The 72,089-nt window shown below is 46.1% G+C and overlaps 1 protein-coding gene across 1 annotated transcript; it reads left to right on the top strand.

Annotated features, from left to right (window-relative positions):
* Positions 1-12,253: 12,253 nt before the first annotated feature.
* Positions 12,254-58,090, top strand: MICALL2 (MICAL like 2). The gene is given in 20 exon segments (XM_044304556.1): positions 12,254-12,375; positions 15,946-16,102; positions 30,137-30,185; positions 31,356-31,497; positions 37,118-37,158; positions 37,160-37,273; positions 37,551-37,672; positions 37,763-38,658; positions 39,817-39,868; positions 40,093-40,367; positions 40,568-40,661; positions 42,882-43,042; positions 46,413-46,604; positions 50,587-50,642; positions 50,959-51,082; positions 51,603-51,693; positions 53,422-53,495; positions 54,802-54,916; positions 56,076-56,125; positions 57,186-58,090. Coding segments are annotated over 19 exon segments (2,895 nt in total). The 5' UTR covers positions 12,254-12,375; positions 15,946-15,956; the 3' UTR covers positions 57,287-58,090.
* Positions 58,091-72,089: the final 13,999 nt, after the last annotated feature.

Here is a 72,089-nt window from a genome sequence, read left to right on the forward strand (position 1 = left end):
CTCCCCCCTTTCTCTTTCTACGATACTTAGCATTTTCTGTAGGAGAGGGGATTCCGACGAAGGTTCTCCCCTAGATAGCCGACCTGAGCCTCCTCTCCCTCCAGGCGAACCATATGAGCCACGTGGCCTGCCACCATTGTTAGGATATGCTATAACTTTATGATCGGTAGGGGTCTGATCTCTGTGACTCCCATGAATGAAGGGGCCGCAGCACTGATTCAGCCGGCCTCATTCACTTGAATGGAACTGTGCTGCAGCTCCCCTGCAGAGCCTGGTGTACGGGCACCGCTGTGCACGGGAAGGGGCTGCAGTGCTGAATCAGAATCAATGGGGGTCTCAGACATCAGACCCCCACCACTCACAAAATATTGCAATATTGGCCTACTCTAGCGATATGCCATCACTTTATAAGGCTACTTTCACACTGGCGTTTCTGGGTCCGCTTGTGAGATCCGTTTCAGGGCTCTCACAAGCGTCCAAAACGGATCAGTTCAGCCCCAATGCATTCTCAATGGATAAGGATCCGTTTAGAATGCATCAATTTGGCTGCTTTTGCGCTTTCAAGGCGCACACTAAAACGCAGCTTGCAGCGTTTTGGTGTCCGCCTGACGATGCAGCGCTAAACGGATCCGTCCTGACTTACATTGTAAGTCAATAGGGACGGATCCGTTTTTCACTGACACAATATGGTGCAATTGAAAACGGATCCGTCCCCTATTGACTTTCAATGTATGTCAAGACGGATCCTTTTTGACTTAGACTTTTTTTTTATGAATAATGCAAACGGATTTGTTATGAACGGATACAAGCGTTTGCATTATCGGTGCGCATCCGTCTGTGCGCATCCGTCTGTGCAGATACCAGACGGATCTGCACCGAACGCAGGTGTGAAAGTAGCCTTAGATGGGAATACCCCTGTAATATAGATTCTTCATTACTGATCCATTTCAGGGTGGGGGGCGGTATTCTTTCATTGCCCCCTATTATACATTTTACAGATAATTCCGTAAAAAGCTTCTGTGGTCCAGACCCCTGGCAAATAGCTGACATCACCAGGAAAGTTGCTGCACGCTGCTCTATAGTGACTACTACAGGTGAAATGAAGTATTACATGTGTCATACAGGTGGATTGTATCTGAGAGAGTGGGGGCCCCTGCTTGTTAGTGGCACTGAGCGGGAGACCCCCTGCTCTATGACATCCATATGCCCTAATATAGCTCGCGGAAAGATGAGACAACCCCTTTAAAGGGGCCAAAGCTCGGTCTGCGCTTCTTTTTCTGAGCCTGATACAGGATCGGTTCTGTCTTGGATAAGCTTGAGACTCGGACAGAACCACAAAAGCGACTGAGGCGTATTTATACCTGGTGAGATATCGGCAGAACCTGAAATATTCAACCGAAAACAGCTCCACACAACCTCGCACTTCTGTTTTCTGCTCCGGGTATGAGGAATTGTTTTCCGCGCTCTGCGGCGCAGGTTTAGTCATGTTACATGTGATCTGTATGGGAGAGCCTGCCGAAAGAAAAGGGACGCCTCTCTGCTAACCCCTTAGTGACCAAGCGTTTCTCTTCCTTTTTTCATCATCGTGTTCCAAGAGCTATAACTTTTTTATCTTTCCGTCTATGTAGCTTTATGAGGGCTTGTTTTTTGCGGGACAAGTTGTAGTTTTTGATGATGCCATTTTGGGGTACACCACTTTTTTTTTTCAAAAGAAAATTTTTTGGGGGCATTGGCGCGTCCCAAGACCCATAACTTTTTTATTCTTCTTTCTATGGAGTTGTGTGAGGGCTTGATTTTTGCGGGACGACTTTTCATTGGTATCAATTTGGAGTAAATGGCGCTTTTTGATCGCTTGTTATTAAGTTTTTTCGGTGGCAACTAAGAATAAATTAGCAATCCAGTTTTTTTTTTTTATTTTTTTTACAGCGTTCATCATAGGGGATTATTTACATGATATTTATGTAGTCCGGGTCGTTACGGACACACACATCGGCACCCGGCAATCGCATTTGTCCCGATAGAACTTGCTCTATCTTTTTGCGGAACGGAAGGATCGCGGACCCATTCAAGTGAAAGGGTCTGCGATCCCCATTCACCTGCCCCACGGACGGTACCCGTGCATTGCGGACCGCAATTTGCGGTCCACAGCACAGGCACGGGCTTCTCTACTGGGATTTGGCTCACAAAAACTGATGGCAATAACTGATCAAATAAGTGAAGTGTGAACTTGTCCTAAACATACAGGACTAAGCTACATGGATGACCTCTAGAAGTGAGGTACTAAGGCCCCTTTCACACGGGCAAGTTTTCGTTGCGTGAAAATTGCAGAATGTTCTATATTCTGTGTTTTTCACGCAACGCATGCCCCATAGAAATGAATAGGGCTGCATAAAAATAGCAAACATCCGCAAGCAAGTGCGGACGCGGTGCAATTTTCACCCATGGTTGCTAGGAGATGATAGGGATGAGCAACCCCGGACCCCATTAAAGTCTATTCACTGTATTATTTAAATCTTAATACAGAATGCTTACTAAAATGTAGCTTGAGGGGTTAAAAAATAAAATAAAAAATGAACTTGCCTTATCCTCTTGATCGTGCAGCCGGCATTGTCTTCTTTCTTCTTCTTTCAGGACCTGCAAAAGGACCTTTGATGACGTAATCGCGCCCACCATGTGGTGACGTCAGCGCAGGTCCTGCTGAATATAGAAGGATTACATCATCAAAGGTCCTTTTGCAGGTCCTGAAAGAAGACAATGCTGGCTAATTAAATTAATAGAACACCTAACTAGGGATCAACCGATATTGATTTTTTTAGAGCCAAGACCGATAATCTGTGAACTTTCAGGCCGATAGCCGATAATTTATACCGATATTCTGTGTATTTTCATTTTTGAAAAAACAAAAAATTCCTAAACAAATCTGCTGAAATGAATGTTTATTGTTAACGTGTAGCTTTTTTTTGTAAATCTTTCTTTTTCATTTATACTTAATATTTTGGTGTTTGTGTGGTTTTTTTTTAACTTTTTTTTTTTAATAACTTTTAGCCCCATAAGGGGCTAGAACCCTTGTCCTATTCACCCTCATAGATCTCTATCAGGGTGAATAGGACTTCACACTCTCCCTGCTGCTCTCTGCTTTGTGCACACAGCAGCAGAGAGATCACCATGGCAGCCAGGGCTTCAGTAGCGTCCTGGCTGCCATGCTAACCGATCGGAGCCCCAGGATTACACTGCTGGGGCTCCGATCATGAAGCTGCCACTGCCACCAATGAGGAGGGGAGAGGAGACCCTGTGGCCACTGCCACCAATGATTAATACTGGGGGAGCTTGGGTGGGGGGGCGCACTGCGCCACCAATGTCTTTAATACCGGGGGTTGGGGGGAGGGGCTGTGGCCACTGCGTCACCAATGAAGATAACTCGCCCATTAATTCATATACAGGAGGCGGGAGCTGGCTGCAGAATCATATAGCCGCACCCGACCTCTATGACAAGTAGCTGCGATCTTTCGGTAATTAACCCCTCAGGTGCCGCACCTGAGGGGTTAACTGCCGCGGATCGCAGCTAACGCTCATAGAGGTCGGGTGCGGCTATATGATTCTGCAGCCAGCTCCCGCCTCCTGTATATGAATTAATGGGCGAGTTATCTTCATTGGTGGCGCAGTGGCCACAGCCCCTCCCCCCAACCCCCGGTATTAAAGACATTGGTGGCGCAGTGGCCACAGCCCCTCCCCTCCTCTCATTGGTGGCAGCGGCACAGGGGGGAGGGAGACACTGCTTCCTTCTCCCCTGTGCTGCTGAGGGAACACGGATCGCGCTGATACATGTTCCCGATTCGTTATCGGTATATCGGCAAAATAGATGCTGATACCGATAACTTAAAAAAATCCTGAATATCGGCCAATAATATCGGTAAAACCGATAATCGGCCGATCCCTACACCTAACCCAAACCCGAACTTCAGTGAAGAAGTCCGGGTTTGGGTCTGGGTACCACATTCACGCATTGCACTCGCGTGGAAAAAACTGAACATCGGAATGCAATCGCAGTCAAAACTGACGGCAATTGCGTGCCTACTCGCGCGGTTTCCCAAAATGCATGCGGAGCAAATCCGGGACACCCGTGTGAAAGAGGCCTAAGGGTAGATAGATAGATATTAGAATACTATTTCATAGTCTTGACTATCACACCTGACATGGTTCACATATATGGCTCAGGACTGCAGAATACACGGCTGAGCCATGCATCTTCTCAGGTTGACATCTTGTTACTCCTACTATGTTCTCATATCGGATGAAGTGATAGAAGCCATTACTGGCAGATAAATGCATTACACTGACATACACTGCACCATCATGGTGTCCTGCAACATTTGGAGCGCGTCCATATCTACCATACAGACTAGAGATCCCCCGGAGGAATATCTCCTCTCATGTAAATAACTTACTAGAAGAATTTGTTACGGGGTTCTGCCATGAGGCTGGCCCCCGGGGACACAGGAACTCGAAGAACATTATCCACAATGAAATGTATCCCTGTTTACCAGCCACTTGTACTTTATAAAATCCCACTTTACCCTGTGATTAGTAGATGCTCGCAGAAGGGTTGTATTCCCTATGGGCTAGAAATCCTTTAGCGGTCCGATTTAGGTTAATTCAATCTTAATAGAATTGAGTTACTGTCCATTTCGTGCTGGAAGGTAATGGACGCACCTCTAATGTGGGCTCCGTGTGGCTCGCCTTGTTTGGGTTGCATTTTTACATTTGGCCGCTGAGGGATTTGTAGTTTAGATGATTGAAGAACTAAGTGGAGATGAGGTCTGTAGGTATCTGCTGCTATCATGAAGAGTCAGCTGGCTGAAGGTGATAGATCTAGATGGTTAGGGCCAAAATGGGTCAAAACCGATTCAACTGAGTAGTCAGAAATAATACGATTTTAATATTTCATTCCAGTTCAAGGGGGGTGTCCAGTTTAGGAAACCCATTTTCATATATCTCATTCCGAGTGAGGTCCATTGTTCAGTATCCTCATTTCTTGGCCAGAGTAGACAGTGTATCTCCAATTGATCAGATGAATTGAAGAAAATGGAAAGAAGCCTGGTTTCCAAAGGTGTACCTACCATGGAAGTAGACCATGAGACTACTATGGGGCCCACAAATGAGCTGCTTCTTGGTACGAACAGTGGGTGTGGAACCAATGTGCCAACCAACCGGTTTGATTTTGGGCTAGTTCTAAGGGAGTTATTCTGGCATTCCCATAGTTTTCACCCTTTAACCACTTACAGGGATCTGGACTTCACTGCAGGGAAACTACCAGGCCGCTAACTCTTGGAATAGTTCCAGTGTGGTTGGATGCTCACCCATGGGGCTCAGAGACACTAATGCGAAGCACGGACAGAACAGGCAATATTAGTAGTCAGGAACCAGGCCAAGGTCAGGGCAGGCAGAGTTTATGTGAATCCGTGAAACTAGCCCAAGGTCAGGTCAGGCAGCGAAAATAAATACAGCAAACAGGCCACAGTCAGGTCAGGCAGTGGAGGATCAGAATCGGTCAAAAGGTAGAGATCAGTACACGGGCAGACAAACAGGAACAGAACACCTTCACAAGTAAATAGCTGTCTAGACTAATGGTTCAGGGGAAGATGCCTTATATACACACAGATGGCCAGCCATAGGATGGAACAAATCAGGGAGCATGTGCCCTGGCGCTTTAAGGGTCAGCAACTATAAAGGAGGAAGGGACCTCGCCAGCAGGGGCAGGCTGTGGCCTGCTAAAAGAAGATACGTGGGATCAGCGGGTCTGGAACCTGGGGAGCAAGGGCAGTATGAAGAAGGTGAGAGATGCGGCGCCCATCCCTGCCCCGGACCACCAGGCAGCAGTGGGCATGGAGCACCGCCATAACACAGCATTTTCTTTCAGGCACTATTAGGGTAAGCACTGTGCCAAGAGATTTTCATGGCTTCCATTGCGGTCAGTGGTATGTAAATAAATTCCTATTCACTGAGCTCCCCCTAGTGGTGGCTGCAAGCAGCCAGTTTTATAATACATTGTATGTAGACCAGGCTCTAACTCTTAAAGCCAGATGAATCAGATCTTGTAAGTATAAATGTAGGTGGAGTCCCCCTTTAAGCAGCAGTTACCCCAGGATTAGCAGCAGTATTCTGCATTCTACCCTCATGAATAATAGAACATGAGACACTTCTACAGAGAAAAGCCCTTTTGAGTAAGACGGCAGCTTCTCGAGGTCATCCGGGTGACAGCCGATGAGTCTCTATTGCACTTTGCAGTGCAGACTTTTTATTGCCATGACACATTTTGTTTCTCACACCTGATTTCCAGTAATTAGAATCGTGTCCTACCAGAAATCAGCAGTTTTGTATTAATTACAAGAAAATGCTATGTACAGATGTAGCAGAGCTGATTTGGTCATATAGTTGCTTACTTTACATACCTCCTTTATTATTATTTTCCCATGATATGCATTTACATATACAGATGGCAAATCGCGTACACATAATATTAATGGAACGGCAATGTGACCACAGCCACCGGACACTCAGTCCAGCTCCTGACATTTTGCTATTTCCAACCGTAAGCATTGTCACGTATTCATGTGACCACAGCTCATTCCGATGGGTCAAGGCACTGCACTGGGATCCCTAGCTGTGTCACTGTACTGTCACTAGACTAGACCATTCCTCCTAGCCCCATCACTGTACCGGACCATCTCTCCTAGTCCCATCACTATACTGGTCCATCTCTCCTAGTACCATCACTGTACTGGTCCATCTCTCCTAGTACCATCACTGTACCGGACCATCTCTCCTAGTCCCATCACTATACTGGTCCATCACTATACTGGTCCATCTCTCCTAGTCCCATCACTGTACCGGACCATTTCTCCTAGTCCCATCACTATACTGGCCCATCTCTCCTAGTACCATCACTATACTGGTCCATCTCTCCTAGTATCATCACTGTACTGGTCCATCTCTCCTAGTACCATCACTATACTGGACCATTCCTCCTAGCCCCATCACTGTACCAGACCATCTCTCCTAGTCCCATCACTGTACCAGACCATTTCTCCTAGTCCCATCACTATACCGGTCCATCTCTCCTAGTACCATCACTGTACTGGTCTAGCTCTCCTAGTACCATCACTGTACTGGTCCATCTCTCCTAGTACCATCACTGTACTGGTCCATCTCTCCTAGTACCATCACTGTACTGGTCCATCTCTCCTAGTACCATCACTGTACTGGTCCATCTCTCCTAGTACCATCACTGTACTGGTCCATCTCTCCTAGTACCATCACTATACTGGTCCATCTCTCCTAGTACCATCACTATACTGGTCCATCTCTCCTAGTACCATCACTATACTGGTCCATCTCTCCTAGTGCCATAACTGTACTGGTCCATCTCTCCTAGTAACATCACTGTACTGGTCCATCTCTCCTAGTACCTTCACTGTACTGGTCCATCTCTCCTAGTGCCATAACTGTACTGGTCCATCTCTCCTAGTGCCATCACTGTACTGGTCCATCTCTCCTAGTACCTTCACTGTACTGGTCCATCTCTCCTAGTACCATCACTATACTGGTCCATCTCTCCTAGTACCATCACTGTACTGGTCCATCTCTCCTAGTGCCATCACTGTACTGGTCCATCTCTCCTAGCCCCATCACTGTACCGGACCATCTCTCCTAGTACCATCACTGTACCGGTCCATCTCTCCTAGTACCATCACTGTACTGGTCCATCTCTCCTAGTACAATCACTGTACTGGTCCATCTCTCCTAGTACCATCACTGTACTGGTCCATCTCTCCTAGTACCATCACTGTACTGGTCCATCTCTCCTAGTACCATCACTGTACTGGTCCATCTCTCCTAGTACCATCACTGTACTGGTCCATCTCTTCTAGTACCATCACTGTACTGGTCCATCTCTCCTAGTACCATCACTGTACTGGTCCATCTCTTCTAGTACCATCACTGTACTGGTCCATCTATCCTAGTACCATCACTGTACTGGTCCATCTCTCCTAGTACCATCACTGTACTGGTCCATCTCTCCTAGTACCATCACTGTACTGGTCCATCTTTCCTAGTCCCATCACTATACTGGTCCATCTCTCCTAGTCCCATCACTATACAGGTCCATCTCTCCTAGTACCATCACTGTACTGGTCCATCTCTCCTAGTACCATCACTGTACTGGTCCATCTTTCCTAGTCCCATCACTGTACTGGTCCATCTCTCCTAGTCCCATCACTATACAGGTCCATCTCTCCTAGTACCATCACTATACTGGTCCATCTCTCCTAGTACCATCACTGTACTGGACCATCTCTCCTAACCCCATCACTGTACCGGACCATCTCTCCTAGTCCCATCACTCTATTGGACCATCTCTCCTAGTCCCACCACTGTACTGGGCCACCTCTCCTAGTGCCATCACTGTACTGGGCCATCTCTCCTAGTGCCATCACTGTACTGGATCATCTCTTCTTGCCCCATCACTGTACCGGACCATCTCTCCTAGTCCCATCACTCTATTGGACCATCTCTCCTAGTCCCACCACTGTACTGGGCCACCTCTCCTAGTGCCATCACTGTACTGGATCATCTCTTCTTGCCCCATCACTGTACCAGACCATCTCTCCTAGCCACAACACTATACAGGACCATCCGCCCTATCTGGGTCACCGTACTAGGCCATTGTGCCAATGAAAATAATCAATGTTAAAGGTGTTGTCCAAGGCCGATCATAAAAAAAATAAAACACCAGCTTGCAGGGTGGTTCCCATCCCTGCCTGGCCAGAAGTGTGAGGAGCCGTCTACATGCGCGGCTCCACTACTGGCCAATCAATGGCCTCAGTGGTGTTGTGCAGGCTGAGGCCGCTGCGGTGACGTGTGCACATGTCACTATTGAGGCCATCGATTGGCTGGCGGCAGTGATGTGCAAGTCACACTTCTGGCCAGGTGAGGACTGGAAGCCGCTCCGCAGGAACTGTGTCCACCAGACCAGACCAGTGTTTTTTTTGTTTTTTTTTTCATCTCACTCCATACCCAATTTTTTTTTCAGGTCTTGGACAAATCATAAGACCTTAAAAAAAAAATTGGGAATGGCCGGGTAAGAGGTTTTCCCACTAACAACACTTATCCCCAACACAGTATAAGTGATAAATGTGACATCTCTGGGGAGTGGGGGCGACTGCCGGGACCCCCATTGATCATGAAAACAGGGGTCTATGGGTCCCCTATGAGAATGAATTGGATTTGGCATTTCTGGGGCCCCAAACTAAGTTATGCACTGCTAAGCCGCACCCCATTGTGATTATTACAAGTAGGTTACACAAAACATAGACATACACATAAACGGTAATTAAATATACTATGTTAAATAAACCCGGAAAGAGTAAGTAAAAACCCACTCAGTGTACAAGAATACACCCACCAACAAGAATAAACTGAGATTAAACGGGTATATCATCAAAAATAAATCCTTTATTGAATTAATGACACATAAAAACGAGACAACAGATAAAAAATGGCTACATCTAAGGAGGTATGGTAACACAAATGAGACATGGGGGGGGGGGGGGTTGGAGTATGCAATGTACAAAAGGCGGTAGAAAAAAGGAGTACGATACCTCACTGATTTCTGTATGTATAACTGCAACCACAGATCTAAAAATGCAAAAGTGAAAATACTGAGTGGCAAAACACCATATAAAAAAAGTGGTTGCAGATAACACAGCGACATATGGATGTCTGATGGTTACAAGTTATGAGACCATATAACAGCCAACAGAAGGTTAAAGGGATTCTGTCACCTCCCCTAACCCAAAAAACGATTTTAAAGCAGCCATGCAGCACAGCTTACCTTGATTAGGCTGTGCTCTTTTATCTTGTGATCCGTCCAGCAGTTTCTGCAAAAAACGACTTTTATTGATATGCAAATGTGTCCTGAAGGTGCCCAGAGGGGCGTTTTGTTCCTCTTAGAGAGCCCAGTACCGGCCCTCTTACAGTGCCCAGCCCGCCTTCCTTGCACTGTCTAACCGCCGCCCCCAGCCTGCCACAGCCTCCCCTCCCTCTCCTCCCCCTCCCTCACGCCGAACGAAGTCTGGCACAGGCGCAGTACCCACTGAGGGCTGCGCCTGTGCGATCAGCAGGAGACTGAGGGCAGGAGCTTCATCCTAGTCACTGGGCATGCGCTGAGCCCAGTGACGTCCGATGCTCGCTCTTCCCTCAGTCAGCAGGGAAGAGCGAGAAACGGACGTCACTTGGCTCGGCGCATGCCCAGTGACTAGGATGAAGCTCCTGCCCTCAGTCTCCTGCTGATCGCACAGGCGCAGCCCTCAGTGGGTACTGCGCCTGTGCCAGACTTCGTTCAGCGTGAGAGAGGAGAGGCTGTGGCAGGCTGGGGGCGGTTAGACAGTACATGGAAGGCGGGCTGGGCACTGTAAGAGGGGCGGTCCTGGGCTCTCTAAGAAGAACAAAACGCCCCTCTGGGCACCTTCAGGATGCATTTGCATATCAATAAAAGTCGTTTTTTGCAGAAACTGCTGGACGGATCACAAGATAAAAGAGCACAGCCTAATCAATGTAAGCTGTGCTGCATGGCTGCTTTAAAATCGTTTTTTGGGTTAGGGGAGGTGACAGAATCCCTTTAAAGTGCAAGTGCATAAGAAGTCACCATATCAATGGTCAGATACCACAATTGCAGCTGTGGTGACAACTTAAGCCTCCAAGTACATGCAAAACTGGCTCAGGTGCACAGTGAGCATCCACCTGTGGATAACCCAAGTGGGTATAACTGAGCACCTAGAGCCAGTGAGCACATCCCTCAAAGTCCACAACAATATAGCATGTCTGCATACCCATAGATGTGGGGATGTACACCTCAGGGGAGCCACGTGACCCCATTGTGCCATTATACTCCACCCTATCACTGCTAAGCCCCACCCTGTCTCACCACTAAGCCCCACCCTGTCACTACTAAGCCCCACCCTGTCTCACCACTAAGCCCCACCCTGTCTCACCACTAAGCCCCACCCCATCACTGCTAAGCCCCACCCTGTCTCACCACTAAGCCCCATCCCATCACTGCTAAGCCCCACCCTGTCTCACAACTAAGCCCCACCCCATCACTGCTAAGCCCAACCCTATCTCACCACTAAGGCCCACCCCAGTTGGCCCACTTAGCCCATCACTCAGTTCAGCAGTGCAGCCCGGGCCCTTCTGCTACTGCTCCACTGCTGGGCCCCTGGTTGCACAGGCCGCATGTCCGCCTCTCCTATTGTCATTTTTTCCAGCCAACCGCTTGTGGCCAGCAGGGGGCCCCCTGATCTCTGGGGCCCAAATCATTTACATTTTTATAAAGTCCACCGTTGTGCCTATACATGATCCATACTTACCCTAAGCCCTGTGTCTGGGAACCTCCACAAGCCTGGCGGAGCCACCCACTTATGGGAGGGCCCAAATTTACTAGGGCTGTCTTTGAAAAACCCCTATAATGCCACCCAAAATGCCCGTCACCACATACAGGTGATACTTACACCACTCCTGCACGGCCGCCGCTAGGGTTGGTGGAAACCGCGAGGGGGGTGAGCGTCACCCGCATCGCAGCCTGCTATTGGCTTTGCCGACAGTCAACCCCCAGCCCCCCTTGTCACCAGATGTTTTGATCCACACGATGGGGAGATGCAGTGGCGGCCATGCGGGCATCAGGAGCGATGTGGGTGCCAGGGGGTGAAGTATCACCTGTATGTGGTGCCCAGGCATTTTGGAGCAGCATTATAGGTGTTGGAGAACCCCTCTAAGGACTGACCCTGCAAATTCAAGACTGTTGACAACTTCAGTAGGATGACCACAGCTCCATTCTCATAGGGGCCGTCCAGGGGGGGTCCCAGCGCCCAGCCCACCAGAGATCATACATTCATCACCTATCCTGTGCCTTGTGGATGAGTGCTGTTGGTGAGAAAACCCCCTAGGGTTTTGATGGCCATTTGTCTCCAGTTATCTACGCCTAAGACCAGTGACGTCACCCACGCAGCCCTGACGTGGACCTTCCAGCTGCTTGCTCGCGCGCTGCAACTAACAACAACAGCACGTCTCCAAGGAGCCGGCGTGTCCCTGCCGAGTGACGTCATCACCCACACTCCCCGCCCCTCACCCATCCAGCACGCCGGGTCAGCGTTAGCCCCGCCCCACAGTTCACCGCCCACCCGTCCATAGCCCCGCCCAGTCCCCCAAAGACTCGGCGTTAGTCGGCTAGTCGTAGGCGCACGGGCTGGAAGTGACAGACGTTCTCCTGGGAGCTCTTCTGGAGGACGCCACATACATGTACTGAGGGGACGCCATAAAGTAAGCGGCTGCTGCTGTGTGACTGTGGGCATGGCTTTAAATGCATGTATGTTATTCTGAGGCTTCCCTGTGTACTGTAGCGTCTGCCTGAAAGTTGTGTGCAGGTCTTACTAGAGCTGTACACTACTGTGTGCATGATGTATATATATATATTTTAGTCCTTTATCATAGCACTTTCCAGGTGTCACAATAATGTTTGCAAATTTCACAATCTTCATGGCTTGCAAAGGGTTAAGTCCGCCACTGAGTTTGCATTGCTCTGTATGTGATTTATAGCTTGTTGCTCCTATGAAAGAGCAAAGTTCTTGGCGCTCATTGGTGCCTTGTCTGCATGGCATGGAGGCGCCTATTAAACCTTTGCCAATGAGGCGTCAGATCTGAGATTTTGGGATTGTCCCTTTTTATGTATGGGCGCTGCCTGGGGCCCCAGAGCAATAGTTGGGGGCCAAATGGTACCATAGATCTGTATAGGGTTGAGCTCAATTCTCAAAAACTGAGGTCCGGGCGCTCTGCGTACTGTCATAGGACGTTTCCCACCATGGACATTCACGTTATAGGTGATGTCCGATCACCGGGACCCCCAAAGGTCAGTAGTGGGGGGGGGGGGGGTCTCCCGAGCATCTTGTACCTGCTCATCTCGTTGGTCGGGCATGCCTGTCGGCGCCGCATTTAATGTGTTTCGGACGAAAAGAGGCAGCCTGCCCTGTAGACGTTAAAGAGGACCTTTCACTACTCTACAAACGAAAAACTAACTATACCTGTGGGCAGAGCGGCGCCCAGGGGTCCCCCTGCACTTACTAGTAAGTCTGGGCGCCGCTCCGTTCGCCCGGTATAGGCTCCGGTGTCTGCGCTTCTCTGACTGTTTTCTTGTAGGAGGCGTGTCCCTTGCTGCACTGCTGGCCAATCACAGCGCACAGCTCATAGCCTGGCTATGAGCTGTGCGCTGCGATTGGCCAGCAGTGCAGCAAGGGACACGCCTCCTACAAGAAAACAGTCAGAGGGAGCGCAGGCACCGGAGCCTATACCGGGCGAACGGAGCGGCGCCCAGACTTACTAGTAAGTGCAGGGGGACCCCTGGGCGCCGCTCTGCCCACAGGTATAGTTAGTTTTTCGTTTGTAGAGTAGTGAAAGGTCCTCTTTAAATGATCAAAAATGCGTGGAAAAAATTCTGCCACTAGGGGGGGCTTACTGACTATAGTTTTATACAACTTCTACTGAGTCTAAGGGTCTATTTACAGAAGTGTTTTTTGAGTGGTCGATTTAAAGTTTGGTTTATAACCGTTTAGATATGGTTGTTAAATCCGTGGTGAAAAAACCCCAAAGGTATGTAAATAGTCCCATATTCCCCAGACCTGGTGGTATGGGCATCTGAACGGCCATCTTGTGGTCTTACTACACACACACACACAGACTACACGTTGTGAAAGTGTAACATGAAATGGGTAACATTTTCTGGTTATTTCATCCAAGATAAATCCCAGGAATCATCTAGTCGATGGATCTTTAAGGGGTTGTCCAGGATTAGGAAGGCAAAGCTGATTTCTTCCAAAAATGGTCCACAAAGTATTGCAGATGAGCCACCTTTTACGTCGGTACAGTTAAGCTGCAGTAACCAGATTTGTCCACCACATAGGGAATGGCGCTGTGTAATTCCGGAGACGATCCGAACAGCTGATATTTGGTTGGTGCATGGGTTTAGATATTGATGGCCTGTCCTGAGCATAGATCTATATAAAAGGGATGGTCAGCCGCCTTTAAGCTCACCATACACATTAGATAAATGTTGGCCAGGCCTGCCGATATTTGACAGGACCAGTCAACCATCTGATGTGCATGGGGGCCTCTTGATTCAGAGGAGATAAGGATAAGGGAGTTGGATATCAACTTCCCAGTCCTTTTTATTGTCAAGGAGATAAGCCGTTTCTGGAGGAGTCTGACAGTGGCTCTCGCCCAGTTCAGGGCATGTGCATACTTGATCACTCTGAATATACATGTGTATGGAGGTCCCAAGAAAGAGAGCTATCTAATGTGTATGGCTGTCCTTAGACCCACCAGGAATAATACCTTTGGTGGCCCACGTCTACAGCCTGTGGTACAAGTACATGTCCATCCATAGCTCTGCTTGTGAATAGGGACTACGAGGTTATTGGTGAAATGAAGAAAGAAAGGGATGAACCCCAGTAGAAGGTATTCCACATTACCGTTATCTTCTTGTAGGGTTGTCCTCTGGTGGACATCTGTGGTTTTTCAAGATGTCAGAAGGTGGGCCTACCAAACTTCTTTGATGGCTCCGTCCAAAACGGCATTGGTTCCAGGCTTTAGATCATGGTACAAAAAATAGAGATTCCAACATTTATTGGAGAGCCTCATACAATATAAAGAGGCTGCAGGGTTTGGGCGAGCGCTGTAGCCTCTTCATACTACACCAAGCACAGCTCCCCGCCTAGTATAGCGGCTGTTCTTGGTATTGGAGCTCAATTCCTTTCAGGAAGGAAGAGGCCACATTGCTTGGCTGAGCGCCTTCCTAACAACTGATCGGCGGAGGTTCTGAGAGTTGGACCTCACCGATCAGATAGTGGTGACCTATCTTGAGGAATAAAAAATTCAATTGTGTGAAAAAGTTTACAACTTTCACAGGTTTACTTTTCGTGAGTCTGACATGTTATGGGATGATACCTGCATGTTCTGAAGACAGTCAGTCGTTGAGTAGTTGTCATCCTGTGATCTTTTGTGGAATTAATCTTCCAATTTGCTGCTGGTTCTTTACAAGTTTGCCGTCTAGACTTGTTGAGCTCCTAACATCTAGAATCTGATGTTTTGCTGGTAACAAGATTATCTTTCCTGATGGCAAATCTTCTGTTTTGATCAGACGTAGGTGAAGAGGCTGTCTGGCTTTGAGTCTGGTTTTCATGTTCCTCATTAAACATGGCAAGGAGAAGGCTCGTTCCATGGTATCTGTGGAAGAGCAGAGGCATCAGATGGTTGGTAGGATCTACCAGTGAATCTGCTTTGAGTTGAACGTCCAAAACTGCATTGAAAGTGATCTTCAACAGTGGGTGGGCATCCTGAAGAAGATGTCTACAGGTGGTTCATCATATCTAGTCTCTATTGCTATCTTAAAGGGTACCTCCATTGTTGTTGGCTTCTCTTCTCTCATCCCAGAAGATGGCCGGCTTCACTGCTTTGAGGTAGGGAATTCCAATGCAGCACGTAACATTGGAGGTGCTCTTTAATAAACATTAGTATGGATACTCTTCCTGGAACAGTTTGCACTTGTTGAGGCAAGGACAAGGCTTTTTTATTTTATTTTACGAAGGGCAAAAAAAGTTTTGCAAATGAATAGTCCGTGTATTCAGTCATTAGCCTGGCACTGGTATTGCTGCTGGTGGCAACACCCCTCCACCTCGCCAAATGAGTCCTCCATCAAATGAGTATATTCTTAACTCTTACAGCTGATATATATTACGCTTCCCTACTCTTTGCACCAAGGACACATGCCCCAATAGAGTACGAAGTATAAATTTCTAAGTGTAATTTTATTATTATTAATCAGATTTTTGTTCTTTGCAGTCTCCTCCAGGATGGCCTCCTCCATCAAGGCTCTCCAGCAGTGGTGCAAGCAGCAATGCGATGGATATCGTGACGTGAGCATCACGAATATGACCACATCGTTCAGGGACGGGCTGGCTTTCTGTGCCATTCTACATAAACACAGGCCTGACCTCATGTAAGTATCTCCCCAGATGTCTTCAGACCCTTGTCTCATTTCTATGACCCATCTTGAGTAGATACTTGGTCCTTATGGAAGTGTGTGCAGACTGAGGGGGAGTTCCTCACGTGCCATAAGGGCCACCTCACATTAGGATATAAGATCTTCTCTTGTCCTGCAGAAGCATAGAACCGATGGCAGGAGACACAGCCGTCAGCTCGGGGGGGGTTCTCTTGCGGAACCAACTGTATGATGCCCACGGGCCTATTTTCATAGCTCCTATGCAGCAGAGGGTTTGGTTGCCTTTAGGGATGAGCGAATCGACTTCAGATGAATCATCCAAAGTCGATTCGCAGAAAACTTTATTAGAATGTATTGGCTCTTAGGTGTAAATTTCTCTCCTGCCAGTTTTTCAGTCACGGGCGGCTCATAGGTTCGGATCTGATCTGTTCTGAACTTCTGTTTCCCACCCATCTGCATCGGTCTCTCAAAGTGGATGTGCCACAAAACACATTCTACATTTGTCAAACCAGCATCTAATACTTTTGTAATTGCATGTAATTAAAAATTTACTATAGTTATTGAGTTATTCAATAAAATGTATCTGTATAGCGCCACCTGCTGTTTGTTCTTTTTTATATAGATATATTATTATTTTTTTGTTCCTCTCGCTGAGGTGGTCGCACATGTTTAGTCTAAATTTTCAACTGCCTCCATCCACCAGCTATTAGTAGAGGTGGCATGTAACAAGGAGAGAGCTGCAGCAGACAGGACATGCCCCCTGAGAAAGGACACAACGGCTGAGCTGCTCGCATGAAATGAATCTAGCAGAGCAATGAATTGGGAGATCTCTGGATCCATATGAGGTCCAGGGCTGGTTCTAGCTTTGCTGGAAAGAGACTATCATGTACTATGTGATGTCTAATTTAAATTTTTATAACCCCTGTCTGATCAATGCAGGTCAGTCAGCCTTATGGTGGCGAGGAGAGCTTGCAGGCTGCCCTAAATTAGGGGCCTAGCGGCAACTGCGACTGCTCTGACCCCTATAGCTATCCCACTGCTGGTGCCTCACACCTCAGTGATCTCCTGTTTTGGGATTTACACCTCAGTGATGTCATACATTGTGCCTCACGCCTCAGTGATGTCAGTATATGGTGCCTCATAACTTAGTGATGAGATATATTCATATAGCTCATACCACTGGTTACAATGTATCGGCTTGGAGTCCAGGCAGTTGAGCTCAGATTATTACTAAGACAGGGTACAGTAGTACCAATCTTGCGCTTGATGATGTCATGTGATCAAGCCAGCCAATCGCAGGACGTTTTGACCATATGATGGCGCTAGAGTGGGCAAGACGGCTCATGTGACCTGTGGTCGCAGTAAACAATGCGTCGTCACTCGCAGATGAAGAGGAGGACCAGTAGAGGTGCCGTGTCCCAGCGCTGCCTATGAACACTCTTTGTGGTATGGCCAAATGGGGAAAAAATAATAAAAAATGTTCCATTCACTGACAGTAAGCAGGGAGGATTTAAACTATAAAGTTTATTGGACAGTTGTATTACTTTACATTATATAATATGAAAGGGTGTGCGTGTCATTAGATGAACACAAAAGTTGAAATGAATGGGGCCGAACTGCAATACAGCGCACGACCTGTAGACAGGTGTGGCGCTGTTAGGGGGGGGAGATAAAGCAACCATGCTTTTCCAATCCTGCACAATCACTTTAAATTTTATATCTTTTTAAGACCTGCCCTTGCACCAGATTTAGGTAATCGGCTATACGGTGCACGGGTGATGAGTCGGGTATGGCGGAATAACGCAGGTTTTCTTACTATGTGTCCCGGGGGCATCAGCGTGGAAATAATGTCTCCTGGTGATTCAGAATTGAACCTGCCTGAGATCGTCCGTTTTACCCTGAAGGAAGGGCGTGACTCGGCCTCAGAAGTGAATGTGGCATTCAGGAGGCTTGGTGAGAATGAGCGCTTTGTGTGGGCAGCGCTGGAAAATGTGAAAACAGGCCGTCACCGAGCAGCGAGGATGAATGTCCAGCCTGTTATGTGCGCCAGCAGCGTCCATGCCAGGCCAGAATGCATCTCATGATGTCACTGGTAAATATGTGCCCAGCAGATGACCTGAATAACAGGGCGGGTGACATCAGTGGTTTTTCCAGCATACACATCACGTGGGTTTGCCGCACTACAGTCCTCACATTATTCTTGCCTTTAGGGGCCATTCACACGTCCGTAATAATGGGTCCGCACCCGTTCTGCAAATTGCGGACCCACTCATTCTGTATGGGGCAGGAATGGATGCGGACAGCACACAGTGTGCTGTCCACATCCGCATTTCCAGAGCGCGCCGCCGATCTTCCGGTCCGCGACTCCGGAAAAATATAGAACATGTCTTTTTCTTGTCCGCAACTGCGGACGAGAATAGGCATTTCTATGGGGGTGCCGGCTGGGTGTATTGCGGATCCGCAATGCACTACGGACGTGTGAATGGATCCTTAAAGGGGTAGTCCTGGATTTTGATATCGATCACCTATTCTCAGGATAGGAGGGTCCAACACCTGGCACCCCTGCCAATCAATCAGCTGTTTAGTTTGCACTCCACAGCTCCGTCCATTGAGTAGTGGACGGAGCTGGTAACTGCAGCGCTGCACCCATTCGCTTCAGTGGAGCTGGTCCATCCACTACACCAGGGGTAGGCAACCTCTAGCTCTCCAGCTGTTGTGAAACTACAACTCCCAGCAGGCTTACCTGCTCTGCTCTTCTCAGAGCTCTCATAAAAATGAATGGAGCATGCTGGGAGTTGTAGTTTCACAACCACTGGAGTGCAGAAGGTTGCTGAGCCCTGCACTACACAATAAGCAGAGTTGTGCAGTTCCGGCACTGAAGCCACAAGGTAACAGCTGATCGGGGGGGGGTTGTCGGTGGACATGGTGGTGGACCTCTGCCAGTCTGATATGGATAGGCTTTCGATATTAAAATCCCGGACAACCCCTTTAAGGCTGTGTTCACATTTCCATTGTTTTTGACAGAACAAAATGGCATACAGTGCTCGTCTACCTGTCAAAATGATAGACCCTGTGATGGAAATGGACTTTTAAGGGGGTCCGTTGGGTGCCATTGTTTCTTTTTATAGGACAGATTCAGCACTCTGGTGAGCCAAACAGGGCTCCACTCGGCAGAAGCGCATGCGCAGTGTATTCCTGCATCCCTTACCGCTGAGGTCGATGATTGGCTGCAGCGGTCACATGCTGTATCCCGCTACGTCACATCTGCTGTTTGTAAATAAGCAGTGGCAGGGACCGCGCCAGGGCCGTTCTCTGAAAGGGGCGGGGATAACGTGATTTCTATTTTTTTTTTTAAGTCATTTTAGTTCTTGCCCCAGATTTTTAATGATCTCGGACAACCCCTTTAAGGCTTAGGATCACCATTTCTTTTTTAATCCGCACAAAACTCCAGTCGCCTGTTGTGCTAAACCTGTAACGTGTGACATCGGAGCTGCCGGAAACCGGACCGTACATATGTAATATGGATCCTCATTTACAGTGTCCATGGCGGCGCAGCCCTGCCTCTCTGTATCATCTCCTGTCATAGTTTAAGAAGGGAGTTTTGCTTCTTACACTTGGAATTTCTAGTTAGTCACAAAGTTTTAAATGAAACCTGTCACGTTCGTTAAACATGGCGGCCGATCTGCAGGCAGCACGTTATGGAGCTGAGGATAGACCGTCCAAATCCTGGACATAGCGTCTAATCTGTCCGTATACACTAGATGTATGACGGTCAAACACTCGATTATGATAGAACTGGCCAAGGGTTTTCCGTGTCGGATCCGTTTTTTTTTTTCTTCTGTGGCCTGTAGGCGAAAGCATGCACTTCAATGGGGCCGCAAAAAAACAGAAATGACCCCGTGTGTATTCCGTGTCCACATGGCCGTGCTGCAAAAAATAGAACCCGTCCTATTATTTTCCGCAATATGGACAAGGACAGGACTGTTCTGTTAGGGTCCGACCCTTCCGTAAAATGCGTGACGCACGTGGCTGGTATCTGTGTTTTGCGGATCTGCAATATGCAGGACCAAAAGCAAAGGGACCTGTCTCTCCCAGCGTGATGACATCAGGTCCTTCTGCATCCTGTGAGGAGCAAGTGTCCCGATGCTGTGTGACTGGATGAGGGGAGTAGTTTATTTTTATTTTTATGTTAACCCCTGATAGGCCATTTAATGAGTGTACCCCTTTTTAACAGCCATTAGACGGGTGCACTCCTGTCTAAGTGGCCGTTAAAAACTGTTCCAGTGGCAGTCCGACTGGCCGTAAAAACTGACAAATATAGGACGTGTCGTATTTTTGGACGGCTCCTATTTGCAGACTTCAATGGTTCTAAAAACGTCCATGTGTCAGCGTCCGTTTTTCACTGTTGTGTGAATGTAGCCTTATTGTCTTTTTATTCCGACTCCTTTATAACGCGCCGCCTCCCGCTGATCCTTTATAACGCGCCGCCTCCCGCTGATCCTTTATAACGCGCCGCCTCCCGCTGATCCTTTGGTCTGGGTGAAGGTTGTGGAGGGTGATGTCAGGTGTTTGCTTTGTAGGTGTTCCGTCGTCGCCTGTGGCCATAGTGCGCTGACAGCCGGTGATCACATCACCTGTCACAGTGCAGGAAGGTGCACTAAATCCCTTCGCACCAGCACAGCCGTTCCTTGAAGTATGACGGCCGTCGGCAGGAATTTCACATGAATCATTTCTACATCCGCCGCGAGAACCGAGCCCCACGACACAGCGCTGGCGTTCAGTAGGGGATTACTTCTAAAGAGGTCCTCCTGACATGCCTGAAATAACATATGACACTGTTTCTTATAACTCTGCCTTGGATTGTTCCTCTGTTATTCCTCCTGAACATGTATCAATTCATTAACCGCTGGGTGTCACCATTCCCCTCATCAAGGCAGTCTGAAAAGACAGTGTAAGTGTACGAATGGACACCCTCATCTATTCATTCATTCATTTCTAGGAGGAATTATGGAGGAATAGCGCAAGGTGTTATAATATGGGGAATATTTACTAAAATTGCGATGTCAGGAAACGGACACGTCCTCTAAATGCCGCGCTGGCAGGCACAATTGGCCCATCTAAATTGGCACTTTGGCAATCAGGTGGTCTTTGGAAGCCAGGCACAATCCCCTAACTGTTGGGAAAGGAGCTCCAATGACCCCTCTGCTGAATGACTGGTGGAATCACAGAGGGGAAGGCAAATGTGGCAACCAAGTTTTTATCTCCTTCAAATGGTAATATTTAGGTATCCACAGATTGAGGGGCTGTAGCACAGTGCCATACATATGAGTGTGGTGGTGTCTGGTACTGCAGCTCAGTCCTATTCACATGCCCACGAGCCGCTGTGTCTGTACCATCAGGGGACATGGCACCGCCTGGAGCACCTCTGCCCCTTCTTTCTTCTGATTGCCTGGGAACTGATCACCAAAACCGCCGCTCAAACGTTGATGATGAAACAAGCATAGGACATCAGTATTTAAGTCCTGGAAAACCCCTTTAAGGCAGCAGTAAAATGAATTTCTGTCTCATGTTAAGGGTCCATTCACACATCCGTGTGTGTTTTGCGAATCCGCAAAACATGGACAGCGGCAATGTGCGTTCCGCATTTTGCGGCCCGCACATTGCCGGCACTAAGGGAATATGGCTATTCTTGTCCGCTATTGAGAATAGGACATGTTCTATTTTTTTCAGGATCGCAATTGCAGATCTGGAAGTGCGGGTCAGCAATTCCGATCGGGGCCGCGCGTCGTGCGGCCCCATAGAAATGTATGGGTCCGCAATTCCGTTCCGCGGAATGGAATTGCGGATGTGTGAATGGACCCTAAAGGGGTTGTCTGACATTGGACAAAATCTAGTTGGAGGAAATGCCATAAAGACGCGTTTCTCACCTGGTACATACCCGACCTAACTCCCACCATGCCCTACTGTAGGCTGATAGCTGTAGACTGTCCGGGCATGATGGGAGTTGTAGTTTTGCAACAGCTGGAGAGCCTCAGGTTGTCCATCCCTGCTCTAGTCCATGAAGCTTTGTTTAGTTGCCGCCGTGTTGTAGTGACCTCTGCCGCTAAATAAGCATAGCCTTGCAGGTGGTGACCAGAGCGACAGCGCTGCAACAGCAGGGGATTTACCAGGTGAATAAAGGATCTTTTTATTTATTTTTTATTTTTGTCATTTGCCCCCCTTGGCTAGATTTTTGGTATGATCTTGGACACCCCCTTTAATTTGTTGTGCAGTGCAATGATGTCTGTTGTTCCCTGTAAGCAGCCATTTGAGGATGCAGTGGGGCCCACTGCAGCACCAGAGGATCAGGCCATTGTCACCCATATTAATTTGAGCAGACACCTTAAGAGTCACATGCACGTGGCGGAAAAACTAGCCCAAGGTTCCTGCCGATCCTCGCCTTCATTTGTTACCAGGTCTGTGTAAACTCTATCAGAAAGATGTCAAGGAAGGAGCAGCATAGCGGTAAAAAGGCCGTGTTTAAACCGAAATAGGAAGACGTTGCACATCCTTGGGTCCAATCCAAACAAGGTTAAGAACCGCTGGGTCAGAAAATTGAACATACAGGCCCGGAGCCGGTGAGGAGAGGATGTGCGCTCTCATCCTTGTAAAGTCTGCCGTGCAGGAAGCTCGAGGAAGCCGGATAAAACAATCCTAATGCCTTCTTCTATTTTGGGTGCTGGGGTCTCCGAGTCACGGGGCCTTTCCTCCCGCTTGGTATTTTTTCCTGTGTTGTTCACTGAAGCTGGCTTGTTCTTTTACGTCTGGCTGATATCGCACAGCTGGACTCGCAGATAACGGATCTGTGTAGGAGATGTCCTCAGTGGTGGAAAGGAGAGATGCGGCTAAATCCAAGGGGGTATAAAGCAGGGTGTCTGGAAATTGTCCTTGTCAAGCTACTCAATAGGTCTGTCCTTCTCTGGGAGCCCTAAGAGCCCATCTGTCGGTTGTCACCCAGCTTTCCTAGATTCCTTATGGGCAAATGTGCCTCTCGATGATGCAGATGTCTTGCTGCAAGGTTAGGATTCTCCAGTGCAAAGGAGCAACTGGGGGCTGTGGAGCATTACTGCTCTGTGTGGGAATGGTAGATGACTTGATGCAGTGCTAGGATGATACACTGCAAAGGAGCAACTCGGGGCTGTGGGGCATTGCTGCTGTGCGGGAATGGCAGATGTCTTGCTGTAGACCTAGGATTCTACAGCGCAACTGAAGAAGGATCTATGGGGCAGTGCAAAGGAGCAACTGGGAGCTGTGGAGCATTGTCTTGCAGCAGAGCTAGGATTCTCCAGTGCAAAGGAGCAACTGGGAGCTGTGGAGCATTACTGCTCTGGGTGGAAATGGTAGATGACTTGATACAGTGCAACGGAGCAACTGAAGAGGGATCTATGGGGCAGTGCAAAGGATCAACTGGGAACTGCGGAGCATTGTCTTGCAGCAGAGCTAGGATTCTCCAGTGCAAAGGAGCAACTGAAGGGGGGGGGGGGGGCTCTATGGGGCATGCACCTTGGGTGCTAGATTCCAGGGAGGCACCAACAATCTACTCTTCCTTGGTCAGGGTATTTAGATCATACTCTCCAACTTCCGGGGAGGTTAGGTTGCACTAGCGGCATGCCATACCCAGTTTCCTTTGGATCACGCACTTTTCTGTGCTGTGGCACCTGCCCTTCATCTGATGACGCAGCCTCCAGTGCCACACACAACCAGTGGCTAATCTCCGGCAAGCGCCAGGAGGATGCCTCAGCACCTGGGACACTTTCCAACTCTTCTGAGAGGACTCCCCTTTTTTCGGTAGCCTCCCAGACGTTCCAGAAGAGTTGACAAGTATTATTTAGGCTACTTTCACACTAGTGTTTTTTGCAGAACCGTCATGGATCTGCAAAAAACGCTTCCGTTACCATAATACAACTGTATGCATCCGTCGGTTGTATTAGGTCTTATATAACCATGACGGATCTGTCATGAACACCATTGAAAGTCATTGGGGGACGGATCTGTTTTCTATTGTGTCAGAGAAAACGGATCCCTCCCATTGACTTACATTGTATGTCAGGAACGGATCTGTCTTGCTCCGCACCACATCGCGGACAGAAAACCGCTGCTTGCAGCGTTATTCTGTCCGGGATGGGGGGGACAACCAAATGGAACGGAATGCGTTCTGGTGAACTCGGTTTCGTTCAGTTCAGTTTTGTCCCCATTGACAATGAATGGGGACAAAACGGAAGCGTTTTCTTCCCGCTTTTGAGATCCTATGACTGATCTCAATAGCGGAATTGAAAACGCTAGTGTTTGATATGGGGATAGGGCAGTGGGCTGAAGCTTTGCCCAGGGTAAAACGAGGCTTAGCTACAACTTTTACTGTGTGCCACACCCAGGCCTGTGGTCATCCTTTGGTTGCCAGGACAGTCTCATACCGAGGCCTCCACTACGGAGTTGGCCTTCATAAAGGGGGTTCTCCATCAATCTGATTTAACTTGAGAATAAGAATTGAGAGAAAAAAATTTGGTTCGACTATTGCCGTGCCTCCATGACAGACTGGTTGCTATGGACATGCTCCTTGACAACCTTGTTTAAAACGCCAGTCATTAGGCCTTGTTTCCTTAGCAACCAGTCCTGAAAACTGGAGAAAGTCAGTGTTATCTACGGAGATCTTATAAGTTGGACGCATGATGGTAACCAGATGTTGTACACGGGTTCGGGGACTGAGTCGTGTCCCTCCTTCCCTCCTGTTATATATATATATAGCTTGTGGTAGTGTGTGGTCATTGCCCCGGGACTGTCAACATGTGACAGGGCCAAGAAGGTGGAATTTGTGGTTTCTGACATGGACCGCATTCGTAGAGCGTCTGCCAGCAATGATGTGGCAGCAATGAGTCTGCAAATTCTTCACGAGAAACTGCTGCTTTCCTGTTAATGTGAACACGTCGAAATAGATGTTTTATTCTTCTCATCTCTCCCTTTCTGGAAGATTTGTGATTGGACATAATGTCCGTAAATATGTGTTGTATGATGAAGCAGCGTGCAACTGTCTGATTTACTTTGAGGGGAATTTTTGAAGTTTTTTGGGGGGAGATTTATCAAAACTTGTGTAAAGTAGAACAGGCTTAGTTGCCCATAGCAACCAATCAGATTCCACCTTTCATGTTCCAAGGGAGCTGTGAAAAATGAAAGGTGGATTCTGATTGGTTGCTAGGGGCAACAAGGCTAGTTTCACACTAGCAGCAGGGGACTCTGGCAGGCTGTTCCGGCGTGTGAACAGCCTGTCAGATCCATCTTGCTGCTAGTTCACGTGTGCCCCCGGACTGCCGCTCCGTCCCCGATGACTATAATGGAGGCGGAGTTCCGGCGGCGGCATGGCGAGAGGTAGCCGGGCTAAAAGTACTGCATGCAGTATCTGATCGGTGGAGGGTCTGACACCCGGGACCCCCGCCGTTTGAGAAGACAGAGGCAGTCTCGCAGTAGCACTCGACCTTCTCGCAGCTTATCCTAGGGAGGCCATGTGACATCACGTTCATCGGTCACATGGTCTAGGCGCAGCTCAGCCCTATTGTAGTGAATGGAGCCGAGCTGCGATACCAAGCACGGCCACCTAGGTCTTGGGAAAACCCCTTTAATTTCTTAAATCTGGCCTATGCCTCATTAGCATAGCTAACCACACCCACTTTTCATAACAGTCGCGCAAGATCACAAAAAGTTGCACATCTTTGCACAACCAAATCTAGCAATCCAAGGGGACTGCAATATGTGCGGAAATGTATACCAAAACAGCATTTCAAAAGCGCACATATAATATTACATAATTTATTAGTAGAACAAATCGTACAACAAACAACATATCATAAATAAAATAAATAGCAGCAATACATGAAGTATGACCGTATTAGTTCAACCGAGTCATTCAAGGCCGCATTGTCACATCTACATAGGGTATGCTGTGCCAGTAATTATTATACACATCACTTAAAATCTTATAAAGTGCACCTATGTACCCATCTAGTCCCATAAGTAGCCATACCAGTAGCTACTGTAACCTTACAGAGAGAAATCCCAGCAGGAACTAACCTGATAAGTTGGAATACTATCCCGTATATCCTGGTAAGGACAAAACAAACATCAATGAATAAAAAGTGCAAAAAGTAGCATAAGAGAACAATACAGACCAGAGGCCAGGAGTGAACACCAACACCGACGCGCGTTTCGCCTTGCTTCCTCTAGGGGGCGTGTCATAGTACCTTCATGTATTGCTGCTATTTATTTTATTTTGTGATATGTTGTTTGTTGTATGACTTGTTCTACTAATAAACATCTTTGCACAAATAGCTGAAAAAGTCACAGAAGCCCTATTTTGCTACTTTTTTGAGGCCAGATTTTGGAGCGCAGGACATGTTGATAAATCCCCCCCTATTTTAAATTCACGCAGGGGTCTCAGCTGCAATACCAGGCACGACCTGTGAACAAGAAGGGCGCTGTTTCAGGAAAATGAAGCAGTATATTTTTTTTTCTAATCCATGTACAGTCCTCTTTCATGTCCCCTGTTATTCTCTGCCTATTGTTATGTCTGCTGGCCATTGTTTGCGTGTCCTGTTTCATTAGCCATGAGATGGTTATCTGTGTGCTGAGGTCCTCTCGGCTCCCGGCTGGGTGCTGTCGCTCCTCCATGTGGCAGTGCCGTTGCATGCCGTGTTACAGGAAGCACCTGGACAGATATTAAAGGTTCGGACCATGCAAATGAATTCAGGATGTGACCTGCATTCGCGGCAGGTTGCCCGGCTGTACGGTCCCGGCTGACATCTGAGACGACCTGACCACGACTCCTGACGGGAGTCATTTATCTTGCCATCGCCATTGTTGTGTGTGTGTTTTATGTGGCTGATCATCGGCTTTTATAAAACTGAACTTCAAATAAATGCGATCATAAAATGATCCTGGGAATGGTAACATATATTGGAAGGAGGCCAAAAATGTAGGGCTGGTCCTACGTGATGGGTCATATGTGGTAGGATGTATGTTCGGCTTCTCAGGACATGCTCCGTGCTGTGCATGTTGGGGTCCGCTCCTATATGTTTGAAACTTTTTCCATTGCAACAGACAGCTTGAACTTTTTTCCGTGTCACACGTCCTTCTGTATTGTCATCTCCAGTTCTAGGTCATTATTGAATGTAAGGTCATCTTGTGTACTTCTGTAATTCAACCCGGATGTATGATCTGTCCAGTTATCTCTGCAAACACTCCCTAATATCAAACAAGTCTGTCCATGGACTTTAGATGATTTTCAGCTGGCCGCAATCTCTCCCGAACTACCCATACACCTACAGGTTCGCCTCTGCTTGATCCTTCTCCCCCCGACATCTGGCATAGCGGGAGAGCTGGTACGCCCATATACACATTAGATCTGCAGCTGAGACCCAACATCAATGTGTGTGGTATTAATAGGAATGATTTTTTATTTTTATTTTTTCCTTCCTTTCTCTTTTTTCTTATGTCCCTTGCTGCCCTTAATTCCCTTCTTGCCCTTGCTTTTTGTCCTTCTCTTGCTTCCCTTCTTTACCATGCTTCCCCTCCTTGCTCCCCTTCCTCCCTTCCTCCCTTCTTTCCCTTCTCTTTTCCTTCTTTCCCTTGCTCCCCTCTTCTCTTTCTAATTCTAAATAGTGTGAGGCCAATGGTAAAAGCGTACATATGAGAGTTTCAGACCGTACAGCTGCTATGGGCCCTTAGAGCAAGGGGCCCAAACATAGGCGGTCCCCTTCCCTTTGCTATTGCATGCTGACACCTGCGTAGACCTGTACTGCCTAATTTTGGCTGAATTTAAAGGAAAAGGGTGGGTCCCCAGACCCTTCAGTTCTAAGTAGCAAAACCTGGCACCACAATGTGGGGGGCCATTTTGTCCTGTGCTGTGGGGCCCCTTCTCTTTTACACAGGCTGCTGTTTCTGCCTATGGCCTGCACCACCTTTATGCTTCAGATCTTGTAGAAAGCTTTTTTTGAAAATTCTAAAGATAGATATAATATTTATATATTATATCTATAAAAAGATATTATCTTTATAATATATATATATATATATATAAGATTGTGATTCCGCTCTCTTAGCTCCAAATCCCCCGTTTACCCCACTCATGTAGACTTTTCTTTTTCTCATGGAGACCACCATGTCTCTTCAATAAGAACCATGTTCCACCCCCCTCCCTGAGCTTTCAGGACTTGGGGATGCGGATGGCGGGGTGTTCCAGGGAGGCTTTTCTGGCCCGTTCTCCGCTCCGGAAGGTTTTGATTTTACATGTTTTTAAAAACCAGCATGAACGGACACATCTGACTGCACAAGAATGTCACCCAGAAGTTCTCAAGAAGTTTGACTTCACTTTTGCTTCATATTATGATTTCGCTTTTTTTCATGTGTTTGTTTCCTTGACGCAATTGTGGATCTTGGAATTTAAAAGGAACTTGTCACCGGAAAATCACTGTGAACCAAGCAGAGTGTCTTGTAGGACTATCTCAGCTGAGTCTAATGATACCATTCGCTTCATACTGGAGAAAAAAGTACTTTTAATCTATATGCAAATGAGCATTTGAGTGCACTGAGGGCGGGGCCAAGCCTCTCTGTGCACCCTTTCTTCTCCTCGTTCCTCTGCCAGCCCTTCCGTCTCCTTGACTGACGAGTCCAGGTGAGACGACTGTGCAGGAACCTGGCCTGTAAATCAAGAGAGAGGGGTAGGGGCTGGCAGAGTGAGCAGGCGCAGCAAGGGTGCACAGAGTTGCTTGGGCCCGCCCCCAGTGCACTTAAATGCTCATTTGCATTAAAAGTAAACTTTCTCTATAATGAAGCAATGGATTACTAAGTGAAGGGTATCATTGCATTCAGCTGAGCGAGCCCTACAAGACATTGTGCCTGGTGGGTATGTAGTCCAGGTCCACATTCTCCTTCGGTAACCCCAATGGTGAGCTGATCATGAGGCTCAGGCAGCTCGGCTCGCCACCATTTCATCTGCAGTTTGCTGAAGGGTAAAAAGTTCAATTAGACCATGGCCTTTTTAAAGTCTATGACGGACCATGTAATACATGGTAACACTATGTCCTCCAGAGCTAGAGACGCTCATAAGAGGGGCTTTGTTGAATCGTGTGGGGTCCCAGGCAGGCATATGGAGGCCTTTACCTTGCAGGTTCTGCTTTGTTGACCATGTTCTTTAACTAGAGCACCGGGAGCTGCTGCTAATATTTCTTGGTATTGCTTAGTACCATCCAACCTGCTGAATCTGTATTTCCTCAGACATCACATATCGGGGAACAAATGGCATTCCCTATAGAGTTTAGTGCAGTGGTCTCCAACCTGTGGCACTCCAGCCGCTGGGAGACTACAACCACCAGCATGTTTAGACGGCCGCAGCCTATAGTTTCGCTATAGCTGGAGACCATTGCTTTAGAGTGTGCCAGTGGGCATTCAGAGGTGGCTGCAAGATAAAATGTCTATATTAAAGGGTTGCAGTGATCTTGTATGTTCCTTCAGAGTCATATCCCATCTGCTAAAGGACTGTAGACTTCTCCATGGCTCACCATCACCACTGCTGTTCTTAAAGAGGACCTGTCGCCTCTCCTGACATGCTTGTTTTAGTAACTATCTGCATTCCCCATGTAATATCAATCCTGGAGCGTCTATTCTTATGACTCTCTGATGTACCATTCCTTTATTATTCCTGCTAGAAATTCTGAATGAATTGCTAGTTGTCTGCAATGAAGGTCCAGATGGGTGTTACCAGTTAGGGGTCTGTTTCTGCACCAGTCAGTGCTGCCCGTGTTTAAACTGTGCAGCGACCTGCCCCCAACTGTTAATACCCAGGTGGACCTTTCTTGCAGACTATTCATCACTTCTAATAGAAGTAATAGAGGAATGGCACAACATGGATACACAATAGATGCCCCAGAATTGATACTACATGGGAAGTGGGGGTGACAGGTGGGTAAAAAAAATTTTAATCCAATTTTATTTTATTTTTTCCCCCAGAAATTTTAACTCCCTTAGCAAGGAGAATGTCTATGAGAACAACCACCTGGTAAGTTCATATTCCTTTTTTATTTTTATTTGTACATAAGGGGGCATTATCCTCGGTAGGACTGAATGAGTTCACATTCCTTGGAGATTTGCAGCCTGTTGTGTTTAAAGTGTAACTGTCATATTTTTATTTTATTTACTAGTTTATTAGAGCTAGGCATGTATACCTGAGTTGGGGTCCATTCACACGTCCGTGTTTTGCGGATCCTGCAAAACACTGACACCGGCCATGTGCACATCGCCGACACTATAATAGAAAATGCCTATTCTTGTCCGCTATTGCAGACAAGAATAGGACATGTTCTATTTGTTTGTGGAGCCGCGGAACAGAAGTGTGGATGCGGACAGCACACTGTGTGCTGTCGGCATCTTTTCCAGCCCCATTGAAAATGAATGGGTCCGCAACCGTTCTGCATAATAGCGGAACGGATCCGGACCATTCATACGGACGTCTGAATGGAGACTTAGTCTGTCAATGATTGTCAAAAGATGTGTAATTACCTTATAATAACAGCTTTCATTAGTGTCCTCTGTCCCTTTCCACTGATCTCTTAAGACAGTTGCTATGGCTTGTCTCGACTCTGGCTAGGAAGACGGAGGGGCGGTCCTTCACACTGCATGCCTGCATTAGGCTTCAGAGTGCGGGGGCGTGTCTCTCTGTAATCCAATCTGATTGGCTGGCAGGGAGCTGCTGGCTACAGCAAGTGTGTATGGGAAGTGAGGGAAGGCAGTTTTGGCCTCAGAGAACTGGCAGAAGAGCCATCTTGAGAAGGTCCTCATATTGTAAATGTTTAAACGGCCGTAACTAAGGGAAAAACTCAAGGAAAACAGTGGCATGTGAAGAAACTAAAGATTGCTTTATGCGTAATGCTGCTGCAGCAGTAACATATGCTAAAATAGATTTTTTTTTTAATGAAAACATGACAGTTACCCTTTAAATACTATGTACATATATTTGCACATATGCTTATGACTAATCTGTGTGGGGCCCTTTAATAGCTTTGCAGGTAGTGCACTGCTGATGGTAGCTTCACTGGATAATGTCTTTGCACAGCGGGCTGTCGGAGGTCTGCTCTCCAGCTGCCGGAGTAACTAAGAACAGGCCTGGTAATCGCTGCCCTCGTTGCATTCATGTATCCCATCAGTCCCTTGTTATCCTTTCATACTGCAGGCTTTCCGTGTTGCTGAGGAACAGCTCGGGATTCCAGCTCTCCTGGATGCGGAAGATATGGTCATACTGAGGGTCCCGGACCGACTCAGCATTCTGACTTATGTCTCCCAATACTACAATTACTTCCATGGACGCTCGCCCAGTGAGTAACCAGTTTCTTTTTTGAGATGTTTTTGAGTGACGTTGCTTTAAGGGATGCAGAGGTAGCAGACCCCATTGGATTCAGGCGCCTAAAGACACCAGTGGCGGTGGGACATGAGAGCTTCAAGTTATGTCCCTTTAAGGGTGGCTTTTCGTTGTGTTTTAAGTCAGTGCCCATATGCACGAATAGGGGCTTTATGAGACAACCCCTTTTAAAGGGGTTACCCTGTGAAAACAACTTATCCCCTAGCCACAGTCGAGGACCCCAACATTCGGCCTGTTCAGTGGAGTGGTGGTCACATGCACGCTGCCGCTCTATTCAGCTCTGTGGGGCTGTCGGAGATAGCCAAGCGCTTGGGCTCGGCTATTCCTGGCAGTCCCTTAGAGTTGAGTGGGGTGGCGGACACGTGTGTGTCTGGATCTCCATTCACACAGTGACTATGGGCCCCTCTTCTTGTGATTGGCAGGGGCCCCACCATTCAGACTTTGCCTGATAGACGCTTATCCTGTGGCTAGGGATACTTCTTTAATTGATTATTTTTTAGGACCGGATAGGCTATCAGTGTGTAATTGGTGGGCCCTGACCTTGATTAGCATAATGACCGCCACGGACTCTTCCCTGCTCTAGCGATGTCCGTGTACAAGAGGCTGCATTCAGGTACCTGCAGCTCGGCCCCATTCAGGCGGGGGCACTCTGTGATGAATGTGGTGATCATGTCACTGAGGGAGAGATTATTACATTTCCTCCATTTTGGTTTTGCGGCATGTCATGTGTCGACCCACCTCTGGGACCTGTTTCGATCTTCAGAAAGTGGCCCCAATCGGGAGGAGCGCACACCTTTCACCTCTGTGATATGCCACAAATCGGGGACCCTGCATGCATCTCCGCAACCGAGAAGTGAAGGAAGAGCAGCTGCGCATGCGTGGACACCCTCCATTGGTGGCTGCGGGAGTCGCAGAAATAGCCAAGTGCATGCTCGACTATTTTCGGAAGTCCCATAGCGCTTAATGGAGAGCAAGTGCGGACATCTCTCCATTCACTGCTATGGGAATGGTGGAAATAGCCAAGCTCAGCTATTTTCAGAACTCCCGTAGCAGTGAATAGGAGGGTGTCCGCGCATACGCAGCTGCTGTCCCTTCACCTTGGTGGCCCCGTTCCAGGGATAGGTGGGACCCCCACCTATCTGACATTTGTGGCATATTTTAGCGATACGGGACAGCCCCCTTTCGTCCTGAAACTTATTCTTTAATTATATGATTATATATATTATGATCCGCTGTAGTTTTTTACTTTTATTCGGTTGTTTATAAAGGTAAATCCTTGACATTGTGTTCTTGTAATGAGGCATGTAGAGTAGAGCTGGTTTTATCTGAGGCTGTTTGCAGAGAGGAGGTCGTGCCCCTCACCCTCCTCTGTGGGAAAGCCCTCTTCTGTGGAAAGGGAATGAAAAGGATCAGTCTCCCGGGAGGATTGTTCAAAATGTTTTCAATTGTGCGCCTCATATGAGGGTGAAACTTCATTCAACTGGCAAGGGTTGAGGAATGTGCACTGACAAAATGACCCCTGCTCCGGCTTTTTCCTTTTAGACCTAGCGTGTCAAATAATTCAGAAGTGAGAGTAGGTTGAAAAATAAAAAACATTGAGAAAAGAACATTCCAACAGCTTTTCCCCTAAACAAAAAAAAGAAAGATAAAAACAGAAACTAATTTTAGAGAAGGAGACGTAAGCCCACAGGTTTCATAGTTGGGTGACAACCAATATGGCCGACATTAGTTGCCACTCAACTTTTTGGTTCTTGGGGAGAGAGCATTTGTGACCAGAACAGTTGTCACCTAATTTTTCTGGAAGCAATTCTCACTAATATACCGCCCAATGGATTTAGTTTTTATTTCAGAAGGTATAATATGGAAAATGTTCCTTATACTCTGGACAATGCCTATTTGTTAGAAAGCTCTCCCAAGAATAAGCAGATTTCATAGTGTCCACCTATTGAAAACCCAGCCCAGCGATCAGTGTTAATCTCTACAGCACCACCGCAGGTGAATTGTGGTATTACACAGTGCCCATTGAAGTGTGTAATGCACTAACGTTCCAGGTCCTCCAGAGCAAGAGAAACACTCTGTAGGTGATACCCGCTTTGCAGAATGGATCAGGGTCCCAAGTGAGGGATCACTCTATTAACTCAGAATTCCCTGGGGTACTTGACAATATGCTTAATAACGCAGTCCAGTTTGGTTTTTAAAGTTGTATTACATATAACCCATGCTTGGTTTTCCCATAAATTGCTGCAGTTAAAATGTAGGTTATAGGTCTTTAACTCAAACAGTCAGAACATGAAGTAACACAGCAAAGCTGTAAAATGAAACTGGAGTCTCAGTTCTCCCAGTGCGATTTTAATAATCCTTGCAAAAAGTCCCGAAGAGCACATTAGTTTCACTCCCAGTTATGGGAAATCCCTGGCTCTGGGAATGTTTATGTAACTAACTAGAGATCTTTTCAATTAGAAGGCAATGTGTCATCAGAAAATGCACAAAATGACATTGTTTACAGCACGTCTTCATGGTAACCTTTTTTGTTTTTTAGAAAAAATAATTCTTCATTTTTACATGTCACTATGCAGTTTTTGCACTGGCAACTAGTGGCCTAATATGTTGAGACTTCCTGTTTTGTATAGGTAACTTTTCAGTAGCCATCACAGCAGAATTACCATGACGGATATCTGTATAATTAACACAGGATCTCCAATTCACAAGAGGTGATATTACAGCTTATCTGCTCCCTCCTGACCTCTGCACAGGACAAAGAGCATGTCGAGAAAACTCTCCCATGGAAGTCAATGAGGTCCCATCCTGTCCATTGTGTCTATGGCCCATGTAGCTGCTGCTTAAAAACAGGAAGTCTTGACCTATTTTAGGCCTAGTGGCCAAAGTGAAAACTGCAGTATTTTAGGATTTATTAAAAATATTAATCGGGATGTGGAAATAAATAAATAAATAAAATGTGTAGCATGAAAACCTGGGTCATTTTTTTGATGACCCATTCCCTTAAAGCTGGCCGTACCCTTCAGATAGGTGAATGCTCATTCCGTTGCAGTTATCCTGCAAGTCTCTCGACTATCCCCCTTGCCGATGCTGAACGTGCTTGTTTTTTGAATGGGGAGAGGGGGGATAAGCCAGCACCAGACACCCCTCGTGGTGGCTTGACTCAAGAGAACCAAAGGATTGGACATGATAAAAGCCAAGTGTCTGATGCCTTTGCTCCCTCAATATCAGGAAGCCGTCCCCGCTGAAATCAAGGGGTTCGGCAGATGTTAGTCTAATGTGTATGGCCAGCTTTAGTGCTGTACTGTTGACTGTAGGATTTCAGGCTGTCCTCTGGCAAAAAGTTTTGAAAATTGGCTCTTTCCAAAAAGAAAAGACGGTTCAGCTTTCTTTTCTGTGTAGAAAGAGAGCTAATTTACCTAACGATGGTCATCAATATTCCTCTAGCTCCACCACTGGCCACTGATTTTCAACTTTATCTAACTGGAGGTTGAACGTCTGTAATTGTTGCCCCACTATTCTCCAGTCATCTGTCAAGTTTATTAACAATACCGATGGGGGCCAAATTGGAGGCACCTAATCTAGTACATTGTATGAGAACATCCAGACCTCTCCTCAATAAACCATACTGATGTAAACCTGGAGAACAGCTGTGCAAGAAATGGGGTATGTTTGGCAAACCATCCTCCACTTGACTGGATCGGTAATGGGGAAGATGACTTACCTGCTTCCCGGTGCTTGCTGCCCAATCCTTTTCTCCCGGCCTGTGATGCTTCACTAGGCCCCCTCGCTGTAAACATCCGGTTTGACATTGCCTGCAGCCAAATCCTGGCCGGGATGGTCTGTGGCTCCTCTTGATAAGTGATCACATGATGCCAAGGGATCCAGTCACCGCTACAGCCAGTGATTGACTGCAGGCGATGACAAACCAGATGTCTTCATCGAGAAGTCCAGCTGAGCATGGCAGGCCTGGAGAAGAGCGGAGAGCCAGGAAGCAGGTAAATAATCTTCCATTTACAGGTCTAACCAAGTTGGGGGGTGGACTGCCACCCCCTTCCCCAACCCCCCGCTCCAATTCTTGTGCAACCTCTTTAAGCCTCAGCACAACAAAAGGTTCCTAAGAAATAATTGCAGGACTTTCCACTCTTGTATTTTTTTTAATTATTTTTTCTGCCTTTTTCCTTCTGTGTTTGCACCTGATTTCTTTCTAATTTGTGCTCTGGATTAAGGTGTGTACTTCTCGGAAATCAAATATTTCCTCGATAAGTACACAAGCTGTTTAAATAGAAGTTGGCTGTAGTTCTGCCATGGAGGAGGCTTCAACATGTTCTTGTTTGGCTTTTTGGCTAGAACGATGTAGTGGAAAAAAAAGAGTTACTCTTTTTAATTGGTCCCTTTTTGTTACTTGTCCGCCGAGTAATGAAGAAAACAGCATTTGTATTGTTTCGCTACAGACGCGATTTGTGTTCTAATGGGCCTGTAGGAAACACTCCTTGTGCGGTGAGATTTGATTATCCTAGTTAATGGATCACTGGTTAGCACTGCGTACATAAATACCTTCCATCTGATTTCTGGCCTGAGGAGCAAGAATAATAAAATTCATCGGTATTCAGCGTTAAAGGAACCTGGTCTGCTAAAAAGACGACAAACTGTTACAAATGCGGATTCTGAAGCGACTTTCCGTTGAAATCCTGCTGCCGAACTGGCAAAGAGATTTTTACGTCCCCTTAGACCAGGGATGGCCAACCTGAGGCTCTCCAGCGTTGCAAAACTACAACTCCCATCATGCCCACACTGCCTACAGCAGGGCATGGTGGGAGTTGTATTTTTACAACAATTGGAGAGCCTCAGGTTGGCCATCCCTGCCTTAGACCATCGTAGATGAGTGAAGGGCAGCTGCCGATCAACAATAAGATTATAATATTTTTTATTTTTTTTGATACTGAATCAGATAAAAAAAAAAGGGAAAGTTGATTTCAGAGAAAGCAACCTAACCCATGAAATCCAATGGCATTGTGGGAAAGCAAACCTAATGAGGATACCATATATGCAATGGTAGACGGTGTTGCAGGTTGCTAAAGATTTCAGAATATTTCCTCTATGCTGATAGATTGGCCCTCTAACATAAGTAAAAATGTGTTCCCAAGACTTACCACCATGTGCTGGTCCAACCAAGAAGGACAATGTTCTCATTCAAACCCTTCACCTCCTTAGGCCTTATGCACACGACAGTATTTTGTTTCCATGTCCGATCCGTTTTTCTTTGCAGATAGGATGCGGACCCATTAATTTCAATGGGTCCACAAAAAACAGCGGACAGCACACCGTGTGCTGTCCGCATCAGTATGTCCGTTCCGTTGCTCCGCCAAAAAAATAGTGCATGTCCTATTTTTTCCTAGTTTGCAGACAAGGATAGGGCATTATTACAATGGATCCGCAAAAAAAATCGGATGCCATACGGAACGTCAGTCAGGTTTTTGGGCGGACCGCAAAACACATACGGTCGTGTGCATGTAGCCTTATACTTTCCTAATGCAATAAGATTACCTATCATTAACACACATGACCTTCTCTTCCAGTTGGAGGCATGGGAGCTGTAAAACGACCTCCTCCAGACACTTCCTGAAGAACCCGCTGGAAAAAAACTAACCAATCATGTTCCTCAGCCCACAACCACTCCTCAACCAGCAAAGAAGAGCAGCCCGGCGGTTGTAGAGAATGCTCCAGTTCGAGCGGTAAGACCATATGTACTTCAGTTAGTGTTGCGTTTGATGTTGTCAACCCAGAACCTTCTGAACTGCATATCCCATCATCCAACAATACCAGCACTGATTCTGTGGTTCTAAAATCACAGAAGAACCGGTTAGAATTATTCAGACAGGTGACCATGGGTCCTAATGGATCATGTCATGAGTTGACTTCTTCATTCTAACATTCCCCTGCGTTCACTTTGTCCTCTTGAACATTCTTATTGACAGACTAACAGTCAACGTTTCAATTTTTTTTCCTTAGGGTATTAGAGAAATTAATCCTAACAGCGCAGTAAGCAGCAACTGCCATATCTGTGGTAAACATGTCCACTTGGTCCAGAGGCACATGGCTGATGGAAAGCTCTATCACAGAAATTGCTTCAGGTAGGTCTTGTGGACATGGTGGTTGAGGCTATGTGAAGGAACGCCAGTATATACTTGGCCATTCAAAATTATTTTATGCCTTCTTTTCAGGTGTAAACAGTGTTCGAGAACATTGCAACCAGGCAGTTACAAAATAGGAGACCATCCGGGTACATTTGTCTGCACAAATCACCATTGTAACACTCCCTCCCCTACATCTACTAGTGTCTCTTCCACTGGACCATATGCACCTGTGGTATCTTCTTCAGGGGGTAATCGGAGCAGCCCAGTTCCAACTAGTCAACCATTTAGCTCTCCGAACAGCAGAAGTTGGCAAAGTACCACAAGTCCATCTGTCCCAACTTCAACCAGCAGAACTGCTACTGGCTTTGCCAACAAAAACACTACTGATGTCCCGAGAACAATAGGGCAAGAGTCTGGATATAAGACCACTCCTACTGTACAATCTCCAGCCAATAAGGATGTTCCTACTTCTGCAAGCACAACCAAATATGACTCCACAAACAGGATGGCACTGGGATTTTATGGTAGCCCCGAATTAAGAAACAATGCCTCTAGTCCATTGGGGCCAAATAAGGACAAAATGGCTACAAATATGTCCAACAGTCCAACAACTGGTTATTTACAGGCAGGCAAAGGAATCAAAGATATTAGTCATATTTCTTCATCCCAGAACAACTCTCAGAGAGACGCCCAAAAAGATTTGGGGCGCACTGCTCAACAAACCAAATTGACTGGTGCCTCGGGAAATACCATAACAGTGTCTTCTCTGTCTACTGGAAAGTGGTCTTCACCATCTACTAAAGATGACACAAAGGAAGCGGATACCTCCTCGAAGCCTTGGGTTTCATCAGCTGCAAAAAAAAAAGAAGCCCGTGACAAGTTTTTTCAGTCAAGTCCCATTGTTCCGGAGCCAACAACAAATCCGTCATCAAATGTTCAAGAATCTCCCAAAATATCTGTGTCCAATGGACTTGGAAGAACAGGTGGTTATTAATGTAACGCCACGAAGTGTCTGAGGCCAACACTGAAAAGGATAAAGCTAGGAACTTTCTTTTAAAAAATATTCCTAGTACAGAGTCTCCCAAGCCTTCCAGAACCTGCCTGACCTTTCCAGCAGTGTATCCACTCCTAAAAGGTATGAGCCTGTTTATTTGTGGCTGTATTTTTGGAGTCAAACTTTTAATTTCATTTTACCCAGTAAATCCTATTTGGCTGTGTATATTTTTATATTTTGGTAAGAACATGTTGCATGCAAATGCTTGTTTGGCTGATATTACTATCGACTGACCCAAACATCCATGTCCAGGTAGGTGAAACATGCATGTTCCTTTCAATAGAGAGAGGGGAATAAACCACCACCAGACACACACCTACTAGTGTTTCATCCCCTCGACCATATACACCTGTAGTATCTTCTTCAGGAGAAGTCGGAGCAGCCCGGTCACAACTAGTCTACCAGTTATTACCCCGACCAGCAAGTCCGTCTGTCCCAACTCTAACCAAGAGAACTGCTACTGGCTTTGCTAACAAAAACAATACTGATATCCCAAGAACAATAGGGCAAGGGTCTGGCTATAAGACCACTCCTACTGTACAATACTCCGTCATTAAAGGGGTTATCCAATTTCTCAAAAAAAACAAACACATGTGCTGGACCCCTCACCGGTAATATACTTGCCCCGCTCCTGGTGCCTGCACCGCCACTGCTGCTGCTTCTTCCTTCACACGGATGAAAACCTCTGGTTGTCTAATGTGTTCCGATACACATTAGATTGTTAGCCGGCTGGTTCAGCCGACTTTTTGAAGGGGTTTACCACAACTTGTGAAAAGGTCCTTTCAAAATAAGCTGATCACAAAGTGTCTCCCTGCAGGCACCTCCAGCAATCAGCTGTAATCTTTGAGGAAACTTGCAGTCGGTGTGCAGTTTCCCTGCAGCACCACCACAGGAAAAATTGAGTATTACATGATGCCCATTCAAGTCAATGGGCTGTCTGCGTAATACAGGATAGGACAAGTCCTCCACAGTGAGATAGGCTATTTGCAACTGCTTTCCACTTTTGCCAAGAGATGAGGACCCTGAAATGATGACCCCCTATTCCATTATGTCAGTGTATGAAAATTGTTCTTTTTTTTTCAAATAGACACCCGTCTAATTCGCCTGTGTAAGGGCAACTTTAAGAATTTTAGACCATTGTAAAGGCCGATTTTAGAGCTATTAGTAACTGACCAGAACCGCGGTCAGTGTTATGGACATGACAAATTTGGGCTTGGGGGTCCTAAAGGTCTGATAGAATATGCTCTATGATTGTCAAGATGAGACAGAGGCCCTACTGTCTCAGGTGCCCAAAATGGACACACACTCTGTAGATGCCTCTTTGATCATTAGTAGTTCCATTTTTAACAAAATGATTTCTTAGGTTACTGGATCCTCAGCCAAACGGAACAACAGTTATTACTTCCAAAATGGAGCCTGAGAAACCTGTTCCGAAGGAAAGAAAAAATAAAGTGCCAACATCTGTGTCAAGTCCTGAGCCCCCAAAACGTCAGTCAACCCCATCAGTCAGTATCAACAAAGGAATTGGAACGCCAAGGTCAGATAAGAGTCCTGTACCAGCACCTCGTACACAGACTGCACAGCCTAGTGGTCCTGGTCCTGGCAGAGCCCAGAAGGTGGACGACGACTCTTCGAAAAGTAAGTGTTCATCCAACACGGGTCTTACGTTGGGTTGACTTGTGGTTGAGCTTTGCTGAGAACAAGTGTACGATTTGGCTCCAAGTGCACATTCCAGGCCAATGTTTTATCTCCTCCCTTCTGTCTCTGGTTTCTTTGATGTCCATGCCAATACAGTTCGGTTTTTACTTTCTCTTAATGAACATTTGTGCACATTGCAGCACAAAATACTGGCAATAAAGCGGCAAAATCTGAAGCCCCCGAGGACTGGAGGTCGATGCTGAAGTCTGTGGACAAGAAACCTGTTGTCCAACGGTAAGTTTTAATAGGATAGTCAAAAGGGTTTCCAGGATTAGACAAATGGGTTTACTATCTTTTTTCCAGAAACAGCGCCACTTGCGTCCATAGGCTGTGTCTGGTATTGCAGCCGAGTCACATTCACTTAAATGGAGATTAACTGCAATATATAATACGGCTCATGGACAACAGTTTTTCTGTTTTCTTACCCCTGGGCAACCCCATTAAAATCCTTGAAAAATCTTTCACAAAATCCTTAGAAGTTTTGACTAATAGGTGCCAGGCGGCCGGGTTCCCACCAGTCACTAAAACAAAAAGGGCAGATGAGCTTAGATGACTGCTGTGTTGCGCCTTTTGAGAGTCATAGAAAGTCCTTACAGAGCTCGCTCCGCTCTCCGAGGAAAGTCCGAGCAGGGCCGATCAGAAATGAAGGTCACTGCTCTCAGCTTTGTACTTCTGCCTCCTCTGTTTAGTAATTGGTGGGGTCTCAGCACCTTGCCCCCCATGATTAAAACTTCTTATATGTCACTATGACATGTCAAAATGTGCTTAAAATAATAGGTAGGTGCCCTTTAAAGAGGAGCTGCCCCCTCTCCTGACATGTCTGGTTTAGTAACTACTTGCTTTCCCCATGTAATAACTATTCTGAAGCGTCTATTCTTATGACTGTGTTGTGGCATTCCTTTATTATTCCTGCTGGAAGTAATGAATGAATGAATGAATGAATGAATTACTAGCAGTGAAGGTCCAGATGGGTGTTACCAGTTGGTGGGGGTGTCCCTGCACAGTCTGACACTGGCAGCCCTGATTGGATAATGTCAGGTAGTGTAGGGACACCCCCTAACTAGTAAGAACCCATCTGGACCTTCATTGCAAACTGCTATTAATTATATTATAACTTTTAGCAGGAATAATAAAGTATTGGTACATCAGTCATAAGAATAGATGCTCCAGACTTGTTATTACATGGGAAATGCAGGTAGTTCCTGCTTCCTACTTTGCTCTTGCTATATATATGCTGTGAACTGTGAATAGTAATGCCTCCTAGTGCAATGTTTAGTTTTTTTCTAGTGTAATGCTTTAGTTTAAATGTCAGTTCTTGTTCCTCTGTCCATGGCATCTAGGATTGCTCCAAACAACATTTCATTGTATTACATTGTATTGTACAGTGACAATAAAGGCATCTTATCTAGTTACTAAAACAGACTTGTCAGGAGGCTGGGGGTCCTCTTTAAGTAGTACTCTGCTCAAAAACTAATATTCTTCAAGCCTACTGAAGCAGCAGGTTATCAGTACTTTGGAAACCTGCATTAACCAATTTTTTTTTATATACTTTTGCGTTTCCCATACCGGCAACCTTCGGCATTCCAGCTGTTGTACAACTATGACTCCCAGCATCCTCCAATCGCTTCTATGGGAGTTCTAAGAACTGCTAAGCAAGTGTGCATGCTGGGAGTCATAGTCATATTATTACAGATGTAGGTCGCTGATCCCTGGCCTATACGCAGATAGGGAGAAATCTGTCCATCAAGCAGAGACCTGCAGGAGAAAGCCCCCCCCCCCCCCAGAGGACACTTCTCTCCATCCCTCGCTCTTTTTAAAACTATGCTTTCTCTTAAACACCTCAGCGTTTCAGAGTAAAACAAGGTCTTTGTAAGGACGTAGCCTGTCTCACATTTTATGCCGCCCGAGGTTAGGGCATCATTGAATCTGCTAATAGTTTCCCTTTAAATGGGGATTCTCATGTTGCATGATATGTCCAATGTGAACCTACAGGGTCAGTCGGCAGACACCCCTTGCATGTTTCCAGCATTACTTGGGAGATCTTACGTAGATCTTACGATCTTCCTGGAAATAATTCACTTCCAGAAGCCTTTTATGAAGCAATATTTCCCTAAAATCACGCTCTGCTATCCTGGCGTCTTGGAATAGTTCAGATGCCTGGGTCTCCTTAAATAGAATCTTTGAGTGATTAATTCCAGGCCCATTTCACCCAAGTGTCGGCATTAGGAATAATTGTATGGCTTGAGACAGATGTGTGTTTACAGTGTGCGTCTGGGAAAATCCTGGGATTTTGGGCTTCTGACCCCACCGGCTGCAGAGCTGCGTGCGGAATAACACTTCGTTACTGAATGCAAGCCATTCCTGCTTCCTGACCGCAGACATTGTCACACATCTTTCCGATTGAGGCTCATGGCAGATGTTATTTTGTACTAACCTACCGTATGTTCTTCGTAGTACCGTGCATGAGCCGAAGCCAGCGCCAAAGGAGCCGGAGAGCACTACAACTCCCAAGAAACAAACAACTATAACCATCATCGCTCCAAGTCCTGCAAACAAAGAGAACAAGCCAGTTGAGCCGCCTGTGCCCACTGTTACACCAAGCTGGGTGGTCACAGGTAAAAAGAGAAAATCCTGAGAAGTGCCTTTGCTCTGTCTGTAAATAATAGAGGTCTAGGCTCTAATACTCAATGATTCTACAGAGATTGGCGCTATGTGGGCACCCGCTACGTTGGCATATGTGGTCTGTGATAGATTACGGTTTCATTGGACACCAATAGAGCCAAGCATGTGCAAGAATAGTAAAAAATGTCTAAACTCCAAGCAAATGTTGTATCCGATCCCCCTGTGCTGCCTGTCTGCATACAGCCAGTGCCAATCAGTATTATTTCTATATATTTATGCTCTGGTACATACCCTAACGGTGTGAATGAGACAATACGCGGGACAGAACTGAATATCCCAAATAATTTCAGAAAGTATTAGAGAAAACAGCGCCACCCCTGTCAGTGGGTTGTGTCTGGTATTGCAGCTCTGCTGTATTAAAGTGAATGCATACTTACCACTATTGTAGTTGGTAAATTCGGGACATGTTAGGCTTTTCTCCCGAAATGAACCCCCCCCCCAACCCGGGACCACCCACATGGGCAGGGTTTACATAAGCCCCACCCATTTTGGCCCATGACGGCCCAAATTTGCCAGGATGCGGTCTCTGAAAATTCGGGACAGTTGGCAAACTATGTGAATGGGGCTGTGCTGCAAAACCACACACGTCCCACGCGGACCAGTTCATGGAAGAAAGTGGCCACGTTTTACTGGTCCTGGATCGTTCCCTTTAAAGCGGTTGTCCGAGATCTTTTAACTTTGGATAGGTCATCAGTAGGGATGAGTGAATCAACTTGGAGCTGAGATCGAGTTCGGGAAATGTTTTTTTTTTTTTTACAGTATAAATCAATTTCTGAAGTTATTGTGCGAAGTCTCGCGAGACTTCGTGAAGTAATAACTTTGGCTCATCAGAGCCAATACATTCTAATACTGTACGGAGCGCTCGCTCCGTACAGTATTGAAACAAAGTTATCTGCGAATTCGACTTCGGATGTTTCATCCGAAGTCGATTCGCTCATTCCTAGAAATGGCTAGGATTTATTATAAATTTCTATTTTTATAATATTTGTTTATTTTGTTCTTTGTCTTTTGTTGTTGTTTTGTAATATTTATATAATTTTGGTCTCTGATCTTCTGATTGTTATATTCTGCATTAACCTATTAGACTCTCTTCACATCATGTTTGTGCCTCCTGTCGGAGGTATACATAGGGAGGATATTGTGATGTATACCTTCAGCGGTAGGCCTCCGCGTACGCCACTTTATATGTCACCCATAGAAGCCAATGCTGTAAAAAACAAACAAAAGGGCGCTCATTGGAATCCATCAGATGAATGGACCCCTATAGATAGATTTGATTTCTGCACCGGTAGCATATAAAGCAAACATGGGCTCTAATGTGATGTGAACAGAGCCCGACTTGTATACAGTATAAAAATGGTCGAAAGTAAAAAAACAAAAACAATGTAACCTGGTCGCCCATAGCAGCCAGTCAGCGACCACCCATTTCCACTACAGCTTAGAAACTGAAAGCTGATCTCTGATTGGTTGCTGTAAGGAGGCCCCTCCCCTCGTGTATGTACATTGTTCCTCATGTATTGTACGATCTGACTGTCTGTCCTTCTTCTTCTTCTCAAACCTAGCTGACAATGCAAACCGGGATCAGATAGGCCTCCCCTAAGGTGCGGCGTCCTCTTCGTGCCGTCATATGTAATCCATGCATGTCCCCTATCTTGTGCTTTGACCCCTGCATGTGTTTTGAAGTGAACTGCGATCTATTTCCCGGGGGCCCTGTCGATGGATATCGCCTATGTAGCATGGCTTACTGATGATATCACATGTTACGTCTTCGTAAGATTAAAGGAGATGTCTCGTCAGAGACCTGTCCCTTCCAAAAGGCACCTCGCGGGGCGATCGGCTGATTGCTCCATGTCCTGCTCTCAGGCAGCCGGATCGGGAGCTGCCCAAGCAATGGCCGACCCCTCACCATAATGTCCATGAGACAACCCCATTATAGGTGGGCGTCAGCTGAACACAATTTTGGCAGGGTCAGCCTAATGCAGTGGTCAACAACCTCCGTCGCTTCGGCTGTTGTGAAACTATAACTCCTAGCATGCACTCTTGCTCGAGTGTTCTCGAGACGCCCATAGAAGGGAGCGTAGCATGCTGGGAGCTGTAGTTAAACAACAGCAGGAACGCCGCAGGTTGGCGACCTCCCGACACTTCTCCTGACGGGGAGATAAGGATCGGGCGTGTTGGATTTCAACTGCCCGATCCTTTTGTCCTCGGGGAGATAAGACGATGCAATACAGGTCGGCAAAACGCTCGTCTACCAGTTGTCCCGTCTGCTTGGTTGGCTTTACTTATCCTGATCTTCTTGGTTCGCGAAGGGAATGCCAGAACCGCTGTAAAGACTGACACACAGAACAGAGCTAAATGCAGCTGTGTGTGATACTGTCTGTACATTACACAACCTCCCAGGTCACTGTCATGGCTGCTCTTAGTGATTGTCACTTCCATCCAGTATCTGCCAGAGCAAGATAACTCAGAAACGGAGTGGGAGGAGGACTCCCTGGCCTCAGGGTGCCGCCATCGTCCTAGCGATGCTATCTCAGAATGGTCAGTCTCTTATGTGAGGTCTACGTGTGACAACACGCTCCGTCTCTTATCGGGAGACATGTTTCTACCACTTTGTTGTGTGTGGGGGAGGAGGGAGCTGTTCTTTTCTTTCTTTTTTAAAAGACATAACATTCAGTATCTGTGGCATGCGTGTGCACCAGCATGGCCCATCCCAGTGTGACTTGCCCGCTATGAGGGTTGCATTATGTCCGTGCAGCACAGAGATCTATATTATCTATACACAGATGTAGCAGAGTTGTGTTTGTCATTTGGTACAGTTTTTATTGTGGTGCATGTACATCTTGTGCATTATAAAGGGGTTGTCTTCGGGGGTTTAAAAAAGGCAGGGGCCTATGGTTTAGTAAAAAAAACAAGATGCTTTCTAATATCCTGACCATATTTGCCCCGCCACCGGAACCGTAGGGTAATTCTTTCACACATCTCGTGGATGGGAAAAAATAACCCTGCAATATGATAGACACTTCGGCTCAACCCAACGGATCGGGCAGAGCGTCGTGGCTCTGGGTATATTGGCACCATTAAAGTCAATGGGATCTGTTGATGACCGTTCCATTATAACTGGAAGTGATGATGCGACTGTTAACAGAGTCTAAAGGGACATGAGATCAGTCATGTGACTGCGGGATATCGTTACTACGGTTGGATTGTCGCTCTCTATTAGAAAGTGTCTTGTTTTTTATTTATTTTTTACGTTTATTTTTAGTCTCGTTCCTCATTGTGATGTAAATGTCTTTTTCTATCTAGAATTGCCCAAAGTGGGCCCCGGTAAGAAGAAACTTCTGGTTGCCAAAATAGACCTGTTAAATGATTGGCCCCAACCTGAGCTAAAGTGGCAGGAGGGCGCCATGACCCACGACCCCGAGGTGCCTAGTTGGCGTTCACACTGGACATCGGACAAAGAAACCTTGAAAAGCTCTTCTACAGATAAACTCCCTGGTAAGGAGACCGGCCCGAGAGGGTGGATTGTACTGTGTGGACTGAGATAAGAAAAGTATCTTGGGTTTCCTTGAAGGATAACTGTCATATTTTTTTATGATTTTATTTGCTAGTTTATTAGAGCTCGGCATGTATACCTGAGTTAGTCTGTCAATGATTGCCAAAAGATCTGTAATTACCTTATAGCAGCTTTCATTAATGGCCTCTGTCCCTTTCCGCTGATCCTTTAAAAGACTGTTGCTATGGCTTGTCTGACTCTGGCTAAGAAGACGGGAAGACGGAGGGGCGGTCCTCCACACTGCATGTCTGCATTAGGCTTCAGAGTGAGGAGGCGTGTCTCTCAGTAATCCAATCTGATTGGCTGGCAGGGAGCTGCTGGCTACAGCAAGTGTGTATGGGAAGTGAGGGAAAGCAGTTTTGGCCTCAGAGAACTGGCAGAGGAGCCATCTTGAGAAGGTCCTCATATTGTAAATGTTTAAACAGCCGTAACTAAGGGAAAAACTCGAGGAAAACAGCGGTATATGACGAAACTAAAGATTGCTTTATGCGTAATGCTGCTGCAGCAGTAACATATGCTAAAAAAATTTGATGAAAACATGACAGTTACCCTTTAAAGGGATTTACCAGTTTGGATCAACTTCCCTTAAAATAATCTTTTATGAACGTTGCATTTATTTTACCTTTTTATTACTGCTATCTCCCGTTTTGGGCTGTCCATGCTGTCCATAGTGTCTATGTAACTAGCTAGGTGGGAGGGGCTATAAACTAGCTGGGTGGCGTCAGGGGCGGGGCTGAAGCTGTGGCAGAGGAAGGAGAAGTGCATCATGGGTTTGGTTGGATACAGGAACAGGAAGTGCTACATACAGGATGGAAACAAACCCGAGTGATTGATCTACAATGGTGAAAACGGGTCAGGAGAGTCCAAATTGAAAATAGGGAAAATTTACATAAAGTAAGCAACTATGTGAGCATGTCTGTTAAAAACTATAGTAACCCTGGAAAACCCCTTTAAGAGAGTGTGAACCAGTTCTCCTTGGGTCTAGAGTGGTAAAATGTCCCTACCCATTCTAGTGGGAATATACAGAGGATGGGGGAGTGGGGGCCATGACTCCACTATGCAGGCTCCGAGGGCGACATGACCTGGAGGGAGTAGTGAGGGAGGACCACCCTGTGGGGACTGCAGTGGATTTTTTTTTTTTTGGAAAAGGGATGGAAGGTCTTGGTTTTGCTTTCTGTAAAAGTGATGGACACATTGATGGAACTCCAAGAAGCCCTGTTTTAAGTCAGTATGGTGGTACCCAGTATCTGGCTACATACACAAGTCCCTATGCCCAGATGAAGGGGGGAATTATATTTTGAGTATTTTCTGGTGTCCCCCGTGTGACATACCGCCATACAGTGTACAAATACCCATACCATAGCCGCCACCAGCACACACTACTAGAATAATGTACAAAGTGCTCAAGTAACACTATCCTATAGTGACCATATACCAGTTAACAATATTAAATACTGTCTATTCACTCTATAAATAATACCGCTATACGAGATCTGTATTGGTTTCAAGCCTCAGCCGCCATTGGTGGTGCCCCCTTTCAGCAGCGGTCTCTTATGTACCCTGTTTTTCCGCGCAGGTCGCACACCCATAAGGTGTCACCTAGGTGTTGATGTTATTTTTAACTCATTGAAAGAATGGAAGGGACTTCATGTGAACGTTCGGCCGGCCGAACACATGATCTCAATAATGTGACAAGTTACACAAGTTCTACCTCGCCCATATGAGTCACGTTAACGTCCTGGGTTGTAGGAAATCATAGCTTGGATCAGGCGTGCACCGGTGCTGCCTCCTCCAGGGCTAAGTTTAGAGGCAAGATCTTAATTTAGCCGACTATAAAAAAATAAAAAAGCTCCTAAAGATAAAATCGCTGCCCAAAAAGTACGATCCTGTCTATTAAGATAATCTCTTTTGTTTGCAGCTGTGTTTCCTGCATTCAATTATGACATCCTTTTGATCCTAATATGGAGGTAGCAGAGCTGAGTTTGTTATTGAACTCTTTAAGGATGGCAGCTAAAACTTGCAGTTTTGTGACAGATGACAAGCTCAGCTCTGCTGTGTTTGTGCGTTACCTTGTGTTGGTGACTCTGTCTATATGGTGTACTGTCATACAGTATATAAAGAAACATACCGACCTATAAGTAAGTTGAAAGTAACTGCGCCATAGGTCGGTCTGATTAGACTTTCATTCCATTCCTGCTAAATAGCGCTCACTTAAAGAGCACCTGTCAGTAGGATCAACCATATTGAAGCAGGTTGGTAGGGTTGATCCTGCTGATTAAAATGACACCTGCCTTGTGAAAATCGGTTGTGGCGTTCCTGAGAAAAAGACTATTTTTTTTATACAATTGCGAACTTTGGTGTACTAAGGGGAGGGGCCTGACCCCTCAGCTTTCCAGTGCTGGCCACTCCCCTTGGTGCACTGAAGCCCTCATTTGTATAAAGAATAAAAGTATTTTTTTCTCAGGAACGCCACAACCGATTTTGACAAGGCAGGTATCATTTTAACCAGCAGGATCAATTCTACCAGGCAGCATGTCTCGTTTTAATGGAGTTGATGCCCTTTAATGTAAATATTATTATGAATGACATATGGTAGGTGGGGACCTTGTTACAGATATGGTTATAAACCTGACGCTGGAAAATGACTTCCCAGTTCGAATTCTGACATTACTGTGTGTTGTATACTATTACTGGCAGATGCCTTGTGCCTCAGATCAGCTTTCACTTTTGACTCGTATAACCTGGCTTATTGTCTTCTACAGTCAGCTGCTCCTTAGCCTGAAATGACTGATACACAACATCTGATTCTACTTAAAGAGCCCTTCACCTTTCCTGACAAGTCTGCTGTAGTCAACTGTGTTCCCCTTGATATAGCAACACTTTCTGTAGCATTCCTCTATTATTGCTCCTAGAAATTTATGAATAAAATAAGCAGGTGGGGGTATGTCACCGCACACTGTCCCATGAGAGCTACCAGTGTCGGGACTATGCATAGACAACTCTTTGGCAGGGCTCACGGTAACGCCCAGTTGGCAATTGTAGATTGCAAGCTCTTGTGGGCAGGGTCCTTTCCCCCTCTGTACCAGTCTGTTAATGGTTTTTGTTTTGCACTTTTATATTATGCATGTGCAAGCCCCTCTTGATCTGCAACCCCATGGAATTAAAGGTGCTTTTAAATAAATAATTATACACGTTTCTAGGAGGAATAATAGAAGATTGACACAACACAGAGTTTTAAACAAAAATACTTCAGAATTATTATTTTATGGGGAATATGAGTATTTACTAAAATAGACTTGTCAGGAGAGGTGACGGGGTCTTTTTACCTGCACGTAGACATGGTAGACTTTAGGGTTACTGCCCCTTGAAGATGCCCAAGTTACGTATTGTTACTTCTAGGTCGATACGAAAGCCATTCGTTGCTTTTTTTTCTACACTGTAGTTGCATTTCTGCTTCATAACGTTTAAGCAGATTTTTAGTATGTTCTCTGGCTGACATGTACGGGGAGGATAGCAGGGTGATAAAGCGATAAACTGTTGGCTTCCTCTTCTGTCAGGAGAAAAGTCAAATATGGGAAGGGTGAAATAGGAGTTTATTACCTCACCTATGAATATCACTGGTAAAGAGCGCACCAAGGCAAAAAGTGAAATATCGCCCTCTACCTTCTGCAAATTGTAGGAAATAGATTGCAAAAATGCTGCCCTCTGTGGCCAGAGAAGAGTATTGCCTCATCCTGATTGATGGTGCAGCTCAGGACGCCCTCATTAATAAATCCAAATAGGCCATTTTGGTCAATACCCTGCACTTTTAATGACTATGTGGGGGTGCCACCGTGTTAAAATGTCTTGGGGGATCTTAGGACCCCTCTACAAGACCCATCCATGTGCTTACTGATGTAGTATATATTTTTTTCTTTCTTCCAGTTAAAAACTCCATTCCAACTTTTGTGGAAACCAACGACGTTGCCTCCTCTAACAAGGTTTGTCTTTGGAGATTTAGTGACCCTTGTTAGGCCCAGAAATCCAACTCTAGTGTATAGAAAGACTGTCGTAACCCCCGCTTAGAGGTGTCATCACCTAACAAGGCGGAGATTGAGGTCGATGGAGGTTCCTGGACAGGAGATTTGGTTGGTGCCCCCATCCTACTGCTGGAACTTTAGACCTCATTTTGACCCATGATTGATAGATACCCATGTGTATGGCCCTGTCCTCTGAAGTCTGAGCTAGTTTAAATTCTAGTGAATCTGGACCTGCACAGGGTTTATGGTCTGAATGGTCCATCTCAATCCATTGCAGATTCGCCCTGAATACATTCCAGAAAAAGAGATCCAGAGACAGCTGGAAATCATTGAGCAAGAACTGGACTACCTGGAGCAGCAAGGAGTGGAGTTGGAGAAACAGCTGCGTAGTTGTGATGGAGGTAAGGGCCTTGGGTTGGGATCGAGGAACATTTATTTTGGGGGTTTGTAGATTCTGATGTTAAAACACCAGACCATTATAGGTATGAATGCCCCCAAGTATGAGCCTTTACCAAGGATGGCACTAGGACAGAAGACAGATGGTGGTAGACGTCTTGGCTTCAAATGAGTGGGACTGAGCTCTAGTACTAGGTTCAGCACTATGCCTGGTAAACTATGAAGGAGCTTAGCAGATCCCTTAATCATCTGGGAATCTGACCCTCACCGATCTGATATTGAAGGCCTATCCTTAGGGAGGGGGGGGGGGGTATACATAGAGGCATGGTCACCATCTCCTGTGTACGTAATGGTTACAACAAAGATTAATACAGTTCTAGGGGACTCGTACATGTTCTGTATAGATGGTTGGAGGCCCTCAGAATCATCTCTGGTGGTAGGACCAAGGAACCCCAGTTTGATGCTGCAGGGGCCTCTAAGATGTTATTGAATGGAGAAATACTGCTGTCCTCTCATGTTATGTAGATGAATCGGAGGACTCGCTTATGGTGGACTGGTTCAAGCTCATTCATGAGAAGCAACTTCTGCTGAGACAGGAATCTGAGCTCAATTACATGTGAGTATGATGCTTTAAATGACGTTAGCGCGCCTTCTATACTGCAGCCAATTACATTAAAGGACATTGTCCGGGATGTGTCTGCTGGAAGACGTAAGATCTTGTTCTTAAGTACTTTTCCTTTAGTCCGTAAGGTTCGGCGTACACAGAGCAAATATATATTCAGGGCTCTGAAAGATTAGAGGTATGGCAGGATTTCAGGTAGTCTCGGGTCACTAAGTCTAAGACTCTTGTTCTTGTCTTTGTTCCTCAAAGTGGTTTCCAAGTTTTCAGATCTTTAGGACTTCATACCTGGTGAAAATCTTCTTTTACAGCGTGCTCCTCCAAGGATCATATTTCCGAATGACCCAACATATGTTCATAATCCTTGTGATATTTCCACATACTTAGTCCAGTTTCAAACAAACGTCTCAGAGGCGAGTGTCCTGGACAGGACCTGAACTCACAGCGTCACAAATCCCTACTGGTCCGCAATACGGGTGCATAAATGTACTGGTAATACGCTTGTCTGAAACCGGTCTTAGTCTGGTTGCTTAATGGAGGATTCAGGTGGTCTGAATTGAAACCCTTTGCTCTGTCCACCTTGCTTTACACTACAGCTCTAATTTTTCAGCTGTATACTTTATATTTTTTTTAATATAATATTACATAGACATTAAAACTGTGGTTACACAGTATTATGCCATAGCCCTACTTAAAGGTGTTATCTTACCCCTTTAATGACCCCCCCCCAATGCCCGTGCCCCTTCTGTACATTATACTTGCCTGCTCCCTGGCACCCTCACCGCTCCAAATCCATGCACAGCCACTGCCATGCTAGGAAGTCTCGTCGGCCATCGTGGCCTGCTATTGGCTGCTCCGCCGGCCATGCAGGGGGTCATTATAGGGTTGGATAACACCTTTGAAGACGACCCATCACTGCTCCTGACTTCTCTGTCTTAGTAACTACTTGCATCCCCCATGTAATAACCGTTCTGGAGCCTCTATTCCTTTGACGCTATGCTGTGCCGTTCCTTTATTATTCCTGCTAGAAGCTATGAATGAATTAATAGCAGTTTGCCATAAAGTTCCAGATGGGTGTTACCAGTTAGGGGTGTCCCACTGCCTAGTTTGACATTGTCAACACTGATTGGATAGTGTCAGACTGTGCAGGGGCACACCCCCAGCTGGTAACACCCTGCTGGACCTTCTTTGCAAACTGCTAGCAATTCATTCATAACTTATAGCAGGAAAGGCTCAACGTGGAGTCATAAGAATAAATGCTCCACAATTGTTACATGGTTGAATGCAAGTAGTTACTAATGCAGACTTGTCAGCAGAGGTGAGAGCTCCCCTTTAAGCAGCACGGCGTCATTCTGTATTGTGTTGCACCTCTTTATTCCAAAGCTGCATGCGGTTTATTAGAATAGTCCACAACGGGATGCGGTATTACCCGTCTCCGGTAACGTGTGATCCATGAGCCGCCGGTTATACAATCCTGCTGAGCAAACATTGACGGCTTTTGATTTTCTTCCGCCCCGTGTATGAAACACATGAAAGGTTTAATGCAATGTAACCGTTTTCCCATTGTATCCTGAGCGGCGGTGGAAATTAGGAGCGGGCCGGGGGTGTTTGTTGGCAGACGCCGGCCTCTGTAAACAAGCGCTGATTGAAAGATAGTAGCTTGGCTGCTGCTCAACGTTTGTACAGTGTAGACAGCCTCCTAATGGTTTTGTCAATGTCTTCCAGATCCAGGCAGCAAGCTCTGGAGAACCAGCAGCAGGATGTGGAGACCGAGCTTCGCAACCTCATGAACAAGCCAGGTGAGGGCAAGAAAGTGCACGTCACCCAAAGGTGTGCTCAGGCGGTGCGAGTCAGACGGGTGCCTATTGTGACGCGGCGGCTGGAGATGAGCTGCAAGCCCCCGGGGGCCTAACAGTTGGCCTGATGTGTGGAGCAGACACACCATAGAAAGGAATGGAGCAGCAGATTAGCCGGGTGAATGGGCAGGCAGATCATGTGTCCCGCTGCATCTCCTCTGAACAGCTCCATGCTCAAGATGTTGATACGAATGCCAAGACGAAATCGCTTCTATACAGTATATTCAAGTCCCTGCGGATGGACACCTGCAGCTGAGGGCCCCTGTGTAAGGACACAGTAGGTGGGCCCCCCTGCTGAACTCCGCTCCAATCCACCACTCATTGTGAGCCATGAAATGCATTAGCTCAGCTCCTAATACAGTAGAGTGCTCCTAGCCGCTTTAAGCGAGCAGTGGGCCCCCTTCAGCTGCACATGTTGTCCATAGGGCATGTCCGCCCCATGTTTAGCCATTACACAAGAAAAGGGAAACGCACTGACCATTTTATTCTGCGATGGGATGACCATAGACCCTATATGCATCACGGCTCATGCGCACGAACGTATTTTCTTTCCGTGTCCAATTCGTTTTATGCAGAACCATTCATTTAAATGGGTCCGTAAAAAAAAACCCGAAGTTACTCCGTGTGCATTCAGTTTCCGTATGTCCGTTCCGCAAAAAGCATAGAACATGTCCTATTATTGTCCGAATTACGGACAAGGATAGGACTGTTCTGTTAGGGGCCAGCTGTTCTGTTCCGCAAAATACGGCATGCACGCGGATGTTATCTGTATTTTTGAGCCCTTACAATGGACTAGCCAAAAACTGTACCGCTGCCCCCTTTTTTAATTTTAATTTTTTTATTTTAAAAGGGTTTTCAGTGAGTAGAATATTGAAGGCTTATCCTCAAGTGATCGGTGGGGGGGGGGCAACTCCCGACACCCCCGCTGATCAGCTGTTTGGCTTCCTAGGCCAATGACATTATGTTCATTGGTCACATCGCCTATTATTAGTAGCTCAGTCCCACTCAAGTGAATGGGTCTGGGCTGCAGTACCAAGCGCAGCCACTATACAATGGATGGCGCTGTGCTCGGTAACCTGTGAGGAGGCCGAAGCGCTAACCAGAGCACCACGGACTCTTCAAACAGCTGATCGGTGGGGCTGCTAGTTGTTGGACCCCCCCCCCCCCCGCTCCCCACTGGTCAGATATTGAGGTTGTCAGCCGACCAGCTCACATATATGATCTTTTCTATCCTTTTTTTTTTTTTCAGAGCATCTGAAATCTCAAAACGACAAGACCAGGGAGAAGGAACTTCTGGATAAATATCTGCTCATAGTCAATGACAGGAGTGAGATTATCGAATGCCTAGATGAAGACCGATTACGGTAAGAAGGTGTCATGTGCAGACGTTACTGCTCCAGCCTAAAGGGGGTTAATACATTGGAATGACGTTGGCTGAACCCACTAAGTTTGGCATGTCTAGTCTGCCTATCTCAGTGTGTATGGGGTGCATCCCTCGACAGATTATGTTGAGAAGGATCAGGCATGTTGAATTTTACATGTCCGATCCTCTGACATCTGCTTTCTACCCTCTTCCTATTTAGAGCACACGCATGCTTGGCAGAACCGATCATGCGTATGGACGGGGGTTCGATATGGACAGCTGTCACCCGCCTGAGCATTCAGGAGTGTAGGGTCGGTTTTTCCATAACCTCCATTCATGTCTTCCAGGTGGACGGTATGTCTGTCCTCAGTCTGTGCCTGATTTACGGCCAGTAATGTGGTTGTAAATGATCCGGTTTCCTCATTGCCAGCGGTGTCATTATACCCGTGTACTACAACGTGACCCGTAAGACTGGAAAACCAGGTTACCTAAAAAAAATTCTCTGCTCAGATATTTAACCTTGAACTTACCTCGCCCTGAAGGTGCCCATACGTCTCCAGTCTCCCTCGTGCACTTGCATGCTTGGTTCTGTGGAGCGTGCATGTGTTTTCAGTGGGGAGAGAGGAGAAAGGTGCCATCAGACACCTATAGCAGAGGATTATCTCTTCCCTGATGGGATGTCCCTCAACAAGGATCGAGCATATTGAATTTTATATGTCCGATCCTTTGGTTGTCGGGGTAGGTAAGGCACCACCAGAGGTGGGTGACGACATCTTCTTGCGCTTTCCTTCCCATTTAACACATGCACGCTTGGCCGAACCAATGTGTATGACCAGATACCCCATGCTGGCCCATCCCACTGAAGACCAAACATCTGGTCGGCCATAACGTGATGAAGGGCAAAATGGTATGCGATTTGGTCGTCCACATGATGGTCACCTTGGCTCGCTCGGCTCATAGATGGTGAAGCTGCTGGATCTGACCTTGTAGGTTCACAGAGGAGACGGGCCATGACAACTAGCTTCCTTCATATTGCAGAGCGCTGCCATTGAGATATAGGTCCAGGGACATCTGCCAAACATGGCAACCCTTAACCCTTTAGAGACTGGCCAGTGTCTGCCCCGAAGAAGATAACTTATAGGTTGTCCTTATTCTTACAGGGAAAAGGAAGAGGATGAAATGATGGAAAATATGATCCGAAAACATTCAGGTAATTAGAGATCTTCCTTGGACTTTCCAAAGTCAAACATGCAGGTTTCTGGACACCGTCTTAATTATTTGCAAGTCACATCTGATAAAGGCAGACCTTTTTGAGTCTAGTGCATCATCTTTTCCAGAAATGGTGCCACTCTTATCTGTAGGCTGTGTCCGGTATTGCGGCTCCATCCTTTTTCAAGCGAATGGGAGCTGAGCTGCAGGACCAGACACGGCCACTGGGTAAGAGTGATGCTCCTTCTCATGCAACCCATTTAAAGAGGTTGTCCGGGACTTAAATAATCAGTATCGGACTGGTGTGGAGGGGGTTCAACTCCTGCCCCCCCCCCCACCGATCATCTGTTTGAAGGGGCTTGGACCATTGCTGCAGCTTCTCTGTACATTGTATAGTGGCTGTGCTTAGTACTGCAGCTCAGTCCAATTGACTTGAATAGGACTGAGCTGCAGAAAGGCCATGTGGCCGACGGACGTGACGTCACGGCGGGAGAAAGATGTTGCATCGCTCACCTGACTGCCGCCGTCACGTCCAACAGTTGATCAGTGGGGATGCTGGGAATCGGACCCCCACCGATCAGATATTGATGACCTGAGAATTGGTCATCAGTACTTACTTAAATCCCGGACATTCCCTTTAAAGGGGTTTTCCGAGAATTGCCTAATGACCTATCCTCTGGATAGGTCATCAGTGTCTGATCGGTGGGGCTCTGACACCCAGGACCCCCACTGATCAAAGGTATCAGTGCTCACAGTAGCGCTGAGGCCTTCTCTCAGTTTTCCCTATGCCACTGATGTCACGTTCATTGGTCACGTGGCCGAGGAGCAGCTCAGCCGAATTGAAGTGAATGGGGCTGAGCTGCAATACCAAGCACAGCCACTATACATTGGGTGGCGCTGTGCTTGGTGAGCACGGAGAAGGCCACTGCGCTCACAGGAGCTGCTGAACAGTGGGGGTCCTAGGTGTCACACCCCCACCGATCAGATACTGATGGGTCATCGGTTAAAGAAAACCCCCTTTAATCCAGTATTTCCTATTGAATGTAATCTGCCTCTTTCAGATTCCCAACAGAAGCAGCCCAGTCCAGAGCCGAACCTGAAGAGGAGATCCCGATTCAGCTTTTCAGGCTGGTTAAAGCCCAAAGATAAGAACAAAACTTAAGACCGCCATGAACGGCGGCAGGAGCCACTTTTGCAGTAAGCCGCGGTATCTTGCACGTGACGTATTGTGGAAACACTGGATCACCATTCATAAGCTGAACTCATCCCTGGACTTTATCCTGGTTGTAGGACAATCGCGAGCGAATCTATTGCCGCCGCTAACCCTTCGCTCTCCGCAATGTTTGCACGGCTATTGTATATTACTGCAGGAACGCCTCTGGATATTCCGACTGTCTCAGGAGCTCGGTTTGCAGGTGGAGGTGTCGGGTTATACTAGCGCCGGCTTCCTTGAGTGAGTCATGCAGTATCTGAGAATTTCCCGTCTTGCGTCCTGATGTTTACACGAGGCCTGGACGATACTGTGAGCTGGCTGGATCTGCCAGTCACCTTCCGTCGTGTGCAAGGGCTGAAGGAAGGTGATCCCGCAAGCGCAGGCCCAGGAAGCCTTCACGGATCGGGGCTGTACATGGTGACGAGGAATGCTCTGCAGAACACCAGCCGTGTCCTCCACCCCCTCCTTCTGTCTGCTGACTATGTCACCTATCTGTGAAGAGCCAAGTCCCTGCTGAGCGAGATCCAAAGTCTATTGTCTTGGGCCTGGCCTAGCACGATATGGAAAGTTTACACAGAGGACTGCGAAAATTCCTTGAGCACGTTTTGGGCCGCGCTCGGTCAGCCCTGTGTTTTCTTTTGTCTTTTTATTTTTTTATTTTATTTTTTCTGTGCAATTTGCCTCTTCTATTTAAAAGCCGTCTCCGTTTTGTAAGTTTGGAGATTTCCTGAATAAATATATGGTTTATTATAGGACGGGTCATTGTGTGTCTTTTTATTATCCTTTTTATTTGGGTGATAGGGAGTGAATGGGTGGGGGCATGGGGCGTCCCTCTGTCTACCAGATGGCATGTACAGGGCACGAGGCAATGGTCGCTCCTTCCTGATCTCTGCTCCGTGTGACCAGCGACTGAGCGACAAAGGATAAAATGTGCGTTTGTCATTGATCGCCTTGTATGTATGCTGTACCTAAATAATACAGCCATACAGGTAACTAATGAATGCCACCATACGGTGCACAGAGAATACCATCCTACAGTATCTAAATAATATAGCTATACAGTATCTAAATAATATAGCTATACAGTATCTAAAGAATGCCACTATACAGTACTTAAAAAATACAGCCGTACAGTACCTAATGAATACCGCCATAAAGTGCACAAAGAATACCACCATACATTACCTAAATACAGCCATACAGTACCTAATGAATACCGCCATAAAGTGCACAAAGAATACCACCATACATTACCTAAATAATACAGCCATACAGTACCTGATGAATGCCACCATACAGTGCACAAAGAATAACACTATGCAGTGTCTAGAAAATATAGCCATACAGTAGCTAATGAATGCCGCCATACAGTGCGCAGAGAATACCACTATATAGGGCCAGATTTATCATTACACTTACATCTTACTCCACTTTTACATATGTCCAAAGTCACTTTTGGCAGAGTCAGATTTATTAATGGTCCTTTAATACTGTGATAAATATGGTTTGACGGTAGCAGTTTATTCTTCAGTAAGCGGCTTTACAAAAGTACAGTGCCTAAAAATAAAGCCATACAGTACCTAATGAATACCGCCATATAGTGCACAAAATATACCACCATACAGTGCCTAAAAAATACAGCCATACAGTACCTGATGAATACCGTCATAAAGTGCACTAAGAATACCGTCATAAAGTGCACAAAGAATACCACCATACATTACCTAAATAATACAGCCATACAGTACCTGATGAATACCGCCATAAAGTGCACAAAGAATACCACCATACACTACCTAAACAATACAGCCATACAGTACCTGATGAATACAGTCATAAAGTGCACAAAGAATACCGTCATAAAGTGCACAAAGAATACCACCATACATTACCTAAATAATACAGCCATACAGTACCTGATGAATACTGCCATAAAGGGCACAAAGAATACCACCATACACTACCTAAACAATACAGCCATACAGTACCTGATGAATACCGCCATAAAGTGCACAAAGAATACCACCATACATTACCTAAATAATACAGCCATACAGTACCTGATGAATACCGCCAAAAAGTGCACAAAGAATACCACTATACAGTGCCTAAATAATACAGCCATACAGTACCTAATGAATGCCACCATACAGTGCACAAAGAATACCACTATACAGTGCCTAAAAAAATACAGCCATACAGTACCTGATGAATACCGCCATAAAGTGCACAAAGAATACGACTTTGCAGTGTCTAGAAAATATAGCCATACAGTAGCTAATGAATGCCGCCATACAGTGCGCAGAGAATACCACTATATAGGGCCAGATTTATCATTACACTTACATCTTACTCCACTTTTACATATGTCCAAAGTCACTTTTGGCAGAGTCAGATTTATTAATGGTCCTTTAACACTGTGATAAATGTGGTTTGACGGTAGCAGTTTATCCTTCAGTAAGCGGCTTTACAAAAGTCGCACATCTTTACGAAAGTCGCGTGTTCTATTAAAAAGTCGCATAAGGTAAGCATGGTCCTCACTGGAGTGAAATTGCGCATTTTTTTGTGACTTTTTAAATTGTCGCAATAGCAAAGCTGTCTAGAGATTCATTTAAAATAAGAAAACGCCCACTTTCTGAAAACTGGCGAGCATAGCGCGGAGCCAATAAAAGTCACACATTTTTGCGGAGTTTAAGGGATTGCGCAAAGATTTGACTTTTTCACTCCATTATTTTGACTTGAGCTAATGATAAAATCTGGCCCATAGTGCTTAAATAATACTTCCAGACAGTGCACAAAGAATACCCCAATACAGTACCGAAATAGTACAGTTCAACATCACCTAAATAATACAGCTATAGAACGCACAAAAATGTCACTATAAAATACCTAAATAATATATACCATATTCTACTAAATAATATAGCCACCATACAATGTGCAAAGAATGCCAGCCTACAGTACCTAAATAATACAGCCATGCATCACTAAAATAATACACCCGCACATCACCTAAATAAATAATATAGCCATACAGTATCAAATGATTACCGCCACACTGTGCACAAATACCACTAAACAGCCATACAGTATCCAATGAATACTGCGATACAGTGCAAAAGTCACAGAATCCTATACTGCCACAGGCTGCTGAAATGTGTAAGTCTCAATAACCAAACTTTACAGAAACAGCATAGTTTGCTGTGCTGTAGTGTTTTGGTAACTGCCATTTACTTGTATAGGGTGCTTAGCGCGGCCCACCTGGCTGTTTCCATAGTTCCGACCACCTCTGGTCCCAGGATGGGGCAGTTCTCAACCCGCAGCTATCAGACATTAGAGCATATCCTGTGGGGGAGAAATAAAGTGCTCATTATTGTGCATTATAACACTATTGCTGCCACCTTGTGGTCACTATTGGGTATGGCAGCAGATGAATTATTCCCCAGCAGCGCAGTAACTACTGTAGTTGCTGGAGACTTAACACACGGTGCCATATTTTATGCTAATGAATGAGAGGAAAGGTAATAAAATAATTCCGTCTACTCAGTGATTTACCTGCGTTTAGTCAAAAATAACTTTACACTTGACACATGCTTTTCTAAGAGTTTTGGCGCTACGTATAAAGGTTTTTACAAATCCTTGCAATGTAACCATAATAAGACCATATTCATTGCATTACTCAACAGCACAGGTTGTTGTGGTGGAAACGGTCCACATGGTCATGAAGCATGCATATACCCCATAACGGTTACTACATTTCATGGCTGATCTTGTGTAGAATCCTGTATTACAGCTTCTCCAGAGCTGTATTCACAATTCTGCAGGTTTCAGAACTGACTGAAAGGTCCCACTCTCTGCACAGAGATTTCTTGTGATTTTTAAACCATCTCTCTGCCTTATAAGAGCTCTGTCTTCCTGCTAGAGCTGTGCCTGACATCAAGCTTGCTGACTGTTTCCACTGATAACCAGCAGAAATTTGAATGCGCCTCTGAAATATGATACAGGAGGCAATTATGGGAACGATGTGCAGTTGTGCTCCTTCTTTTTTTTTACGGTAGATTACTTCTCTACCTGTGGTGGTCAGTGGTGGACGTACTCTGAATCCAAGGGTCACACTGCACATCTCCACAAGGAAGGATTGAGATGGTCGGGTGCTTCTGACTTACATCAGCACCTACCCCCATTAGTAGCTGGGGTGTGGTTGTAAACCTATGACTTTAAATAAGTCTGGACCCCCTGTTTCTACTGGACTGAACTGGGTCGATGGTGATCTAAGGTTGGTCAGCAGAACCATGGAGCAGGGGGAGGTTATGGTCGGGGTGCTGCAGACATAAAATGCAGCTATAATACTGCCATATGGGGTGCTGGTTAATACCAACCTCCCCATTCCTCGTGTTTCAGGATAGGTGAGATGTGCAATTTTAAATTTTTGCTATGGTGCCCTCAGTTACTGGAGAAGGAACCACCCCAAGCAAAATGGCTTTGCAGTGTTCTTCTGGACTAGACCCCCTTGTGTTTTCTCAAGGTTTATTGAACACCTTCTATGGAGTTTCCTTTCAGTTTATTATAATATACAGGTAAGGCATATGTGGTCCTATGTATAAGGTGTCACCTGGTTCAGATTCTACAACCACATCTCCATACCTTCTGCTCATCTGTAAGCAATATGGAGATTGAGCAATGCCATTTTAATACTTGACCATTTGCCATCTTCTTGAGAACATTGTGTAAGTATCAAGATGTAGAAAAATGTTTCTGTTGACTGAGGTTTGATGAAATGGCTTCATTTATTTTGCTGAGATGAGCAGAAGGACATCAAGAAGAATACAGGAATGTGCAAAGAACGGAGATGAGCTCAGAGATCCTCCTTAGAGTGCATCTGTCAAATACCGCAATTATAACCTCTAGAATGTTCTTCAAAGTATCTCCAGAATTATTACATGGGTAATGCAAGTATATAGTAAGACAGGCGTCACAGCAGAGGTGAGAGGTCCACTTTAAGGTTCTAGTCCAGGGATGCTCAACCTGCAGCCCTCCAGCTGACTTGCAAAACTACAACTCCCAGCATGTCTGGACAGTCTTCAGCCGTTAGGGCATAGTGGGAGTTGTAGTTTTGTAACAGCTGGAGGGCCGCAGGTTGAGCATCCCTGTTCTAGTCTATAAATAATGTGCATCAAACTGTGACGTGTATCTGTATCTTGTCAATCAGAATATCCTACTATCCTAGGTTATGACGTCTCATATCATTATAGCGCAGAAGCAGATATGGAAATATCCGCTTTATGGAAGGAGATATAAAACTATATAAAGAATATAAAATATGATAAAAAGTAGAAAGTAGTATTGGCCATAAGACATCACATTAAGACCGCTTTCACACGGTCAATATTTGACCACTAGTTGTAAGCCAAAACCAGGAGTGGGTCCAAAACAAAGGAGAGTTGCAAATATTCCCATTATGTGTTATCTTTTTAGGTTCCACTAGCGTTTTGGCTTTCAGTTTGTGAGATCCGTTCAGGGCTCTCAGAAACGGTCCAAAACGGATCAGCTTTGCCCTAATGCATTCTGAATGGAAAAGGATCCGCTCAGAATGCATCAGTTTGCCTCCGATCTGTCTCCATCCCGCTCTGGAGGCGGACACCAAAACGCTGCCTTTTGGTGTCCGTCTGACGAAACTGAGCCAAACGGATCCGTCCTGGCACACAATGTAAGGCAATGGGGACGGATCCGTTTTCTCTGGCACAATAGAAAACGGATCCGTCCTCCATTGACTTTCAATTGTGTTCAAGACGGATCCGTCTTGGCTAATGTTAAAGATAATACAAACGGATCCGTTCTGAACGGATGCAGACGGTTGTATTATCTGAACGGATCCGTCTGTGCAGATCCATGACGGATCCGCACCAAACGCGAGTGTGAAAGTAGTAATACAAACACTGATCAAATATGGTACCGACTGTGTCAGAGGCCTAACTCTACCATTATAGCGGTTGACTTGTCAGCCAGGACAGGCCCAGCTTCCCTTATAGTTGTGTATAGAGATAAAAGAAGGCGGCACTCGCCATCCTCAAGCTTGGAGACAATGCAGTTCCTCTGGAGTTGGGACTTCTCACAGGACTGCACTGGGGTACTGCAGTCAGGGGTTCAGAGTTACTGAGAGGCCTGATGTCATCAGCTTTAGGCCTCATGCACACGACAGTTTTTTTTTAAGGTCCGCAAAAACAGGGTCCGTAGGTCCGTGATCCGTGACCGTTTTTTCGTCTGTGGGTCTTCCTTGTTTTTTGGAGGATCCACGGACATGAAAAATGAAAAAAAAAATCTAAGTCAAGTTTGCCATTGAAATGATAGGAAAAACGGACACGGATCACGGACACGGATGACAATCTTGTGTGCATCCGTGATTTTTCACGGACCCATTGACTTGAATGGGTCCGTGAACCGTTGGCCGTGAAAAAAATAGGACAGGTCATATTTTTTTCACGGCCAGGAAACGGATCACGGATGCGGCTGCCAAACGGTGCATTTTCCGATTTTTCCACGGACCCATTGAAAGTCAATGAGTCCGTAAAAAAAAACTGAAAACGGCACAACGGCCACGGATGCACACAACGGTCGTGTGCATGAGGCCTTAGTTTCAGTGCAGTGAATACTAATGAAGCTTCTGTTCATTGTAGGTTGGGTCATCTGCTAGGACAGACATCTACTAAATAAATTATTCACAGCTTTCTGGTGGGACCGGGACCCCAACCTTCTGTGTGGCAGGCAGCACAGTTACCTCAACACTATAGAACTGCACTGTTGTAAGGATAGGAGCGGACGTGCTGCTGGTAGAGAACCGTGCAGCCATGGCTGCCTTTCAGTTCATAATGAAGACTGTATAGTCCTTCTTCATTGTTAATGGCCGCGCTGCACCTTTAATACACCTTTATACAGGGGCTGTTGCTGGTATGGGGTATGGCCGGTTAGGTGGGGGCACAATATGCTGGCACACCCACTTCATCCAACCCCAGCGTTCTCCTGCCCTACAGATGGCAGCCCTTCTTCTGCCATCTGCTTTTCCTCCTTTTCCACATCAGTCTAATATCGATGAGAATATGTCATCAGGAACATCCAGCTCTTCCTCTCTCTGCATCTCGCTGACTTTTCTAGGACATGGAAACTTTGGAGGATGATTTGGAAGAAGTAAAGCCAGAAAAAGATGAGGATGGTCATCATTAAGACCTGGCCCCCCTAAAGGTGCAGATTGGATGGTATTGGCTGGCACTGGAATAATAAAGGCATATTATTGGTATTGAATTCTTCTACTAATCATTTTCAGCAACACTGTCCCTAGCACATGAGCCTTGTCACGTCTCTTCCTATGTACAGCTCACAGGACAATGGTGGAGACCGCGCCGGATGAGGGTTTTATAGGGCTGTGACATCACAGGGTAATGTCTATCTGCATATTGGCTGGCTGCACGGCATTAACGGGTGAGTTCGTGTTCCCGGGGTTGTCTCCTCTACACTTGTTTCACTTTGTAACACGTGCAGCCGCAATTTTAGGAAAACCAGATTTTTTTTACCACGAAGCACGAGAAAAATCTGATTTGTTGCAAATCAAAGTTTTCCTAAACTTTGGACCGAATTCCACTTCGAATGCTTTGCTTTTCTCAACACTAGTGCCGATCATTAGGGAAACAGGTAATTTTATTTTTATGTTTATTTTTTTATGGAGCTGGAGAGGGCACTAGGGGCCAAAGGTGGGCATTACTACAGTGAAGGGCCGCAAGCAGGACATAACTACTGTGAGGGGGCAAAAAGGTAGGCATAACTATTGTGAAGGGGCATAAAAGTGGGCATAACTACTGTGAGGGTGCATAATGTGGCCAAAAGTGCATTGAGGAGGTACAATGTGGGCATTAGTACTGGTTGGTAGCACTAAGGCCCCTTTCACACGGGTGAGAACTCCACACGGGTGCAATGCGTGAGGTGAACGCATTGCACCCGCACTGAATCCGGACCCATTCATTTCAATGGGGCTGTGCACACGAGCAGTGATTTTCACGCATCACTTGTGCGTTGCGTGAAAATCACAGCATGTTCTATATTCATGCGTTTTTCACGCAACGCAGGCCCCTACAGCAACTGTCATCACGTTCATGTGAAATTGGAGAATGCGCAGTGCATTTTTGTTCAGGTTTGCTAAAGCCCTAATTAGCATATGGATTTAGCACATGAACGGTAAATAGGATTTTCGTCGCACAGGTATCATTTTAATCAGAAGGATCAACCCTACCAGGCAGTATACCTGCAGGCAGATACTTTTTAATTTGCACCTGCTGACACAAAACCATACATACCACGATATATTATTATTGAACCAGGGAACAGTCTCCATTATTGTCTATAGATTCCGATTGGATTCCCAGCGAGGGGATGATCGTTCTGCAGCTGGAGCGTCCACCTTTCTAATATAATATACATTGAGAGAGGGTTAGATCATCAACCAATAATTTCAGAATGAAAAAGAGAATTTATGGCCACCAATATAAAGCATGTTTTATTAATTACGCCTAACATTTTGATGACCCCCTCCAATCTCGCTTCTTGAGAAAGCGTCCCCATTTTGGCTTATTATGGAGCATCTCTTGTCCCCGTGGACAAATTAGCATGAAAAATACCTATTTCCCCGGCTTTACCAAGCAATAACCTCTCAAGGAACATAGTCAACAAAACATTCTCTTAATATAATGCCTCTCTCAAGGAAATATACGCCGTTTATAAGGAAAGCGGCTTTTCATGTGACTTTTTATGACCGCTCCCTCGCAGACATATGAGGCATTAGAAGCAGGAAACTATTTCCTTGTGTTTGTATTTACTGGAATAAATGACTGATAAAACGCTCTTGTGCTGGGCTCTCGTGCGGTCGCATACCCAAGAAAATACCTATTACAGAGCATTCCCTCCATAAACCAGAAATAAGACAAATTCCCGATAGATGTGACGACTGCGACTGTACAGGGGATATCTCCAGTATCAGAAGGGTCTCCATCCACATGTATGACCTCAGCCCGCATTGGTGGTGCATGGTGTGAAGCAGGCAACATCTTCCCAGACCATGTCACTTCTCCCCCTAAACCCAGCACAGGCCAAACCAACCCCCTCCTTCTCCTCACCATGACCTTTGACCATGCACCTGGTCCATCTGGCCCTGTGGTTTTCTGAGGAACCTGATAGACCTTGGACCACCAAGGATGAGGGGGTGAAAACTTGTTCAATTCCAACGCGGTCTGAACTAATTTCGGGGTCTGTGTTGAAGGGATTTTCCAGAATTACTCTGGTTTTTAACCCATATACTCACCTACCTCACATACATCTGCCATACTTTTTTATTTTTCAATTCAGACTCTCCTGACCTGGTTTGTTTCCATCCTGTAGGTAGCACTTCCTGTTGCTGCTATCCAACCAAACCCATGATGCACTTCTTCTTCCTCTGCCACAGCTCCGGAACCGCCCATAACAGACAACGCCCAGCTAGTTTATAGCTCCTCCCACCCAGCTGGTTCCATGGACACTCCCCTTTTAAGGCCCCGCCCATGGACATAACATCACAGGAAATAAGGAAGAGCTGCATGGACGTGTTCATGTGACCAAAGGCTGGAACCGGAGATAGGAGCAATAAAAGTGAAAGAAATAGATTACATAATTACAGCGACCTTCATAAATGATTATTTTAAAAGATATTGATGCAAACCAGGAAACCCCTTTAAATGGGTAATCCAAGATTTATTTATTTTATTTGGTAGGGAGCAGGGGACTGTATAAAATAAAATAAAAATATGCACCTTTAAAATGTCCCACCCGTCCCAAGCACCTTCTGATTCCTGCTCGTGTGATGCACGACAGCGACAAGGGGTCCTTTTTTTTGTGATATTGTCGTGACGCCAGTTGCAGTGAACCAACAAGGGCACAGGGCCCCTTTTAGTGATACTGTGGATGGTGCCCAGGTGTAGGAATGCCAGAGTGGTGTAGGGTGGCCTAAAATGTCCCTTAAGGTGTTGTGCACATGTCACGGTGCTTCTACCTGGATACGCTGGACCCCAGGCGCTGTTGTTCGAAGCAGAGCAAATAGGGGGAATAGTTGAGGGATTTGAAGAAATTATTGAGTCCAGACCTTGTATATAGTGGAACAGCAACTTTACTTGAATAAACATTCCTCCAAACGGTTTACAGGCTTTGGCATTAACAATGGCAGGCAAACTCCTCTCTGCTATGTCCGTTGCTCTCTGGCTCTGCTGTGCTAACAGGCTGGCTATAGAACTCAGCTTCTTCTTTATGCTGTACTTAATTTTGTAGTCTCACTCTAGCTTTGTCCAGGGAACACTTTACTCCTGGCTTCTGAGGCTTCTGGCTTCTGCCTCCATGTCCAGCAGAGCTGAAGGTGCTCTAGCTGGTCTAGATTGGGCTCGTCCAACAGGGACGGGCTCCTGTTGCCTTCCCCTAGCAGGGGGCACTCTCCACACAACTCTAACTAGAACTCCACCCTCCCTGCAGCAAGTGGGACACGCCCACCACACCACAGAGGGGGGGGGGGGTGTTAGAATGGAATAGAAAGCTCCTTTCTATCTAAGGATAGCTCTGCCATGTTTGTTGTCACCTGCTGTTGAACCAGGCATATTACAGGTGAACAGTTCCATAACAACATTATGAATACACATTGTGCAGGACCTGGAAATTAATACATAGAATGACATTAGGTTAACCATAGGAGATAGTGGAGGGGTGCAAAGGTGGTAATGCACCTCTGGGGCGTTACACTTGGTAACATATCATAACTTATTCTCAGCAGCGGTAAAGTTTCAATTGTGCACATGTGACTGCTGAGGCCAGTAAATGGTTTCAGTGGTTATGGGAGTGACGAATATGACATCATCACTAAGGCCTGATGTGGATGGGAGTGTCGAGGACTGGAACGGCAGCATGGAACTGGTGTTATATATTAAAGGTGAGTAAGATTTTTCTTTTAAATTTACACGCCTCCCTGCTCCCTGGCAATAAAAAATTATAATCTTGGAGAACCTCTTCAAGAAGTTCTATACACAGTATATCCAGGTGCAGCAGTGGATCTTGTTCTAAATTTATTGAGAATCCTCAGCAAAATCTGCATGTGCTATGTATAGATTTTGCTACAGATTTCAATGTAGCATAGGTGAAATCAGCGACAAAACTGCAACAGAATGAGCAGGCTGCCGCTACAAAAATGACCAAATTTGACTGAATTCAGGACTTCCCTAATCACAATTCTGTCAAATTGCTAAAAATTCTTCCGAGGCATCACTTGCCTATATGTCTATCTGGAAATCCTGTAGAGATAGATAACCAGGCCTTAATAGTATTGCTATGAAACTGTTATGTTCATGTACTGTGCCTGGTTATCCAGCAGGTGGCAGTATATCTGGCAGAGACAGATCTTTAGATAGAATGGAACTTATCATTCTATTCTCCCCCTTGTTGGGCAGAAGTAGGCCAGTCCTGCTTCCTTCCAAGGAAGGTGTTACAGGAAACTCAAGTCAGTCTACAGGGGAGTTGGAAAGAGACAAGACATGGCACCAGGGCTGTCTTTAACGAGGGGCAAAAGGGGCAGCTTCCTCTTGAGCTCCTCTGGCCACTGCCCACAAATTCAATGACATTGTCCGGAGGACCAGGAAGCGGTGAAGGCCTCGGCAGTCGGCTGTGAAGGGCTGCGCACAACGTGAGGCACTCTGTGAGGTCACGCTGTGTGCAGCCTTCACAGCACAGCCGACAGCAGGAAGATGCAGATCCAGCGTCTAGGAGCAGGAGAGGTAAGTGTTTTTTTTTTTATATTTATGAGGCTGATGGACATTTTTGGGGGCTGATAGAGAGGCTGCTGGGGGCTGATGAGAAGCTACTGGGGTCTGATGAGAGGCTACTGGGGGCTGCTATGAGGCTACTGGGGGCTGCTATGAGGCAACTGGGGGCTGCTATAAGGCTACTGGGGGCTGCTATAAGGCTACTGGGAGCTACTATAAGGCTACTGGGGGCTACTATGAGGCTAATGGGGGCTGATATGAGGCAACTGGGGGCTGATTAGAGGCATGGGGCTCTTATCTGAGGTCTGATTGGGGGTAATTCATATTGGGGTCTGAGCTGAGGTCTTATTGGGGTCTTATTTCATTGGGGATCTTATTGGGGCTGTTAGCTGAGGTCTGATTAACATTGGGGGTCTGATTGGTAGTCTGACCTGACGTATAATGAAAAATATTTTTTTCTTATTGACCCCCTCTTAAACCTAGGTGCGTCTTATGGGCCAGTGCGTCTTATAGTGCGAAAAATACGGTACTTGCTTGCTCCTCCTCCCGACCTCCCCTGCCCTTTGCATACACTGCGCGCCGTGACGTCACGCGGAGGCACTGCAACGCTAGGGTGAGCCGAGCCCCGGTCTCCTTCCTGAACTGCAGAGCGGTGCCCACTTCCAGCCCTAAGCCCAGCTGCCCAGAGCACTGATCCTGAGCCTGCTGGAGACTTCAGAACTGGAAGTACAGTATTTACAGTAATTCACTGTAAGCTATATTATATATACTATACTATACTATATATATTACTTGTTTTATGTGAGTAAGGGTGGTGGGTGGTTGGAGAAGGGGGGAATGGAGAAGAGGGAGGGAGGGGTGGATTGAGGGGTACAGTACTATATGCACATTGTAAAAAAAAAAAAAGTAATCTGCAAAATGCTATGTATTTGTGACAGAAGTTGTGCTTTTTTAATTTTTAGAATAGTGATACAGCCATTTTATTTGATACTTTTGTGCTGATTCTTCCCCCCCCCCCTCTATATTAAGGGACCCTATAGTCACCAGAACCAGAGCAGATAAACGTAGTAGTTCCGGTGTCTATAGCATGTCTTTGCAAACTCTTTAATGTAAACACTGCCTTTTCAGAAGAAAGGCAGTATTTACATTACTGCCAAGGAACACCTCTAGTGGCCACATGCTAGGGTGTGGGAAGGCAGGATCCAGGGGGCCCAAGTAAATTCTTGCCCAGGGTCCAATCAATGTTAGACGGCCCTGCATGGCACAGTGGGGGGAATGGCCCCCCTCCTGTAGCAGGAGTCTCCCAAGGAAAGCAGCTCATTGAGCACCATGACTCCTTACAGTTTATAGACTGAGTATTACGAGGGGTCAGAAAGTCCAGCAACCAGAGATTAGCAAAGAAGAGAAAGAGAAAGCAGCAAGGTATCCAAGTTTGCCTGCCAGTTTATCCCAAAACCTGCTGGAATCAAGAGAAAGAACAAATATTTTCTGGATGCAAATTTATTCAAGTAAAGCTATTGAACTTTATGAAGCCTGGACTCGCCTTATTCTCCACTAACTATTGACTCTCCCCTTTTTTGCTACAGAGCCTAACCATGGGGAGCAAAGGTATCCAGGTAGGAGCACCTGTGACACACACAAAACTAGTAAGGCTGCATCACCACTTGGCATTTCTAAAAACCTGGGGGGCAGCCAACTCCACTTGAGGCAGATGACTTGGCACTAAGACTGTGATGCAGAAAATTAGGGGCACCCGGCATAGTTATAGGGGGTGCAGAGGTAGCAGTGGCACCCAAGCTCTGGTGCTTGAAAGGGTCCCATCTGTCACATTAAGAAGGCACCAGTATTATAAATGGCACATGGCAGGTGGGGGGTGCTAATACTTTGCATTGGGGCTCCAAAGCTTTGAGTCATGACTCTGACTGTGGGTGATATTGTTATGGGGGCACTGTGGCAGGCACCATTATAGGCAACTTCTATTGGTTTGCATTCGACTGGAAAGTCGAAGGAATTTAGAAAAGTCAAGTGAGGCATAATAGTTAATCTATATGTACTGATTGGTCAGTAATAGGGGCTCTATAAAAATATGCCTAGGGCCCAGCATTATATGTGGACCTGTGCTAGCAATGAATGTGGTTACAATGGCGAAACCCACAAATAAATGGGGTGTCTTCATGTACATGACTTATAATAAAAAAATCTGTTTGACTTCCAGAACAACAAATTACCCCGGGCACGGCAATATTCACTTAATATATGTTTTCAGCATCGCGACCAGAAGGCTTTTTGGGCATTGAAAATATAGCCTATATAAAATATATTATAAAAAAAAGGCAGATGTTCAAAAGTTATGAATCGAACTATGCAACCGCGCTGCCAGTTTTTGTCCAGCAGGTGGCAGCATTATCCTCTTCTACCCAGCACACATGGATGTCACTTCAATCGCACATCACCTAGATCGGTACAACCTTAGGTTATGGCTATTACATAACGTACCAGATAGTGGATCAAAGGCGCAGAGGACATTAATAACAATGTGAAAGCAAACAAACACTACATGCAAAGCACGGAATCTAGAAACGTGGATAAATCTGAACTGCATTACTGCTGTACTTACGATATATGAAAATTAGAAGCTACCAAAGTCCATCTTTATTGAAGAACGATGAACTTATAATGGACATCTAGACTTTCCGAAACACGCATCAACATATTAGGATGCTGTCTCCCCATAGGTGTATTTCTGTGAGCTCATCGTTCTTCCATAAAGATATACTTGGATTTTAAATCAGTGCTGGATCCGCTCTTTGGTTGTCTCGTCTGACAAGATCCGTACACGATCGCCTTCCTTCCCGAGAAGCAGGTGAGCTGGGGTTTCGTGGTATGTTTGAAAACTAGAAGCTGTTTTCTCACAATTGTGTCGAGCCCATCTTCCATCA

Source organism: Bufo gargarizans, chromosome 8, assembly GCF_014858855.1.
Source record: "Bufo gargarizans isolate SCDJY-AF-19 chromosome 8, ASM1485885v1, whole genome shotgun sequence".
Classification (NCBI taxonomy): domain Eukaryota; kingdom Metazoa; phylum Chordata; class Amphibia; order Anura; family Bufonidae; genus Bufo; species Bufo gargarizans.